Source organism: Nothoprocta perdicaria, unplaced genomic scaffold (assembly GCF_003342845.1).
Source record: "Nothoprocta perdicaria isolate Ctin4 unplaced genomic scaffold, notPer1 scaffold_34, whole genome shotgun sequence".
Taxonomy (NCBI): Eukaryota; Metazoa; Chordata; class Aves; order Tinamiformes; family Tinamidae; genus Nothoprocta; species Nothoprocta perdicaria.
Genome location: NW_020455577.1, coordinates 4,258,192 through 4,330,280, shown reverse-complemented (window position 1 = coordinate 4,330,280; position 72,089 = coordinate 4,258,192). Strand labels below are relative to the sequence as shown.

The window sequence follows — 72,089 nt, the reverse complement described above, 5'->3', positions numbered from 1 at the left end:
TTTTGTGTTTGGCAGCGTACTGAGAAAGGCTTATGGCACAACCTCAGGTGCCACAAAAACCACTGTGCTAAAATCAAATGTCTCCAAAACAATGCCTGTAAAAATAATTTGTCATATTGTTTGCAATTAAGATATGAATAATCTCATACTTCAAAAAAGTAGCTGCTGAGGAGCTGCTCCCTTTTCGCTACCTCCTGTTCTCTTCCAGTTCTAAACCTTCATGTCCAGAGAAGCCAGACTCCCTTTTACTGAGGAAAACCCAGACACAGTCAAGTTTTCTTGAAGTCTCTCACCAGCTGTCATGGCTTAGGACAGGATATAAATCAACAACTGAGCTAATATGGGACAAATTCTTCATGAAAATGCAAAGATCTTCTGCTCTTTTCCACCCAGGCACTGTTCTATCACAGTTTATAACCTTTGCCATGAGGCATCCATAGCCCTCATCTGCACATCCAAGAATTTCCTATAGTGCTAACAAGTTTAGACTGTAAAATATTTTTTCTCCACTTTTTTTTTTTTGGCCATTACCCACTCTTCACTATTCCTTGTCACATTTTTCTTTTCCACCACTGAATTTTTAACACAGATTTTGTAATACTGCTTTTTTATAACTGCAAGAACTTGGAAAAGCCTCCATATGAAATTCTGTATTCTTTTAAGACTCCTCAAGTTTTTAAAAAGCATTATTAAAGCCGTGGGAGAAGTCAAACCTACTGTCAGAAGTCAGGTTGAGATTTAAGTCCCAACCAGCATCAGCCAAGTTTAAAGTAAAATTCTGGGATTTCAGCCTTTAGTAAGGAGAAGCAAATATCTTAGCTGCTCAGTTGATACTTAAACAACAGCCCAGGTGATTGCACCAATTAAGTGACTTCTCTACTAATCAGAAACAGAAGGCTACATGTTCCTGTCTCAAGGACATTCTAGCGCTCAAAAGATCTTGGAAAACTTCTTATCTGGACCATTTCTTAGTGCTTACATGGCTAGCTCTTCTCTCAAACTCTCAGCCCCAACTTAGCACATTCCCTCAGGTGACCATGCTAATGTGTTATTCATCAAAGTAGAGCAGTTCTAAGGAGAAGAGTAATGAATTCTTCTACACTTGGCTATGTCTATGAAATTGTAATATTTATTTTTCCCTGACTACATGAATTTTCATTTATGAGTCCCCTACCTCCTCCTTTTTTAGAAGCCATCTCAAACTTTCTGGATCATTTTGAAATGCAAGGCTGCCCTTTCGCTTGCAGTCTCTCATCCCCTCTTCAAATTTCAGAACAATAAAAGTTCAGTTTCTCTCTCTCAAAAAAAGAAACTATCAGAAAATAAAGATACTATAGTGCAGGACAGGCAGATGCTTCATATCTTAATTTTAACTGGGAAGATGAAAAAGAATTGTTTCTGAAGGTCCCTGAAAAAAGCAGCAAAGCACAGTTGCCTGAAGATTAATGGATTCTTCTCTAATCCCCTTTATAACAGATGGACCACCATAGACTACCAGTTATACATGAATCACAGCTGGCCCATCTCATTTTAGATATTCAAGGATTAATACTGTCAAACTGCCAGTCTCCTAACAGACTAGGACTTACCATAAAAGAAGGAGCTTTCACCATGACGCTATTTAAGTGTTATTAACCTAATCTCAAGGTTTGCTGGCAAATTAGTTTTTTCCCCATTTTACTATATTTGGCCTCAGTTGTACTAGCATTTTAACTACAAAAGCCTAATTTTACCTGCAGATTTAGATGCAGTTTCAACAGCCTTTAGAGGGAGTTAACCTCAAGGATACAGGTACTAAGTTGGAATTATGATGTAGCTTTGCTACTGTAAGAGGAACAGTAGATTAACAATAGGTGCTGAATATACTTAATGCAYACTATATTGGTCCAAACATAAAGTGATTAAGAATCTAAAGTAAGTCTCAGTTTACAGAGAACAGAAATAAAAGCACTAGTAAATAATTTTCTTCTCAGTAAGACAGTGTGGGTGAAATACATCTGCCTAAGTTAGTCCCTTTGTGCCAGCGTAAGATCCAACCAGCAATAGACGCATAGAGACTTAATTTAGGGCCATATTTCCATGCAAGTCATGATAGAGTTAAGGCCCAAGTGAATAATCCAAGAGTGGATTATTTCTGAAGTTTGCATAGCTATCAAGCTACGTGGGACAGTGAGCAAGTTCTCTGATCAAGCAGGCGCCTCAGGTGGAAAAAAATAAACATGCACATGAGACATCTGCTGTACTATGCTAAGGTTAGAATGGAGACTAACAGCATGTGATGGCTGAAAAGCTTTGTTATTATTGAAATTCSAGTACGTGAAAAATAGGTGAAATGTCTTCTTAAACACGTGTTCCGACTCCAGTCTTGTTTGGGGGACTTTATTGACCCCAGTAAATCTGGGATCTTCATCAAGAGTGTGCACACTCACCCTTCTCTCCTAATTTGCAATCTCTTTCATACATCCTTCTTACATTAAAAGAAGAAAAAGAGACATAAACAAACAAAAAAATGGGGAGGAGGAGGAGAAACCAAATCAAACAAGCGCCACAGGTAAATCAGTAACTCACTCCCCATCTTTCGAGGGCCACAAGTCAGCTATAKGCTTGATACCATCTACTAGAGGAAAGCATTGGTGCTTCTTTAATACAGATGTCTGAAGTCTCCATATGCTTTCCAAAAGCCTAGACTTTAAAATCCACTTAACAGAAAGAGTTTTTATTTTACAAAAACAAACAATATATTTTATCTTTATATGCTCACTAGAATTGCCCTATCTTTGTGCAACACCATAAATTACTTTTTATACCACCATAAATAGAGATAGAAGTCATGCCTGCTAAGCAATTAATCACATTTCAGGATTATTACTGGGCAAAGAGATAAGTCCAAACTTTCCAGCCGTAGCTTAACTATTACATGACAATTGGCTGCAAATTTCTGGTTCTTTGTGCATCTGTATGCAATACACAAATTCCAATTCTTTGTGAAAGCCACGGTTTGATTATAGGCATCTAGTTAGAAACTAACCAGAAACACTTCACAGTAAGGAGAATTATTGCAGCGAAATCTGTTCAAATAACTTAATGCATTCCTACTTAGACCAAGAGAATTCATCATGCCCCCTGTTGACACAATGAACACAAAGAGGTTGTAATGCAGTATCTTCAGCTCTGGCAAGCAGTACATTTCTGGATCATTAGRCAGTCATCAAAGAAAATTTCTTTGCAGCCTTCCTCTTTTTGTGCTTCTCAACACTGCAGCCTTTGGTGACAAACAGAGCGTATTGGACCAGCCTTACTCCATGTTCCCTTTTCATCATGCAGCAAATTACAGCTTACATGCTTGCAGGCTTCTGCAAGGTCTCTATTTGGGCCAGTTACTCACACAAGCAGTTATAGTTTTCAATGAGAATGTCAGTGCCGGCAACCCAAAAAAAAAAAAAAAGGAGACAGTTAAAGGGGAAAAAAGATGAATAGAAGTTACTATCATAGTATTTTAATGCRACCTAGAAACTGGGAATTGAAATGGTCGCTGCCAGCAAGAACTCCAGATTCTGCAATCAGAGGGTTCATAATAGGCTCTGAGCACCAGGCAAAGGGCGGCTGTTTATTTTGTAGGATAGCAGCAGTTACAAGAAATTTTTGCAGAGAAGAAAAGTTGGAAACACAGTAGAAGTAGCACTGCAGCAAGCTTGGGGCCAAAGCTTAAAATAAAATTTTCATAATCAGGAAATACTTCAGCAAATCCATTAGGATCTAGCAATAGTTTGTTCCATGCTGAAAAAGAACTGAGCTTGACTTTCCAGCCTGCTGCAGACCCAAGAAGTCCAAATCTTAATCATTTTGATATGATTACAGTGAAAAYGAGGCTGCTTGAGTCATTTCCCTTGTTTGTAAACACTAGTAACCTGAATTCTGCTGGAGAAGTAAAAACACCAACCTACTACTTTACCTTAAAYAGCCAGGGTCTTCATAGCTCTCTCAGCAGTACAGTGAGATAAGCCATAACTGACCACATTTTGTTGCCTCTCACCTAGCATCAGATAAGAGCTTTTCACCTACAGCCATCCCAGGAACGCGCTTGTGATCCAGGGTTTCAGGTTCAAACCTCACAAAGCTTTGCAAGGAGTTTTCAGATTCTGAGTTGAATTCCAAAGGCCAGTTCTTGCTGGAAGGGAACTTAGAGTCAACCRAAAAAATGAGAGGTTTGAATGTGTTACAGTTTAGGTAAACATCAGCCCTTAAGCCTCCTGCAAATAGCTCAGCCTGCTTTTTTTGCTTCGACAATGATTTTATAGTACAGAAGTAAGGTTTGGGGTTGGACATCACAAGCTAAGTCTAACACGTGTGGTTCCAGTACTCTCCGTGGGGAACAAATACAGGTCCTGTACAGCACCCAGCACTCAATTCTTCATCAGACCATAAAGACTCCCAGCAAATCTGAGAATGAGTACATTGAATTCAGCTCTTCAGTAACACACAAATATGCTACCAAGAAGTCCAGATTTCATTGCCAGCATTTGAGAAAGTCTCTAAAGAGACTCTAAAGAAAGTCTCCTAGAACATGCATGGCTGTCATACAAGGCACATCCAATATCTTCTAATAGAAGGACATGCACAATTTGGGTGATAATTGAAGGAATTACTCTTGGTTCATTAGAAAAGTTCTCATTTCAAAAAACTCCYAAGTTGGACATTTTCTGGATGAGTCATCTCATGTTCAGTTTGTTTGGTTTTAGTTTAATAGGATCTCCTATATCGTTTTAATTCAGAATTGTTGCATAGAAAAAGGCAAACACACAAGAAACTTGCTTTTGTSTCTCAGTCCATCACCTGCTAGTTGAAGAACTGGGGTCAGCTGTTTTCTATCACTACGGATAATAGTAAGTTCATAGTAGTAAATCTCACCACTTCACAGCAACTATTTTGATGACACACCAGGGTAAAGTCTGCGTTATATAAAGCAAAGGATACCTGCAATGAATGTTCTTCAGAGGTCAACAGAAATGAATTGCATAGAAAAATGAGCCCTTAAAAGCAGCATGATAAAGGTATCGAAAATGATGGAAGTGCTCAATAAAATACAGCTTTAGATATTTTTATACTGATTAAATTAAAAAATTTAAAAGATCACTCAACTTAGAAAAGAATTAGCAGAACTACTAAGCTAGGTAGTTAAAATACAATGACTAAGCTACTTGTGTGAGTTATTTCCTAAAAAATAATAAGCATATACACCCCAACTACCTAAAGAAGAGACTTTCTGAAGAGCCCRGCCAGCCAATATTACAGTTTGCAGGTAGAGGTCTAGCAGCCAGGCGAGGTAGCGAAGCTTCACGGAGCAACCCGCTGCTTCAAACATCAGGTATCGGGGGGAGCTGGCCCTCCTCTTGCCACAGAAATACCCACCTCAACCAGGTAACACAGCACTTGGTCACTCTTGACTTTATTGTCATTACGCTCTTGTGATCAATAACAAAATCACTGATTGTTTTAATATGTGAAGTTTTACATTGGGAAAAGGCCTGAGAAAAAATTGCTATTAAGATGTTGAACAGAAATAGCCAAATACAGAGAGCTGCACTTTCAAGAGAACACCCTTTCAAGATAYTTCCCCCCAGGGCCACTGCAACAGAATGCTGTATTTAAATCAGCAGGTCATGCACCAGAAGATGGTTTAACTGCTAATTAACACTAGATGATATACTGAGAATTACATGCTAATTAATTCTCTGTAGATCTTCTAAGTGCCCTTCCTTCTATGTCATTTTCAATGAACATATTAACATGAGGAATAGGACAACATTAATTACTAATTCATATGACAAACATGTGAAACTATATTAAATAGTTGATGGAGGTTAGCTAGGAAGAAAGATRTAGGTCAAAGTTGCCAACCACAGGCCATACTATCATAAAGATACACACATTAAAGAAAAGAGGGCATATATTACCCATTCAATCTTCCTGTCAGTTTGATGTTGCTCTCTTATATTAGATTATCCTGCTAGACAACCATTATTCAGAAAATGGGAATCAGCTGCTCAGAATTCAATAGTGAAAATGCCATAAAATGAGAGCAACTAAATTGAAAAGAAATAATCTTGTTCTCTTAGAAAATGACAGTGATTACGGTTTTGATAAATTAACTGTTAACTATCCACACATCAAAACAGTGGGGTGGCAGCAAGGAAACTGGGCAGGCACAAGTTGTGGAGGCAGCTAAAGAACAAAAGATACTGGTTCTGCAGCACTCCTGCTCCAGAAAGAAGCGTTTTAACTCACATACATGCAACTCCATCACCAGAACTACTGGCTAGGAACCCCCACTGTTAACAGTAAAGCCACATGCACAGACATTGCAGGATAGAGAGCCCTGTTTCACCCTTCCAGCACCTTTCAGTGAAAACCCTGGTCGGTCATTTATCAGGTGGGAACCATTAGCTTATACCAAGCTAATTGCTGGCTCAATCTTCTGAAAAGCTATGCTTCAACTTAAGTTTTTATGTCAGAGCTATTATAGACTTATAACATCAATGAACTCAGTGACTACGTGAGATCACAGGGCCCGAAGGGACAAGGAGTCTCACCAAGTGACCGTAGCTTTCGTGTGATACATGTGAAATGGCGTGTAAGAGCGTCAGCTGCTGATGGTGCTCCAAGAACATCTCTATCATCTCATCTGACTCTAGCACCCTTCTCATTTAGAAAGGGAACTTTTAATTTTGCTATATGTTCAGTTACGCTACCTCTATAGATGTGTCCACTGCCTCCCCTATGACAGAATGCTATAGATATTCTTTGCTTCAGTGAATACTCGGTATTTGCACCACTATTGATATATCCCTACCATGTGCCAAGTAAATGCTTCAGATTGTCCTGAAGAAATACATACTTTTACATAAAAGCTCCCCTGTCTATTTTTGTACTTTTTCATGCATTATTCTATTTAGTTATATACATTAATATTCTAAATATTTAACATTTAAAGTCGACAGAACATCTTTGAAAATAATTATGAAAAGGAAGTTCTGAGGGAACATCCTTTCTCTAACTCAGTATCGTTAGGTCTGTATAGATATAATATCTTTTTCAATATAAAGTCATCCCTTCAGTAAACATTATTTCCTTGAATTAAACACCAGGCCGTGTACTGCTACACAAATCTTAAAAATCAAAATAATACCTCCACAATACATATTTTCCCTGAGAATTGAGAATTTCTGTTTCATACATACACYGGAGCAAAGTCATTTGGGGCACCTACATTAGGAATTACGTTAGCGCAGGCGTTGTCAAACTTGCTAGTCTCATAAATTTTGTTTGCAGGTAAGAGCTACAGAAAAGAACAACGTTAAGGGAATTTTGTTTGCTTTGAATAGTTCAATAAATAACAGAGTCAGGGAATTCAGCAGAGGGAGGCTAGTAGCTAAGCCTCGCACGCTGCGAGACGAGGTTTGCACTCGTATTTGCTCATGGCCCCTCACGTCTCAACACTTTGCCACCTTACAGAACCTACACTAATAAACTGAACGCACACATGCAGATGGCAAGGTGACCAGGACCATCTTTCACAGGAGAATTGCCAATACAGACACAGAGCCTGCAAGATACCTTCTGTCTGTAGCAAAGAGCACCAGCAAGAACTCATGATTCATTCACAATATCTCTTTTGTAGACTTCTCTCTAATAYGGACCTGAATAAAGCACTTTAATCCTGTATTACAGCATAGGCAGGATACAAAAGGCAGGGGAAAAAAATACATCCAGTATTTCCAGTACTTTTCACCTGGCTGGAAACAATCCCAGAACACATGCTAGATCTAGCTTGAGACAGACCCAGAGGAATCAGGAGAAGACTTACCACATCTTCTGGAAGGTGAACAATTCTGTGGGCAAAGTAAATATCCAACATTAAAAAAAAACTGGCATATGTCTGCCATACATTGGCCTAATTAGCCCTTATAAACAGTTGGAGAATGATAGATACTTTAGTAGCATGCTGAATCCATGGAGGAAGAAAGAAGAAAGAGGCAGCAAGGCTGGGGTGGAAGAGGGAGGAAGAAAATTTAGATTCAGCTGAATCAAATTTAGGTTGACCTCAAATCCAGCTCCAGCTGTTGTACCTAGGTTCACTTGGGAACAGCTTACTAAAATAACTTCATTTTACATTTCATGTTCAAGGTATCTATAGCAAAAGGGAAAATCCATTGTGGGCAGCAGTTATTATCTAGCTGGCCATGAGCACCTGCAGTCGGAACAATCACTTTTGTAGAGATGGCTTATTTGGCAGGGTAGCCCTCTAAAACGCTGATGAGCTTTTAAAGTAAAATAGAGCTTTCTAGTGTATAATTACAACTCCTGCACAGCTGGGCAGGTTAAGTCAAGAAGTTTTGTAGAGAACTGCAGACAGGTGGGACTTGCAATGGCAAGCAACCTTCCCATAACTCATAGTATGTGCCTTGTCTCCTTGTCTTAACTGCTCAGTGGCTTCTACAAATAACATATAGATTACATTTGGTAAAGACTTGTTAACACTCCTGAAATGAATAACTAAAAGCATTTGCTCCCCCATACATCCTTTACATTATTCTGCCTCCTCCTTGAGGGTCCCCACGCAAGAGCCCTATGTTCTGCTCACAGAGGCTGCTCTGTATCCTGTTTCAGGAGCAAGTGACACAGAAGCTGTCACTTGCTGTCACAGAAGCTACACAGTGTAGCTTTCCTCTTCATGCTCCAGCTTGTATCACTGCCAGAGGGGTCACCTGTGCGTCTGCTCTGTATGGGTKAGTGCCTGAGAAGACCTACCACGAAGAGACGAGGCTAACTCATCAACGTCCTCCCTAAGAGCAGCAACAGCCCCCAACGCGTGTTAGTCCTCAAAGGGGAGGCCAATGGAGACCTGTTCTACCATCCACACAGGTGCTAGGAAAAGACACAGTCACTATTTCTACCCCTAGATGTTCATCACAAGCTGCTAACTCTCAATCATGCATAAATCCTACCAGAATCTATAGTTTCTTGAACATACTTTAGTCTCTGAGGAGGACCTACTATGATACTGAAGTAGGATTTCTACATCTTTTCAGCACTTGGGAGAGATCTTTATTTCAATGAAACACTTCTAATGACAAGTGAGCCAGTTTATAATCCAGGACTGACACAAGTCAGGAGAAACTAACTCTGCTACAGATATTTCACAAGCCTTTTATGAATGTGCATTTACCACTTCAAAACAAAAGATGTGGGTTAACTTCTCTTGGGAACAAAATTGTGGAGGGAGGCAAGGCGGGAGAAATCTGATGTCCACACTGAGTAAAAGACTGCAAGTTATAGACAGATTAACCCAAGCATCATACATTAAACCTGCTAAACACGGCTTGGCCCTAACTGCTGGGCTTAGGAGCAGGGTTAAAGGTCATCTTGCATGATCTTTCTTAGGTAGACTTGTATTTTCTGAAATACAAGTTGCAAGGCTTTCGGCATCCTCCTGTCGCTTTGCATGCATGAGACACACGCGCTTTCAAAGGCTCCCAACCTCTGCACCTCACATAAACAGAGCTTGCTTACAAGATGAGTATGAAATGCAAGATAACGTCTCACACTTCCTAAGCTCGCAGTCCTCACAGGAGCAGAGATCACAAAAAATTAACATCAACAAACATATTTTGTACCAGCTAAAGAGCAGAGGTTTAACCTTGAATAGGTAACATGACTCCAGCAGGAGTTTTTTCAGTTTCATCTGTAAAACATCCAGTCCTCACTCTTAACTTTTTTCTTTTTTGGTAATGCAGTCTGTGAGAGCACATCTATATGGAAATTGCTTCTGAAGATTATCATAATAAATACATGCCAAGTATAGGGTACTAGTTGAATTTGCAATTCTTAAATATGCAGAATAGAATTAAGATATGGAAAATTAAAACTATCTCATATCTTGCACTGCTAAGCTGACCACCAGCATGCTTTATTTTATTAAATGAACATTATCTGCCAAGCATCAACTAAACAATGGTTCAATCAGAGCACAAGTGACATCACTTTAATAGTAAATACTGTTCACTAAAAAAGAGGTTCCCAAAGAAAATAGGACTTCCATAAGACACCTAGCGATATATATTTATTGAATCATGTACTTACTGTTGATTTTTCCTCAAATATTTATGGAAAAATGTAGTATATCTGATCAATTATATATGATCAGTATATATGATATATACCTCCATACTCAAGAAGTTAAAGTACTCCGCACAATAATAGGCTGTATCTTCAGTTACTGAGAATACAGTGAAATAGGAATACATTTCTGGACTTGAAGACTCATAGAAGAGATTGTATTTATATGTGGATGAATTACGATGGTGTAAAACTAGCATCATGAGAGCAGATTCACGGCCTGGGGATTTATTAGAGTAAATTTAGTGCAAACAGTTAAGACACACAGTGTTTATTTGGCCTGTCCATGATAGCCCCGCTGTGTCCCAGGCCAACCTGAGGGATTAACACTGCCGCTTTCCAGGAGGGAAAGGCTTTTCCAAACCTGGGAAGTTGTGCAACTTACCCTGTGCCCGCTGCTCCTCCGAATCCCCTCCTGCAGCTYGTGCCACCAAACAGCTTCTCTGGCTTCCACGGTGTGACTGTCCCAGCCGCGGGACCACGAGGGACCCACGTGCAGCAGGTCTGGGCCCGGCTCCATCCCGCGACGCTCTGTGCAGGTGGCTCWGACCATCCGGGCAGGTGCCCTTGGGGACACGGGCTGGCTCTTGCCACTCTTTGCTCGCAGAAGACCTGAGAAATTACAGGAATATCAAAGCTCGCAGCGTGGCGCAGGATGAAGCCTTTGTGCTCCTCAGCTGAGCAGCCCTCTCGGTGTGAGCAGCAGGAGTTTTGCTCAGCTAAGGGCTAAAGAATTTGGCTTGGAATGTATAACTCTTGAAGTGGTTTATGAAAAAAATGCATTTAAGAATCTATATTATAGTGCCAATTAGAGACCTATAATATGCTAACAATTATTACAGGATATTTGACCCATTTCCTCCTTTAATTTTCACCCTTGAGAGGGAAGACATACTTTCCAGCGCAGGGTAACATGGAAATAAGCACCCTGAGGTCCCTGGCCTGGATTTCTGCATGAAAAACACAAGGTAGCTGCCACCGATTTGTGCAGGCCAAGGTTGGCAGGGCCCTGCCTGGTGGCACCGTGGCAGGGAGCAGGGTCCTGCCGGCCTCCCAGCTCCATTTCTGCCCGTGCTGCTGGGACTCCTACGTTCTGCTTCCTACAGGAATCAAATTTAATCTGTTTCAGTCGACTTTATGCTCCACTGATTTGTTCAAAGCTGAATAAAAGTATTGCGGTACTTAGGTTTCCTATTTTATTTCCTGAGCTGTATTATTAGTAGCCCCATTCACTAACTAGAATAACTTGAGTCAAGCAGATTAAAAATCCAAGCTACACCTGTGGTATTCAGTCTGCATTTTAATCTTATCCACTAAATTGAAAAAGGTCTGCATAAAAGTGAAACAGATTAACCTATCACTTGTCTCCTAGAAGTGCCTTTGTGGTAAAATAAGATGCAGTCCTACGGAAAAGCTGGTATATTTTCCCCTGCTTCACAGAAAAATACTGCTTCTCTACCAGGCTATTCTATTTTATTTAACAGAATAGCTCTTGAAATAATCCTTTTCAGCTGTTTATGCAAGAAGCCAACTTTAATACATATTCAGATTGAAAGGAAATACACTACACATGCATTTTGTTTCATTGATGGTGCAATGAAAAAATGCTTTCTCTTTGTTTAATTATTATAACTTATAGATTTATTATTCCATATTACTTTAACAAGATGCCTTTATTTCTTTTTCTAAATACTCTGGTGTTATCAGGGTGAGCTTTCTGCTTTTAATACCGAATAAAATCAAGAAAGGGATGAAAATAATCAATATTTTATACACAAGAATAGGTTTAACATAGCATGTGTATTTGTATATATACATATATGAGATGATCAGATAGTATATATGATATTTAGCTCTGTATAGGGTAGAATACGTTTAGATGAACTCAGATAGATTGAACAATAAAATGAACATGACAAAATGGGTTTTAAGTCAGGAAACAGAAYGGTAAAGCAATTTCCTGAGTTATTTAAATGCTTTCATTGGAGAAATGTTATTACATACTCGAATTACGCTGGAATATAATTATATAAACACCACAAATAACMATGTTTTACAAAGAAAAACAGAAGTTAGGAAAGCGGAATTATTTCCTGCCATATTTCTCCATTTGAAGATCAGGTTTTGCTTGCTGTAAAAAAATAAATCAAAAGAGAGGTTCTAGGTTTACTTTAGGATCCACACTCTTAATACTTGTGCACATACTTATCTTTATGCATCYGATACGTGCCTAGCTCCATATATTTATTCCGTCAGAGGTTTCAGATGGGCTTAGGCAGCCCTTACTGAGAAGCCTTCCATTTAAATTATCCTGATGAACTTAACCTGAATTTTAGCCTTAAAGCACTCCAAGACAGGTCCCCAACAGCCTCATCTCTCATTCTTCCTATTTTTGCATGACATAGAGGATGCTTACGACAAGATTGCCAAACAGCAACTGATTGTAATCTCCTTTTCTTTTTATAGATGAGTCCAAGGCTGGGAATTGTATTCTCATGTGTTTCTTAACTTGTATTACGCATATTACAGAATGGGCACATATATTTGCCAGGTATGTCCAACCAAAAGAAAAGCTCTAAAATAGGATTTTCTTTTTTTTTTTTTTTTTTTTTTTGGCTAAAAATCAAGAGAGTAATAATTCATCAGAGAAGTCCGCATTTAGTTAAGAATTTTAAAGTCAATTTTACGAGTGTGACACTGGTCACTTAGAAAACAATGTCCATATCACAGCTGCGCTCAAACTTACTAACTTATTGGTCTGTAAGCCATTGATTCCAGTGGAAATGCACAGAAATATCTAGGAGTAGAACTGACCCCTTTTTCAACCCCAAAATAGCCATCAGAACGCGTCAGACTGTTTTGCCTCTTCTTGCATGCAAGTGTACATATAACATATAACAAATGCTCATGTCACAGCTGAATGCCATTCTTCTCTAAGAAAGGAGTTTCCCAATATCCTCTGTCCCTCAGTTTCCCCATTTGCAAAGCAGAGGTAAGAATAATGCCCCACTATCTTAAGAGGACATGATATTTCCAATTTGTTTGAGTATTTTTTCTGGTAGTTCTCTGAAAAGGCAGCTATGGTAATGCAGCTTGTTAAAGCTCGTGCAACAGAATATTTCTGGCAAAATGCAATGGACAAGCTAGTTGTACCATCAGAAGGAGCAAGAGTATAAACTCCTACCTGCAATGCACACACCAAAAAGAGCAACAGCTATAAGAGATAAAGCACTTGAAATATTTATGAAGTTTTTATCTAAAATTTAACAATACAATATTTTTAAATCACAAGYGATAGATAAGGGAAATGGTCTTGTTTCATTCATTAGCACACATTTGCTGGTCAGCAAAAAACTAGCACCGTTCAGAATTTATTGTAGATTAGGTATATTTTTTTTCCCTTAAGATTAGGAGTTATTTCAGGGCTACAGAATCAGTCCAAGAGTTCTGTCCCTTATTCCAATATCTGTCTGAATCAGATACTTATCTTGCCCCCTACCCCTTTTTATAACCTTCCTGGAAGCTGTCAGTGACGTTCCACACACAAAATGTCATACTGGCTTTACAGAACATAAATAAAAATAAATTTAAATAAAAATAAATTTCTGTTTTTTTTTTCTTTTTTTAATAAATGCTTGACTTATTTTTGAAAAGTTATCTTGAGTATTTAAAATGCTACTAATCTATCCAAAGTTTCCAGGAGTTTTATTCTGCTTATACAGAGATGAGACACTGACATTAAAAGAAATGAAGAGAGTGTCAAGTTATGCTACCATAATCCCTCAGGATAAGGAGAATTTCTGTTGAAGATAAATAAACCAAGTACAGGGGAAAGGGAAGTATAATACCAGCTAGGGGGGAAAAAAAAAATTAAGGCAATAATAACCTTTCCCAAGCAATGGCATAGACACTTGGCCATCAATAGAAGAGAGCTTTTCCTTCATAGTACATTTATTTATATCCTAGTATGAAAGCTGTGCATGCACAGCAAGGAATAGAAATATTYGATGCACCTTTATTATGTAGAGAATCTATATTTGCTATTGTTGAGGATATTGTGCCTCTTTTAAAACACAGGGCGCCCTTAAATAAACCCGTCCACCCARTCAATAATGTCAATTAATGCAAAGATGGAATTTTGGGAGACTCAAAATGTGGGGTTTGGGGGTAACTTATTTAGTACCTCCACTTTTGTGGTTGGAGATACTGGAGAATGAAGAAGCAGGTTCAAAACAAAAATATTTCTTCCCATTAGCAGTTTGTTAGAACAATATTTCGGTGGTGATAGGATGGGAAAGTATGAAATTCTTCATTAATGCCCTCACTTAACTGCAGTGGGACACAGTGGGAGTTGATCGTTTRAATTGCTCAATGAGCATGCTTTTCTTTCCTAGTTTTCATGCAGCCTTGTGATAGTAAAGCACAGACTGCCCATACATTTCTCCAAAGTTTTTATGTTATCAACACTGGAACAAGTAGAACATGAGAATAGCAAAAAGCAAAGACCAAATAAAGATATGGTAAGTTTGGGGGGGAAAGATCACATCAGACTCAGGGAGCTAAAAATAAGGCTTCTTAAAGAAATTTCTCAGCTCACAAGCTCCAGAAGGACTCATCCTCAAGCAACACGAGTCAGTTATATAAGAGCATATTCAGCATCCCAGCTCGTGGTCAAACAGCAGTCAAGGTTGTAAACTGTGCACTAGGGAGGGCTTTATGGAGGAGTAGATAGGAAGGGAGCTTGAGTCATCTCAGCTCCATTAGTGGCTCCATCAATGTCTATCAGCAGCCTCTTMGAAAACACTCCTTAATTTTCTATCATTCTTATGTCTGTTCACCCCCACTTACCCTCAGAGAGCGATCTAGGTTTATTTATCTGTTCAGAATAACCACATTTAGGGCTTCTCTAGCAGAAACTCCTTTCTAGAGGGCACAAGCTCAAGGATAACTTATATTTCAGATTAAACAAATTACCCTATATTTAACCTGTCATCAAAATCAAAAGCATTTTTTCTTAAGAAAATCCACCTCTTTTTCCCGCCCCCCCGTCTTCTCACCTTCCTCAGCTGACAGAATGATCTACAAGAAAACCGAGACAAACAGAAAAAGAATARAAAGCCAGATTTTTTAAAAAGATTTTTGGACACATTCTGAATGTTTGTTAATAGATTCTGACGATCAGAGATTCAGTTCATAACCAGCACATTGTATATGGTATACGATGTGCTGGCAGATTTGCAGAAGCTCCCCCTTCCGTCAGAAAAACCCCAGGATGAATTTTTRGCAAGCTCCAGCCTTTTTGTAAGCTCCTTCCTCCCAGCCGTGTTCAGAAATTGCAAAAAGGCAGCAGGCAGCGCCACACAGAAATGCCCATGAACTTCAGAGATATTGCCATGTAATGCATATACAAAAAAGAGGTCACCTCCTAGCTTACAAAACACATTGCTCGTGCCTCTAATAGAAAACACAGCATTCTCACGAGTACTAACAGAAGAATATGCCCRCTTCTCTTTCAACCATGATAATAGCATTAACATTATGCACGCCTTTTCTTCCAAAACCTCTTGGCTCCGAGGGATGTCCCCCTCTAGTTGTGGGTAGCCAGGCAAAGAGGTGACAGTTTTGTGTTGCTTTTAGCATAAAGCTTAGGGAAAAAGAAGGTAAAAAAAGAAGAGCTTCTCTAAGCCCGTTTCAGCCACTCCATTCCTTATGCTAAATGTCAAGTAGACCATTTTCTGTCAACAGAAAGCGCTGGCTCGCGTTGCTGCGAGGCGCTATCGGGTACACCAAGGGTAGCTCAGGATTGCAGGGCTGTTAATAGCTATGGAGATAACATTGCTCTAAATGAGGCAGTTTTTGGAGACATCTTGCATGGGTTCGTCGCTGGGAAGGAGGATACATCTGTACTGAGGAGAAAAGTGTCAAGGGACACAGTTACCTGCAGGAAGTTCCTCGGCCRTAAGTGGAAGTACCATGAGCAGAATAGTGACGGAGATTTTCATACCAGTTCAGCAAGGTGTTTGGAGRCTTTCACTCAATGTAAATATGCTAGTAATTTCATTAATGCCCCTGAAGCAAGTCAAAGTGCCAGTCTCCACATCTGTRCCTCATAATACAGAAAATGTCAGTTACTTATAAGCTTTTGCAGCAAACATGAACACTAGCATGAGTATAACCATCATGGTCCAGCCTGTAGGAACAACCACAGGACCACAGCCTCCGAATAAACATCAAGTCCCTACACAGGCCTCCTTGTAGCTCCTGTTTCCCTTTACCCAGCTCAGTTTCCCTACATGAAACCCAAGCCTGGCTTGAGCTGGCTGCCTAGTGCAGGTGCTTCTGCTCCAGCACTAGCATGGACAGTCTCTCTTCTTCCCCAGGGCTAATTGCATCCTTGGGCTAAAATTACCAGTTGATAACAAAATTCCTGTTTTTAAGGGTAGATCCTATCATATTAGCAAGCTTGAACAGGGAAACTCAATATCCTAATTTAAAATGGCTGCTTTTGTAAGGATGGCTTTTACTACAGCTGTCTCTTCTCCTCACTGCAAAGCTGCTCCTGACCTGCTCTACTCCCTGCCCATTCCTGTCTCCAGAGCTCCTCCTTTACTGATCACTTGCCTGTTTCTGCTTATCTATCCCCAAGGAAGGTGTTAAAGGAGAAAACAGGAAAACATCCACAATTAAATTGCTCTTTAACTTGTACCTGCCTCTTGGCAACTGCAGCTTGTAATTCAGCCATTTACAACTCTCCCTTGCTGCTTTAGAAAGAACAAATAATGTAGGGTCTTGTGCTCATATTTGCAGTAGAAGGGGAATRCTGGGACTTGCCAATTGCTGCTGAAAAGGCGACCACATTCAGAGGGGTAAGGCCTGGAAAAACAAATCTCTCAGAGGGCCCTCAGATGAGCAACACTGAAAAAAAGTAAGAATTGAAGTCACTAATGGCATGAAGAAACTCTTAATTCCATTATGGTGAGTTGGAAACAGTTTGTGCAGCTGTCTGAAGATGCAACTAGCCAGCAAARCTACTACAAGAGAGAACTAGAAGAGGTTCAGGACATGACAAATGYTTCTCTAGTAAAGAAACTGCAAAGTTTCACTTGCAGCTCGCGACCTGCACCAAGAATCCTCTAGTTACCCTACCATCCATCAGCCCAAGGAGCATGAATGCCGAGCAGACACTCACCCATCGCTATATTGTTTTAGTCTCTTGTCAACCAAATTACAGTAAACAAGGCAGCAAACGAGCTCGCTCACACACGCATTTCCTGGCCTAGTGCCCAATGAGTCTGGCACTGGCCCCACCAAGCGTGGTCGTGGCTGGAACATCTACCCGGCCTCGCAGGTAGAGTTGCGGGCAACGCAGGGCCACGGGCGACGCGAGGCACCGTGCAGTGCCTCTGCTGCCCAGGTAGCTGATTCCAGCCGAGCAGCACGGTGGCAGGCACTCGCATTCGGCCACCGTGTCCACATCTGCCACAGYGCATCTGTCAGATCCCTGACTGACATGTAGCAAGTGCCTCCTGTGTCAATACCTCCAACGGGCACTAACTTCTCTGCAAAGGACAACGGGGGGATATGGTATCAGCAAGGCAAAATCTATGTAGTGAGTGGCAAAAAGCCCCCCAAAACTGAGATATTCTTTCCTTTTAATGCAGTTTTCTCCCTATTCTTTTAGCATACGCTGTGCAAACATGAAGCAAATTCAAACTGTTTATCCAGCCACCGAGTTCGTCAGCAAGACGTAACTTGCGAAGGAGATTTCAGAAGGAAAGAATATAGACGGGCGCTTTTCCACCAAGGTCAGCAGGCACCGAGAATATAATTTACCACAGGGCCTCTCATAGATGTCTTGTCCTTGCTAGCACAGGGAATATGCTGCAGAACAGCAAGTCCTGTCTCGTGCAGGCAAGAGGGCATGGAGAGGGTCTTTGGTGGGGGAATAATTCGACTTCCAAACCAACAAACAAGAAAATTCTCACGTTTGGCATGTTCAAATACTTCAAGTCCGGGAGCTTCTTTCTATTGACATAGCGTTTAAATAGCATTGATCTAAAATTCATTCCTACATTTAGAGCAAATAAGACTGGTATCATATTAAAATCATTCTGCATCTTCATTTTTAATGAATTTTCTCCAGCACAAAGGCTTGGAGTCAACAGGGGTGTCACTCTCCATAGCTCACTGATTGCATGTTTTTCCAATCAATTTTCAAAGAAAGACTAATGTTAGTCCTTAAAATGGAACAAACGGTGGGAGGAAGCAAGATTTGGGAGCATGCTATAGCAGAATTCAGGTAAGTAATTAAAAAGCAGATATAAACACTTTCACCCCATATAAGCTAGTTCTTGATGAAAAATGACAAAGTGAAAATGAAAAAAATCTCTTTTTGGACAGTGTAAGCTTAATAGAGAGTGCAAATAATGACAAATACACAAGATTAATAATTTTTTGATCTCTAAATCCCATAAGACGTTGTTAGAAGCAGAAGTGAAACAATGAAGCGGGCAATGAATGCAGCTTGGCTTCCAATGGATTTTTGTCTCAGACTTAAGCTCCAATTTGAGCTTTTTCTCTGGTATGGGAATTTATAAGATGTCCCACAAAACATGAGCTCAGCCTACTGCTTTTCCCTCAGTCCAAATGCTCATGGGGTCTTATTTTTACAATACCACTGAGAACTCAATTTTGTTTGATACTTCTGCCCTTCTGTCAAATTTGGTTGACATTGGCTAGAGGGTTCAGGAGTTATTAGATGAGACATTGAGAGGGGCACATATAGACTTAAATACATAAGCATTCTTTCTATATAAAAACAGGCTAAAACCTACTTTCACAATAGCCTTTTATCTTACGTTCAGTTCCATGCACAGGGTACTAGGTGACACTTGGATCCTTATTATAAGGAAATCCTAAGGAACAAGTCAGGTTGCTGTTTAAGACTAAATAGCATCAGAGAAAAGAACAATACACAATTTCTTAGCAGCAGAAATTCAGTGTTAGCAATAGCATTTCAAACCTCACAAGCCTTTACCAAACACCAACAAATGGCATTCATGTTAATGAAAAATCAAATTCTTACYAAAATAAATGGAAAGTGAAGGTAGAAGGGTAAGCTCACAGGATCAGATAAGGACTACAGGCGCTCAGCCCAGCAGGATCTAAAATGATCTCCATTTTCAAGACACTGATCATCTGATTCATTAACTTTTTTTTCCCCACATATTTAGGTCAGACAGAATAATGTTTAATTTTATATTAAAAGTGCAGATAAACTGCCCCATTTTTATTTATCCCTGCACACTCTTTACATCTAAGCAACCTGAAAGCAGCGTAGCATTACATTCTGCTAAACAGAGCACACAGAAAAAGACTGCTGTAACAGATTTTGTTTTTAATGCACAGGTCAGTCCCTTCTTAGAAAAATAGACTACCGTGATTTTTTTTTTTTTTTTTTTTTAAGATGCAGAGATTACTTTTGTAACACAGGCAATGACTTTCCATGTATTTATTTATGGAAAAAAAATGAAAAAGATTAACTTGACCACTGAGGACACACTTAACATAAGCCTACCTCAGGCTCGTCATTACCCACATGGTTCTGCTGACCTTGAAAAGCTTTCATGTTAGCTGGGAAAGGTGGAATGGAGCTAGGATACAGAGCTCAAAAATGCATTACCATCCTGAAGCAAATTCATCGCTCTGTGATACAATCACCACCACAGGATTCTGCCTCAAAATGGCATTTTTTGCTGTGTTCTCATTTACTAATTTATTCAGTAGCCTTAATCAGAACAAATAGAACATTTATATGAATTGCAGGAGCCCATCTATGACAATGGTGAGATAAAAATATCTCAGCACCTGACCTTTTATGACTGACAAAGACAGGAGGGCACCTTGTGCCTTCCAGCACCCGTTTTGCGAGACAAACTCATCCAACAGAAAAACAGGCAGTAAAAGAAGGGAGGCCCAGAGAAACAAGCACAGGAGGCCCAACCATGACCTACGTAAGATGGAAACAGCCTGGGGAGAGTAGAGCTTCTCCAATGGAAGTCCTGAGACCTCCATGTCCAACTTCTCTTGGAGAAGCTCCCGGCCACAGGTGAAGCTCTCATTTTTCATTAAGCTAGGTGAGCACCACACCATTTTTAGCAGCAGGATATATTTATATATATTTTTTAAGTCTCCATAATATTAGAGAGAAGTCTGAAATGTTTAATTTTTTTTTAGGGGGTTAAAAGTGTTCAAGGCTGTGACAGTGGGTGCCATTAAAAATCAGTCAATAAAACAATGAAATTCTTACAGCAACTTCCGGAGAATTTCATGTACTTCATTCAGGATTAGACTGTGCCTGGACTGAATCATTGGGGAAAGCAGGGCTTCCGTGACTTGCACCTCTGAAATGTACCCTAAAGAGAACACAGCCATTAGCAAGATAAATAGGAAATGCAAAAAACAATAAACTGATTGCACAGAATGATATATTTTTAATCAGGTGAATTGCACAAGCTCTGCAAATTCAAACAAGTTGTCAGCAGCCAGCATTTCTGTGATCTTCACGGTTCATATTTCTTGTACAGCAACATCTTTTTTCCTTTAAAGGTCGTTACTTATGTGCCTTCATTTGTTACATGTTGTTTGAATTTATTTCACCTTRGTTAAACTGAAGGGGATTTTTTTGAAAAGGGAGGCAATATTTAAACTTTTTCCTCTAACACCCTTACTTTTAGCTGTGTCTGCTGTGGTTTGGGAGGGCTGAAATTAGGGGCTGCAGCTAATTCTGCAGTTCAAGCAGTTGAAAGCAGAGACACCCGAGGGCTCTTTCTCCCAACCTCGCTATGGCAAGACAACCAGAGCATATTCTCTGCGGAGGCAGGAGAGAGAAGAAACAGTCACATTAATTTTTCTTTTTAAAAATCAGTGTTCAAGCAGCTTTAAAACCTGTGAATTACCCAGCCAAAAACTAAAATAAAAATAAATAGAAGTTACAGCAGTAAATGGCAGAAAAGGCAAAACCAGCAGCGCACACAGTGCTCTCCCAGGGAACCTTTATCAGGGAGCTGCCCGAGTTTGGCTTTCCTGAGCAGCCCGCAGTTACCCTCAGGTTCATGCCGGTCAGGTCTTTCACCAGGAGGGTTTTTTCTTTCAGTATTTATGGAGTGCAGCAGGCAACTGTTTACCTCAGAGGCACGCGAGGGAGGCTGCGTGCGTTTGATCCGCGGTGCCCCGGCAGCTCTGTTGCCTATGGAAACAAAGGCAGCTCCCAGGGAGCTCGCACAACAGGCCGCGCCGCCGCCGAGCGCCGCCCGCCTCGGCAGGTGTGTTGCTCATGCACATACATATGTATTTATAATATACATACGCACACAAATAATGTTAGCATAAAATATTCTCTGTAACAGTCCGATATGATCAGATCAGTCTGTTCCCCGCGGCTCAGATTAATTGCGTTGCTTTATTGAAATGACATAATCCCCTTTTAAACAAATTGATATTTGAAATGTAATAAACGTCCAAGCTATAATCATCTGGGTTTTGGGGTTGTTTTTTTTTTTTTTTTTCCTCATCACCTTTTACAATGTAGAGTTAAGTACTCTGCAGACAACAGCTTGGCAAATCTGTTCTCTGCTTAGTCACAAAGGCAGTTTTGGAAGACGACCTTGAACACGGAGCTTTTAGATTCCTCAGGAAATGGATAACGCACCAGAAGCATCCTGCTACAGACTTCCCTCGAAAAGCACTTATTCCTGTGCTTCCTAAATGCCATTCATTTGTGGACCTCCACTCATTCCACAGGCAACGAACGAAAACATCTCAACACCTCTCAGTGCAGGGTTTGCTGCCCTTTTCCCCATGAGAACCTGACTTGATACAAAGGGAATTTGGTCAAACTCAGGATGGGCTGTGAAATGCGTGGTGTCTTCCTCTAGCTACAATAAAACAGACTGTAATTAGCACCTGAGGACACCTTGTTAAGTCCGTTTCTAGAGTCCACCAATTGTCTGTTACCTGCTTATTATTCTTTTCCCTTTGGCTTATGCACGCTTACATCAGTAGGGATGCAAATGAATCAATGATTTAATATAAGCATCCTCAGTTTCACCTTTAAAAGCACCAGCTTATAAACAGTGATAATGCTTCACAATTAGAAGAAAACATTTTTTTAAACTCATTTCTGCATAAAGAATCTAGGGCCAGAGAATCCTAGGAAATGCCATCTGTATAAATATTCATATGCCTCTGAACAGATAACCTTAGAAGCAGATTTGACAGGAAAGACAAAGAACAGCTTCTCCACTTTGCAGTAGATGACTAAGATCATTTGAATGATTTATTGATAAGCCAACACGTAGAAAAAGTTCAAATAGGACAGGTTGGACTTTTTACATACACACACGATATAGCCAAAAAGAACCCCTTTATCCAAGAATACCTAATATTGCCATGAATTCCTACATAAATGAGCACTGTGGGTCCATTTGTTTTGCAGAAAGTTCCATGTGACAGAAAAATATTGACAATCACAGTTAGGTAAGAGTCTGAAGACTACGTTCATTCTTTACTCTTTACTGTTACTGAGATTCCCCCCCCCCCCCCCCAAACTTCTGGAAAGATGTTTGAATGCCAACAAGAGCTTCGTGAAGAAACTTTTTATAAAAAGAAATTCTTTCTATTGAACCAGAATTAAGCCACAACTTGTAACAATATGTTGCCAGTAAATGCAAGACAATAAATTTCAATGTCATAACCACAGGGGTGGGGACAAATTAGACACCTATTCTGACACCTTTCCTGTAAAAAGTGGTACTTACATGAGTAATCCTTTTGAAAACGGTAAGAAGACTCGAGCACTAAGAGCTACTTAATGGAAGGGTGGCATGCTGGAGGCAGTCAAAGCATAAACRTATTAGCTGATAAACTTGATGCTTGCAGACTAGCAAGGAAAGAGAGACAAGGAAGGGTAGATGCACATTCTGTGCAGCAGCTGAACTCATTTTCCTCTTCCTTATTTTGCAGTTGTAAAGGGCACAACACTCGCAAGGTGATAGGAAGGGTCAAAAGTTTCACGAGGGCAATGTCAGCTTCTGGGGGTATTTTTTGGGATAGGAGCAGCTTCAAGAAATACGCGCCACAGCTCGTGCTGCAGAAGCCCCACACACCTAAATCATGCTGATCACGATTCTCTGACTTCATATAATTCAATATATCCTTCCTACTTCATGACCAAGCCAGGCCAGCTGTCGGCCCAAACCTCCTCTCCAGAACTGCACACATTTGCCCACAAAGACTCCTTTCATTTCTCCCTCGACTTGCTTCTACGCACAAAACAACCCCAAGGGTGACGGGGCTGCCAAGCAGCCCTGCTGATTTTAATGAGGTGATGCCTATGGCTAGCAGCTGCCAAGACTAGGGCTTTCTACTGGATACAAGAAAGGAAGGGAGAAAAGACAGCAAACTCTGGAGCAAACCCGACTCTGTTTTCTCAAAGTATACAACTAGGCTCTAGTCTTAAACCCTTAGTTACTATATGGAGGATATGGTGAAAGATAGAGTGTTGCTGCTCTAATAAAGCAAACTGTATGCTGCACTTCAGTGTGAATAACGTAACTATTCTTAATGTTATTCCAGTTGTGTTTGAGATAACTGACCCAGATCAGCACTGCAATAACTACGCAATAGATGCATCTTCTTGGAGACATAGGTGTGTATAAATTAAAGCTAAAGGCCAGGGAGAAACACTTTCCCACAGAGCCAAACACTGCCTTTCGGATTACAAACTTAAGGGTTAGAATAAAAGAAGTGTTTTAAAGAAACGTCCAGCTTTAACTTCAAAAACTATATATAATATATACACACACATATTAATTTCAGTCTGTAACACGAGGGGGTTGAACAAGAGAAAAAAGTCAGACGCAAAAGATATTTGACAAGTCTGACAACACGTGAATGGAACTTAAAGTATTACACAAGCTTAAAAGATTACAAGATAGAAAAATAAAAGTATTCTTAATTAGATAAGCCATCCAATATATTATATAAATCCTAGTAGTAGAATAGCATGAAATTACAACCTCATTTTTAAATAGACTCTCTTAATTCTGTTACATTCTCTATTTCTGATTTACTAAAATATTAAGATAACGGTGTTACTGAAAAATGCACTTCACAGTTGAAAGGATAAAACAAATGGTTTTTCCACCTCTCCTCCTACAAACTGAAGGCAATAGACATGGCTTTACACAGTAAAGATTTTTCTTCTTTAAATTGGAAAATAAGAAAACAAACACTAAGCAAACCAGAAAACAAGAACTGCTGCCACGACTCCGTCTCGCTCCCCAGCCTGTCTCTAACTACGGATGGTAGCTGATGTTCAGGGAGTGTTATCAGAGCGGGGCATAAAGGGAATGACTCTTCCCCAGCTTCTACTGCCAGCTTCAGGCAAAGACGACCTCTCCGTGTCCCTTCCTTCCCTGCTTTCCGTGTCCCTGCTTTCCATGGCTTTGTGATTCTAACAGCTTCAGACAAAAAAAACAGGAGTCATCACCTGAATCCCCAGGGAGTCCATGTGCTCTCTCTCTACATCATAGTTTGGAAAAGAAATRCAAATCCGTAGCACCCCACGAAGCGCAACCACAAAAACTCCATGAGTGATGCCTGCCAGGCCTGAAAGGAGCTCGTGGTGATGGGCCTGCCTCGCAGGCTGCCAGGGCACTCGGCTGGATTTGGAGGCGCAGCTTTGCAGGGGGAGCCCTGGTCCCCACACAAATCGTCTAGGACATCCTGGCAAACAGACAGCTAAAATTAAACAGGTCTTTCTGAGCCAAAAGCATTTGTGACACCCCAGAATGAAGCTTAAATCCATTGCTAAACCCTTAACAAAGTAGACAGCGTCCTAGTTATCTTGGAAGCAAAAAGGAAGCTTTGTGGGGGTTGCAAAGTATCATCAAATGAAAGGTATCAACCCTTCATTCTCCCAAGACAAAACCTTCCAAAACAAAGGCTACCTTGCAATGTCTTTAGGACTGATAGCCCATACAAACACTGCAGAATGACCCAGCCTTGGAGAATCTTCCACAATGACCTCCAAAAGCAAAACAGCAAAAAAAGCAGCCCACAACATCAGGGCCTACCTCAGAAGAGTGCATCCAGGTTTTACATATGCGAGTCATTCTCATCTGCCCTACGGTCCCTTCCCAGAAGCAGAGCTGGTGCAGGTCTGACCACAGGATTAACCAATTATATAAACAAATTTGGTTCTGTGATTTACACTGGGGCAAGGTATAAGTGTGTAAAACTCTGCCAGATGTTGCCCTGGTCTCAGAGGCAGACTAAAAGCAGCAGGCTCTGCCGCTTCTATAGCACTGATTTCAGATAAATCCATACAGGCTTTGAGACTCAAAGGACAGAGACAAGTCAGCTAGGTCATCTGCTGTCTTGCACTATGGTTGTGTGTGCATCAGCACATGGGTACATGGACATGTGTTTACATCCCTGAAATTAATATAAGGCACCCTTGTATGAATATAATATCTAACAGTGTTCAGATAAAAGTACTGCCCACACACTTTGAAACCAGAAGGATCACAAGAGCATCAGACCCCAGAATCTGTCCTACCTTAGGCTTGGGACCACTAGGCTTGGGTTTTCATCTGGTTGAGAGTTTTTTGTTTTGGTCATAGGGCCTTTGAGGTGGGCATGTAGCTGGGATTATCTGAATGAAAATTTGGACTTACATTTTTTAGAATAAATTTCTTCTCAGTGAAATTCACCATCACTTCTCCTATCTTAATGAAAATATCTTTAATATAACATTCATTCATAGATTCCAAAAAGTCATTACCCTCCTTACTACTTCGATAAGGGAAGCTCATAATGAGATGGTTTCATGCAAGAAAGGACCAGTCACTTTCATAGAGTTGCTAGTATGTTTTTATAACTATACATAGATAGAATTTATTAACATAAGGTTTTTCCAAGTACCAGATTTCCAACAACCCCAGATCAGTCAGAACATGAATCAGCCCCTATCTGCACAAGAAGTGTAATTCACTTCAAGATTGAAAATTCTTGCTGAGAAATGTAATGCAACCAAGCTGAATCCAGCATAGCAATTTTGACTGTATTTTCAGTCTCAACCCTCACTTCTTACTGCCTGTTGTGCACCTCCAGGTTGACTCTAGCCCAGTACAGGGCACTGGTGCTTACCTGCCTGCACTGTGGCCATCCTAGAGACGCGTGGACTGCACAGCTCACCTCCCTTCAAGCACCAACATCGAGTGCCTGAAACAGGCTTGTTCCAGCTCTGCCGTTCTGATTGCTGAGCAAGAAGGACAGGAAATCATTACAGTCAAAACATTTCTAAAAAAGGTCACTTTAATACAAAATTACATCAATCACCTTGAAGAAAAAAGCACATTTCAATTGATGTCATTCATTCGTGGGCTAATATCAGCTTTAGTTTTAAAAAGTTAGGCTGGTTCAGGAGAAAAATCATTAAAAATTAACCAAATCTTTCAACAGAGATTTACATCTTGTGCGAGGAGCTAAGAATTGTACGAGTTGTTTCATATGGTAATCTAAAGGGTTGTTTGAAAACTCCTTCTGAGGACATTACTGTGAAAGCAATTTCAGCCCAAGAGCATCAGTTAGAGAAGAAGAATCTGCAGGAAACATTTCTCATTCCTTACTCCAGTCTAGTTACATGCTTCGCAGAATCCAAGACTTTAATTCACATATGTAGTGCTATATAAGTGATACAGGCCAGAATTATTATGCCCATAATTCATAAGTACATATATTCAGGACTATTAGACACATTAGGTGAAGTACCTAACTTTACATAAAATTTTCGGATATGATTATGACACAGCTACATTTTCAGAATCTCTTCTAAATATGGAGAAAAAGCTTTATATGCCTAAAACTTTTAATGGTAAATTCAAACTAAATTTGCAGGAATAAATGAGGCCCCATACTTTCAGCCATTAATATTCCCATCTGACTTCCAAAATCAATAATTAAACTTCCAGTGATCCAATGGTACAGGATCACACCCATATATCTTAATTCACTTTCTATGCCCACATCCATTTATACCAGCGTACATAAGGATGTGCTTAGCTTTAAGTAAGGCACTGAAGGACTTACCCATGTGTTAAACTATTTGCTGAAGGATGGATGGTTTGGAGGCAGTGATATTGCAGCACCCAAAATTCTCATTTAAATGCCATCATACATACAATATAGAGACATAGAAAAATACGGACAAACAAAAAAACATACCTGATTTTACAGCACAAGATAGGCCTCCAATCTCAACAGTTTTATTCTATGTATCTTAATAAGGTCCATATTCTGCAACATTAGAAACTATCTGGTATCCATGGGGATGACTAGGGGAATTAGTCAGCCTCACCAGTTGAATTCAAGTGCAGGTTTTTTTCAGGTCCATGGCTAAATAGCTAAATTCCTCTGTATACTGCAATTTTAACATGCACTTCCTGAAGTGTTTTAATTTTGCGCTCTCTGCAACAAACACATCTCTGTCTGGATTTGCAAATAGTGCTCAAGCTCTTTAGTTTCAGGTCAGCTAAAACACCGTGATTTGAGAAGTCTGGTACAAAACTGAATGTCACTTGATTGCTATTCTGCTTAGGAGTCACTACAAATGATGGATCATGAAGGAGCAGAAAGAAAAACCAGCAAGGAAGAGAATGAAAATGAAGAGAATGAAAAAGAACAGATCGAGAGAAAGAAAAACTCAAAGGTAGAATAAAAATTCTCAGAGAGTGATGTTCAAGGAATGAGGAGCTGACACAGACTACTGAGCTGTGCCAAAGCTGCTTCCTGAGGCTGTGATATCGCAGGGCAGGATCCTTGAGCAGGGATGGCTCTGCATAGGGCTTGCTTCAGGCGAGGTCCACTTGAGCAAAGTTTACATTATCCAAAGAGATCAGGGAAAAAAAGCTTCCTAAAATATAAGTTTGTCAAGCTCTGTAAACCTCCCACTCCACCATGTTATACCTTATTACCCATAGCATGCATGGAGATTCCAAGGACTTCAGTCTCCAGAGTGGCTCTCCCCAAGCCCAAGACATCAAGCTCGCTGCTTTGGGAGCCAAGGCCCCCACATTGCAGCCAGATTCCTGCTGTGCTCTCCCCCTGGAGAGACGGGGCCATCCCAACCTTCCTGCTGGCTCTAGGAAAATCACCGGCACGGAGCAGCACTGCTGGAATTGGAATGATTCCATTCCAGCCTCCCAAGCCTGGCTTTCCAAAGACGACGTTGGTAATTAGCCCTGAACGCTTTATGCGCCACAGAGGAAGGCAGCAGAATGGGTCCAGCAGGCAAGGTCTTTAAAGAGGTTCTGCCAACACTTTGATCACTGAATGAATTGTCTGAAATAATAATCCTGTGAACTCTTGGCTTATTAAAAAGGAAACCGGGGTGTTGTATCAATGAAATATATTTTATTGTGCCCTGTCAATGAGACATATGCTATTATATTATCAAGGTACTGATTCAGACTATAAAATCAGCTTTCCATTTCTCTTAATGAGAGCCTGTACCAAAAGTAAATTACATGAAATTTCAGCACTGTATTTTTAATAAGAATAGGACATTCTGGTTCTCTTGGGTGAAGAGAAAGTTAATACACTATTATTAAGTCCTTGCATTGAGCAGTTTAAGGACTAATATTGACTATCCAAAATTCTACAGGAGCTTCAGTCAACAGGAAGCACAATGGTAGAAACCAAAGACCTTTGGACTGGTAAAAGAAAAAGATATGTAAGTCCTCATGTAAGAGGAAAAGGACATTGCTTAATATTGGAAGAAAGGAAAGGTAAATCAGACAATCACAGAATAAGTAGTAAATCAGAAGTAGAGAGAGAGAAAGAAGAAGAGGGCAAGCCCAGAAATCAAAAATGAGGTGTGTTTTTTGGAAAAGAAGATGCTTTCAAGGCCTCCGTTAAATGGTCAGGAGATAAAAGAAACAAATATATAACTCTATAAGGACAGTCGATGTATACACTGAAAAATACCACAGTACTTGAAAAGAAATGGGCTCTTCCTCCACCACCAGCTATGGGCACCATGTGTTTGGGGTTTTTTGTTTGATTGTTTTTTGTTTTGTAAGGGTCTTGCCTTTCTGTTTTGGCAAAACTATTTCTAGGTCAACATGTCTGTTCATTAACGCTGCATTAGATAGCAATGAAAGGAGATTACAAGAAAAATGAGAACCCTGGGGCCTGCCAGGCCTTTCTGGGATCAATGTTTCTGGAAATGGCAAGGTTACATGAATGAAGAGAATACATCAGCTGATATTGTTATGGAAATTATTTACACTTAAAGAAAAAGACAATAGGGGAATATCTAAAGATATTCTGTATGAAAAAGAATGCACCTGTTAAAAAAATAATCTAAGCAATAATGAATCAAATTCCTCTTTTTTTTTTTTCCCCTCCACATGGCAGGAAGAAAGAGTTGTTAGGGGAATGGAGGAAAATAAAGATCAAAAAAACTTCCAATAGTCTAAACCCTTTTCATATGGACATAGTCTTTTTCCTGGGAACGCAGGGACATGCTGCAGGTGAACCAAAATTGCAAGAAACTGAGCTGAAACCCAAGAACGCAGGAGAGCCTTGCCTCCAGGTAAACACCATCAGTTCAAGGGCAACGTTCCTGCAGCCGGGTTTCAGTGCTCTGTGCAGGGCTACCTGTGCAGAGCAGAAGTCATGTCCAGAAAGTGAGAGCAGGAAGAGCAGCTCTCTTGGCTTCATGGGGAATGGCGAGATGGATCTCCTAGGCCTACACAAGGTTCCTACTCCTCGGAAACAGAGGGCTGGTTTGGGGATTTTCTTTCCCAGTCTCCATCCTGTTATATTGTTAGAGATATGGCCTCTTGCCTTGTACATGTTTTCATTTTCTAACTGAAGTTGTCACCCAGCTGTCCCCAGGAAAGGACCCCCACACAGCAACACACATGCCACAGGAAAACATCAGAGGCCTCTGCATGCTGGAGAACCCATGCTGATTGTTCCTGTTTGCATTCTATTCACTCCAGAACTTGAACAATTTGAAAGAGTTCACAGAGAAAGCAAACAGGAACACAAAGCTGAGAGGGCGATGAGGAGTGTGGCCACAAGGGTTTCAAGAGTCTCACCCATTATGCTGTGGGTCTGAATTCCTAGTTCAGCTAACCTGGCACGCAGAAGAATTTTTCCTTTAAAAGAAAGAAAGAAAGAAAGAACAGAATAAAATAACTTCTACTGAATCTCCAATTCTCATGCACAAAGAAACAAGACAATGCCAGTTTCTCATGTGCTGCTGTGGAAGATACCAGCTCCCTTGTCCACAAGCCCTCCCTTGAAATCTTTGACCTCGGCGCATGCAGCATCTTTCAAGGAGGAAAAGCGAGGGCAGAGACGCTCCTGACAGAGTGCTGTCCCCTGATGCTTGCAGTCTCTGCCATGGACTATCAGAAAAGCAAAGGCAATAGCTGCAGATGTTAAAATACCTATTTTTGGAACAGAATGCTAGGAGAGCACAAAGGAAGTGTCTTTCACTTCCGAAAGGCTCCTCATCAGTAGCCAGGACAGTGATGCACACACTCACCTTGGCCTGCTTTCATTCCTGTCCACCATGCAGCTTGTACCTAATGTCCCTCCCTTTTTTTTAAAACCAATCTCTTGGACACACTTTTAACCAGGAACAACAGACAAGACAGGCTCTGCAGCACTCAGAGGACCTAAAATTTATCCTTGCTTGAAGGTGCAGCATGAGACCTATAATTAAGTTGCATGAAAACCGTACCAGATTCCCTGTTAAACTCTTACTTGCTGAATGCCCGTATGTGTTTCCTTATGTACGGATTGGAGGATCAAGCTGGTGTTTTGATTTCGGAGTGCTGAGACCTCCAAAGGCATAAAAGTATCCCGAGAAGTAAGTGCCAGTTTTGTGCTGAGACTGAGCCCACTGAAGTCAATGAAAAGACTTTTTTAAGCACCACAGGATTTTGCATCGAATTTTAAATCAAGTTCACTGATTTAGCCCTAAGGGCACCTGACTTGAATGGTTACATGGAGTCAGGTGCAGAACATGATTGTTCCATGAGTTTGCAGGCTAAAGAAGATGGTACTTAGCTGAAACCTGCAGTGTTGCTGTCAGGTCCATGGATACTAAGGAAGTGGAGCCAATAGTTCCCTATCATGTCTATGGCTCGCTTCTGGCTACGTCTTGATTTATATCAACATCCTTGAAGCATTATTAATATCACAAGAGGCAGACCTGTCAACAGAAATAAGAATCTTGGCAAATTTGCTCCCACCTACTTTCAGGTTAATCAAATGTGTCATTCATTTCTGGCATTGCCCAACTATAAACATGAAACATGAGAAAACCACATTGCCATTAATTAGAGGCAAAATGAGCATAATTAGAAACAGGTTAGGTTAAAAATCAAAAATGGAGCCTGCACAAAAGCCTTCTATACTCACCATTTACTCCGGCCACAGGTGAAAGCAGATTATCATTCTTTTGTATTACACTGAAAAGGCAAAACAATTAATAGAACGTCATTTGTATCCTGACATTATTTGCTCTGCCAAAATCCATACTCCCATGCATGGCTTTAGCAAAGATCTAACAGAGACACAAACAGGGCCTCTGGGGGAGCCTGACACACACACTAGTGTCTGCAGGGTCAAGACCCAGCTCTATTAGCATCTGCCACCAAGGTTTATTTGCTCTTGTACAAGAGCCTGGACAAGGGCTAGGAATCGCTGGAGTCCTCCTCAGACCCCACTTGCACAGAAAACAACAGTTACAGCCACAGATGCACAAACTGGCTGTGATAATACAGCGTTTAGCACTGGAAATACAAAAATAAAGGGAGATTTTTTTCTTCTTTTACGGTGGAAAGCTTAATTTCATACTTGTATCTTCAAGAAATCTGCAAACATTTGCAAAAGAGGTGGAAGATCCAATCTCACTTTCATAATGAGCGATAAAATGCCCGGTTTAGTGGCAGGACATGCCACTGGCTGGAATACCGATTCCACAGCCACCTTGAGCTTCTGTAAACCAATTTTCCTAGGGGTGCCTAATCTTGCCAAAGAGATAGTGCTTTCCACTTCTTGTAGATGCTTGTTTATGCAAACCTTAAAGACAAGTTAGTCAATTGATTTTCACAACGCTGCAATTAGATATTGATTTATTGGCACCCAAGGGTTGCCGCGCACCTGATGTTAAGAAAATGTCCTTCCATCTGACTAAATTCAAGTAGGAACAGTGGGAACTAGAAATAATCCATAGCCCACAAAAGGGAAACCTATGCTGTATTTAAAAGGTTTAGATTTAGGCAGAAACAAGACAAAAGTTCCAGAGTTCGGGGTGGGGAAGATGTATAGAAAGAAACCTTTAGTAGTGTTTTCTCCAGGAAAAAAAAGGCAGAGTTAATGATTCATGAGTGCATGATTTAGTTTGGAAAGAGTCATGTAAGATTAGTACCCTGGGCTGCCCAAAGCTAAAATTTAACTATCATAACTGTGAGCATCAAGTCTGAAAAGGATGAATGACTAAAAGAACTCAGGAGGGGGTTTCTTTTATTTTCCCTGCTTTGAGGAAGAGGGGAATGTGAGAAGAATACAAATGCACTGATTCACACCTATCTATTAGTCATACCTCTGTTGTGATGGTTGCTTATTCTGTAGACATTCTCTGTTATATAAATAAGGTGCACTGCCTCGGGGCCTAATATAGTATGTCTTTATATCTCTATTTTCTAGTTTTCTTCCTAACCCCCAATCATTTTGCACTTCTTTTCACACATTTGGTAACTCACCTGATACAAAATTCTTTAGCAGGAATTTTAACACAAAAAAATGCGCCRGTCACTAGTACTTTCCAATAAAGTTTTGCTGTCATTTTGTCCAGCCCTTTCCTAACCAAAAAAATGTTTAATCAGTTTTAGAGTAAAAAGCATTTTCACTAAATGTATCCAGAGAAGAAATAGTCTGATATTGCATTCTTTCTTAAAATAGATTATGAGGACAGATGTTTATTTCCATAAATGCTTCATGAAAAGGTCATTTACAATTTCTTAGCCTAGACATTGGGTTTTTTAAGCAGCCCTTTACCTTAACAAGCATTAAACAGCATGYTTTAAACAACAAATTCTAACTGTGACAACAAATTGTCACAGTGAAGGTTTTCTTCTTTTAACAAATTTAATGAAAAATATGGGCTCAGTTTGTTTTTAAAGTAAAAAACAGTTTCCAAGTATAGTAAAAGATRCCCTATGCTATAAATCTGAGCACTCTTCAAAGAAAACATTGCAGAGGGGTATATAGGGCAAAATTCAGAACTTCCTTGTCAGGGACATCTAATCTCTCTGCATATTTTATTTAAAGCTTTGCAAAAGACTAGTCTGCAGTGATGAATAATTATTTTGCTTATACTAGTTTAAATAYTACTACTTCTGTTTGAGTTTTCCATTTTGATTTGCCAGTAATTGCTTTGCAATAAAAGAAAAATTCTATAYGTTTCCTTCACCTAAAGCATGCAAGTTACCATAACACTGGTATTTTTATCCCAATACCTGTTTGTCCCAGGTGAATGCAGCAGAACTCGGGCAATTTAAATAGCCTAACACRCAGTCCAAAACTCATTAGCGATATGTGATTTGACAGGAGGAGCTTCGACAGTGTTATGTGATTGTTTCCACATTAACCTTTACGTTTCAAGTCAAGGGTACAATCACCTTAGCTGATGTGGTTTTGAACTTATTAGTTGTGATTGGGGAGGCAGCGTAACACGGGTGCGCTTTCCCTCATGCTGACACGGAGCTTTCCCAACTCCGGTGCGCGCTCTTCTCTCAACCTTGACCTGAGAAAAGGCGAGCAAAAGAGTTAGTGCACCGCTTTCTCCAGCAAGCTCCTTCTAGAAAATCGAGCACTTTTTTTCCAGTAACAACCTGGGGGACAGACACTGCTCTTTTCTCGTTTTTAATGAAAGCCCAAAGCAGCCCTTGTACCAATGTTGCCAGATCAAAACGAGTCCAAAGCAAAACACACTAAGTTCATAAGTCATTATTCAAGGGAAACAAGCCCTAACTTCACCTGGGGACTAGTCTGAATGCAGCTCCACTGGTGCTCAGGAGGTTCTAGCTCAACTTGGGCGACCATTCACCCAAGCGAGAGCTTCCCAGTGACCAGGAAGAGCAGGTTCATGTGTTTGGTTTATGGACTGGATTATAACCACACTGATAATAACAAATATCACCATGTGCTTGGGGCTACCAAGTTAAAAGCCAAAATTAATACCCCAGGAGACCTGCTTGGAAATCCTCCCCTCCGGCAAACACTACACAGCTGAATCCTCCTGGAGCTGCAGGCAGCAGCAACCACCTCAGCATAGATGGTATGAAATACAGACCCTTAAGCAGGCTAATTCTAGTTTCACTTGGCATAGACAAACTCAAGAAACCTTTCATATTACCCCTCACAATAACCCAAAAAGCAAACAAAAAACCAAAACACCAGAACATCTTATCACAAGTTTGTCAAGACCCTTATTAGCATCAACAGCACTGCAGTCAGTGGGAGACTTTCCCACCAACTTCAATAGACCCTGGATCAAATATTTCGATAGATACTAGGCAAAAATCAAACTCAGACCTCAGGGAAGCATCTTTCTTCATCTGGCTGCTTTTTCATTTGATCTTTGGCCAGGCAGCCATCTGTTGTTTCCAGATTGTCTTCAAGATTGCTATTAAGATATGCATATAGACACACAAATTAATAGYAATCATATATAAATATCATATATATAATGATGACATATCTATATATACATATATGATATATACGTACCATATAAATGCACACACTTTTTTCCCCCTCAGATAAATTCCTTTTCTACATGGAAGGCATCTAGCCTAAGAAATAGTCTTCAATATTTCAAGCCTCTTGGCTAGAGATATCCAACTCCCTGCCCATTTTCATCAGGGGGCACACAACAGATTTGCATATTCTTTTAATTCTCTTAACATTAACTTGAGCCCGTACCAAACAGTTTATTGACTAATTAAAGTAAATCTGTCACAGTGAGATTACCATGAGCCTAAAAAGTTGCCCAGCAAGCACTGTTTCCCCTTGCTATAGATTCAGATGAATAGAAAAGATGAATATAGGTTTGGCTTGGTACAAGATGCAAAGTCAAATTAATGGGGAAAAAGCATCAAGTCACATTTAACAGGTTATGTAATACCTGGTCTAAATTCCTGCATATTCTATTYAAAAATCCCATGCCTTTCTCCTGATTGAAAAGGTTTAGTTTGAGAAAGTTAAAGTTTTAAGGAAGATTTCTGTAAAACAGGGAATCATGCTAAGTTGAAATACCCCTCACCAAGCTGAGCTGGGACAGCTCCCATTTTACCCTAATGACTAATGGGCAGCAAGATTCACTCTTTTTTGTGGTAGAATACAATAGTCAAAACTGAATAAAAGCAAATTATGCATTTAGCATCAAGTGATTAAATAGTTTTTAACCAGACAATAACACAGCAAACCCTGAGCCTTTCGGTGCAAAAGTTAACAAATCAATATTGAGCACAGAGAACAACTGATTAATGACAAATTAAACAATTATAATTATTATTAAACAATTATTTACTGACTAACCCTCTACTGTGATTTGGTGGGATGGGGAAGAATGTGAAAATATTCCCAGTCTATTTATTAAACAGAACAGGAAAYGATAGTTGTAAGAATTTGTTCTCCTTTTCCAAAACTGGACCAAGTTTTCCCTCAGTACAACTTCATGGTTTTGATTCTACATTTGCCTTATCCACTTGCAAATTTTTGAGCCGATACATGATCACGTTTTAGGACAGGACAAGCTCATGCACAGGAGAATTGGATGAACAGCTGCTTGGGGTAGTTACAGTGGATTCCGTGGGCTGCCCAAAGACAAATATATACAGACTAATATATCAGTAAATATTGCTAACTATTGGAAGGAGAAAATTCAAATTCACAGATAATTCTGAGTATCTTAAGACTAAGGTGATCRAAAGAGCTACTAAAAGCACCAAAAAATAAAGTATAATCACTGGCAATAAAAGCCTTCTCCATCGCGCTCTTAGAGACTATGCTAGTTTCCTCCTCTTTCTTCTCTCACATATTTTTTGTCTAAATATATATACACATTAATTATCGAAGCTGCCACACCATGGCAGCTTTCAAAATATAGCTACTTGATTGAAAATATCAGGCAGGGAGCAAAGTCCTGTTTTTTCTGCTCAAAGTCAGARGCAGAGCTCTCGCTGTCTTCAAATGATCAAGCCCCTTCCCCTTCCCTGTTACTCAAGCTGAGTGCTAGACTGATCCACACAGTAAAGGTGCAAGTGCCATATGGTTCCCTGAATAATACTGCATATTCACTTAAAAGTTTGGAATTTTCAGCTGTATTTTGGCCATTTCTCACTTTTTCTTCCACTAGTTCCTTTGTATACAAGTTTGAAGGACTTACCTACCTGGACAAAAATAGGAAGCATTTGGAACACAGGTTTTTAAGACTTTGAATTRAGAATTTGTAAAATCTAGTTTTCACGTTAGAAACTTATGCTGAGCTACATTCACAGAAACAGGACTATATCATGACCTCTATACAATAAGCAGAAATAGTTCACGTTTCTGCTTCTCCATGCTGGATACTCTTAAGATCCAGTATTGCATTGTATTTTGGCTCCCATTCCAATAAAGTAACAGCAGCGATGCCAAATGTAGCATTCAAAGTAACACAGAATCTGAACAAAGGATATACATTGAAAGGTGAGAGAATTTACTGCATGCATTAGCTTTTCTTATAGAAAATTTGATCCAAGAAAAACATTTTTCATCATTCTGAAGTTGTGCTTTTTTTTTTTTTTAGCTTACTTTTTTTTAACTTAAATATATTCAGAGTATAACCTCTTGATACCATGCTGTGATATAYAGAAGCTTTCAGAGAGGAACAACCTGAAACTCAGAGCATCGTATAACTGCAAATTCTGCTTGTCTGAACAGTATTTTTCTTCCTCAAGTTTGGAGAGGCTGCAGCTGCCCGGACCCATTGGCATAAAAAAAATAAAGGAAAAAAAAATTGCTTCAAGGGGGCAGCAGGCAGAGGGCAAGGATCCTTTGGTGGCCCAAGAAAGCCAAGTACCACTGTTCATAAAGAGAGATTTGTTGCCTCACCAAATCACATATCTACTGCCCATACTGAATGCTGTTCAAGAAAGTCAAAAAGCCAGGCAATTCCAAATTAATCTCATCTTAACTTTTGTGATTATGAAAAGAAGTGATTACTGGGAGGAAAGCTGTAAGCTCACAAAACCAATATTCTTCTGCACAAATTCAGATCAGTGCTGCCTGAAAACATAGAAAAGGTCACAGAGCAGTGRGAAAGTGTGCTTATATATCTATTAAGCATTGCTCTGCTTACTTCACCTTACTTAAAGCCCATATCACCTTTTAAATATGAAATATTCCATGAAATATTCCAGGTGACAGACCAATACAGAAACATAATCGCATTGCCCARTAATATTTATCATCCTTTTGAGCATTCAGGTAAATTAAAGCCTGGATRCCGTCAAATTACCCTCTTCATCAGAGGTGAGCCTAAGAGCCCTGGCTCCGTGTTTAATTCAGGGGAATGAAACTTTATTCCCAGGTGGTTGCTTCATCTACCGCAGGAAATCACAAGCTGCCCTGGGGTCACCTGGGCAGCCCGGCACTCCGAGGGGACGAGGATGGAAGGAGGGTAACCAGGCTCGGCTGCCTTTGCTGCAGGGAAAATACTGCAAGTGCAAGCGACAGCGAGCTTGTGCCGGCAAAGAAAACCTCTTTCCCAATATTTAAAGAGTGAAAAGTTTTGAAGGAAAGCAGAGGATAACAAATTCATGGGGATTAATAATTTAAAACCTAGGATGCTGCGAGTTCTCTTCTTCAGCCACTGAATACTGGAGTTCACGGTATACTCTGAGCAATTCTTTTTAAATTCAGATTACRTATTTCCACCAGGGTCCAGATTCTGAAGTGCTTATTCAGAAACTGGTTTAGGTAAAAGTCCTGCTGGAGCTGCTGGGAATTGCTGTGGTCCAATCAAGCCTGCATAAATATCGAGTGCTGATTTCTGGATTTCACCCTCTGGAGTAACAGACCATACAAACCAGAATGAATAATTAGAGGCTCTACTAAATAAACAGGCTCTTTTAAGTAATTAATTTGATTCTTATGAAAGCAATTTTCCTTGTGCTTCCTACAGCAAGTATTGCAGAGAAAAGTGGAACCAAGATATCTTAAATTATTAAATACTTTGAAACTGGAATCTTAATTTATAAGATTGCTGTRCCAATGTCTGCCTGTTCTATAATCTTAGACTTACAAGTACATTTGTGGGCAGTCCATTTCAACATTTCTGTACCTCTATAATTCACATATACTCATTAATCGACCACAAAGCTAGATTTTAGAATTAGATAAATACACAATTTTACTAATGATGAAAATGATGTGCAGAAAACATATTGCATCCTTGGAAAACAACCTAACAAAACACGTGCTTGAAACAGGATCTCAACCCCAAAGTCCCTGATGCCACACAAGCCTGTGTGACAAGCCAGGACACTCAGTGCCCATAGATGGAGACTGAGGCTTTTAAAGGGAAAAAAAATACTTTAAAAAAAACTTTCATGTTTTCATTCACTCTCTCAAGTCTTACAGAAAGACGTGGGATGGATTCTCAGTCAGTGTGAATTAATGAATATTGACAATAAACCATCTTCCGAAACACGCCAATATGATCTACTCTGCTSTACTCCATGCTAATTGGAAAAGTGCAAGAAAAAAAGGGCAATTTATAGACAGCGTATTCACATGGAAAAGAACCACAAAGCCTTTGGGAGGGCTGCACATATGAGCTGTTTAGCTAGACAAAAAAAACCAACACATTCTGACCCTGTGCCTGCACTAACACACTCACATAAGACATGTTAGACTCACATACAGCACAGTAGCTCTGACATGCAGTTAGGCAGTAGGTGGGAGGATGATTGCACTAAATATACAGGGCTATGAAAGGCAGGGACATATGTTGCCTCGTGCTTCAAGAAAACATGGCAAAGTCAACACTTTATAAAAAGAGTCCTTCAAGGGGAAGATTCCTTAACGCTCAAATTGCACATCACAAAAATCAGATTTTCTTCATTCAGTTTTCTTTATTATAAATTATCATCTTATCTCTCTTTATAGAACGTGRTTTTTTAAACGCTTCTGTAGATACTGAAAATTGAAATCAGCATAAGAGACAGTTACTTGCACTTATTTCCATGCCAGATTGACAACATTCTTTTCAAGTTACTTCAATTTCCATTCTGTTTACTTTTGAACTACGAAACTGGTGTTGAAATTTATAAACTGATATTTTAGACCATTTCACTACTTTTGCTTTGAATACAGACCTGCATGCTCTATCTGCACAGTAGTTGTATTAAAATGAATAGAAATTCCTCTTCTCACCTGTTCTAATATTTAYAGTTCTAGGATTCCAAACTCCCTTCCTCCCATAACTTCTTTTCTTGAAGAGCTGTAACTTCTAGGAAAATTATTTGGGGGAACCATGTGATACAGCAGGTAATACAGGTTTTCCTTTGCTTTCCTTGGATCTTCTTCAGCTCCTTGTTCCTACATGGAGATTGGCCCAAAGCAGAACTAACCTGCCCCTTGCTTATGCTCTTAATTAAAAGTAAGATCAAGGAAAGTTCTCCAAAGATATTGCAGACTTTTGGCTCTCCCTGTCTCCCGACAGACTTGGGTGCCTGCTGGAGAGTTGGGAAACYGGTCATATGTCATTAGAGTTATTAGCAAAAATATGTGAGCACTCAAATACCATTTATAAGGCAATTGTGAAGTGCAAATAACCACAGCTCCCACAGTGTTGCCCTAAGTGGGCCTCTCCTTTTTATTAACATGATGATTGTAGAATAGAGACAAGCAGAGCTTTTGCATGGCATATCTCAGTAACACAGTTAAATCTAGTGGCTTTACATTGAGTAAATCTTTAAATTAGTCTTTCTTTTCYCACTTTCAAAATATCATAAAAGTTTTCAAGGCTGATAATTTATTCAGATAGAATTTGCTGGAATGCTACCACATCTCATTTTAAAGATTTTTTTTTCATAGCCTTAAGAAAGGTAATAGAAATTGAGTTTTGCATTTTTTGTTTCTAAAAAGGATTAGATGAAAATATTCACTTCTCTAAGTACAATAGTTGCAATTTTYTGCAACTTTTATTGATCCAAGTGTACTTGAAATAGAAAGCTATCTCAAAGATTGAATATCCATTTCTCCTAATTACTCAATAATCCAAAAATGCAATTTCAATCACTTTTGTTAACAGATACCCCTGCCTTTCAGTAGTTTTCCCTAACACTTTTTGTACTTTTGCAATCTAGGTGGTTCRGCTCTAGCAAATACACATTTCACAGGGGTGCATTCACTCACAGGGATGCTCAGCAAGCCCACACTGAGGATCCTACGCACGCACATCTGAGACCACAGTAACTGTAACYATCTTTTATTGAAGAAACACCTTCACTGAGGCAAAGAACAAAGATCTTTCCTCTTAGGCCCTTATAAAGGATTTATGTGGTAGAATTTAGGCAGCTAAAAATCATTTCCACTCAGCTGCTGAGTCTTTTAAATTTATTCTGAAATATTATGCCAGTAATGGGCAGGTAAGGAATCTCCCCACTGCTCGAGGCCTGTGCAGGAGGCCCCATCCCCTCGGTGACACCAAAGACAAAAGCTCCTGTTACCCGCATCTCTAAGGGAAGAGGCGTTAGCAGGTAATACACAATTGCTGGGGCAGTGAAGTGTTTTGAACTGATTCCAAACCAAACTGATTGGTTTTGAAACCAATACTAACCTGGTCTAAAATGATAAAGATGGAAGTATCTAAACTCCAACGGCAATCTTCCAGTTTAATTTAACAGCAGCTCAAGCAGGCGCTTCTTGGCTTCATTACACAGCAGCAGACTAATCGCAGGCTGCCCGGATGGGAACCAGAGCTTTCCAAAATGCAGGGAATGCTTCAGAAATGGAGCATAAACCCACAGAGCCAGCGACGCCTCTGAGGCCCCTCAGCACCAGCCTCGCGCGCGTCCCCGGGGAGCCTGATGGTGAGGGCAGAGGTTTGGTACCCTGAAGCGCCAGGGCTTTCCCAGAGAGACTCATTGCTTCATCCTTTGAATAAAGCTCATCTTGGCTGCTTAATTGCAATAATACATTTTAAATTACTTCTTATATCATGTGCCTATAACATGCCTCGGCCTAGGATTTCAGGCCAGTCCTCACAGGTGGTTGGTTTTTTTTCTTTGCGCTGTATATTTTCAGACCTTAATAGTATCTTTTGCATGCTAAAGAAATGAAATTCTGATTTTACAGAGGCCACTAAGGATTAATTTAATGATTTGGATAGAGTTTAGATTGCTTCCCAGGGGGAGCCAAGGTTAAAAGGTACACCTTGCTAAATATTTAAAATCTTTAACCCTCTTCAGTGTAGAGTCGACTGATTTGAGGTCTTCCTTTCTCTTATATAGCCAAGTTTTAGCTTGCTTATAATTCATACTTTTGATCTATAAATCCTGAGGTGTTGTACAAGATTGACTTTTTTATGCGGTGTTTTATAATAACGTTTTAAACCATCACTTGATGCATTTTTCAACGTGATTATCAGATTCCTTGGGACTACTGCACAAGCGAAGGAGAGAGGCAGACTTATTTCTCCACCTGTATCTCTTCCCAGGCAGCTTAAAACACCAGAAACCATCACCAACCATAACCAGAGGAATATGCTRTTGTGGCTCATCCCAGCAGCTCACAGGAAAAGCAACCAACTTCATATCAGTAGATCTGTGTCCTTGCAACCTCTGCATGCACTGCGCTAGCAACAGCAGGCACTGCCAGTCTACACGCACCAAGTTTTCAGTAGTAAAGTGCACTTTATAAAGCATCAGCTCTCTATCAGGTGGATTATCCCTTTGCTATAAATGATACATTACAAGCAATCTGTCAAGTGTATAACAAAACCAAGTCATCTTCACAAGCATCTTCCAAGCATGTCTTTGGATGAGTGGATAAGGAACATACAAAGCCGGCTACGAGCAGGAGATAATCCTCCTGGATACATGGAATGATACCACGGCCTCATGGTAGAGGTAGAGATGGTAGTGGGTGTTTCAGCAAAACACTGAAAGAACACAAACCTGAAGTGAAAAGTTGCCCTGCTACGGCATGCAGAAGTTACTATATAAGGCCTAGTATTGATGTCCACATTGTGCAGGTGCATTGGTCTTTGTTCAGTACATTTTAGCTCCTTGAAACAATATTTTTCTTGATCCTTAATATGTCAGTCACAGACAGATTTCAAGCATTCAGGACTTCCAATTTAGATGCCTTTTTTTAGATATTAAACTAAAAAGTCAACAATTTACTAGGCTCTAATCTTTCTGGTAATTCTCTTCTGACACCTGTAGCTCAGCTGGAGCTACAGCTACTGCATCTGGTGGGTGAAGGCAGCAAGGGCTCTGTCCTGAGCAAGGGCCAGAGGAGCTGCTTGCAGAAGGCAGCTTCCCATGAGCCATACAAGACAAGCAACCTAGTCTTTAGACCATATGAACACCACGTTATTTAAAAGGTATGAAGATATCTCCACAAGATTTCTGAAAATAGATGAATTTGGCATAGTGCAAAGGTGAGGTTTTGCGCTTATGTCAGGCACAGAGGTACATCTTCAAAAAAAAACCACCTCTTCTTACTAGCCATAAGTTACACAAAAATACTATTTTCTATGAAATAGAAGTATGAAAAGAGAATTCAGAATCCAAATGCAGAAATCAAATATTGGTCAAAAATATACAAGATTTGAAATAGAGATATTGTTATTGTATTCTGTGGCATAGCAAGTCCCTGCAAACTCCAAATATTGGGTCCCTAAATTTGTGCTATATCAGTAGCCACAGATAAAGCGATGAACCATTCTTCTATGTCTGCAAGACATGACAAGCCCCACCTTTGACAAAAGCTTAACAAGAATGATGATGCTTTCTAAATAATTTTAGAAATCTGTCAGAAACCAGCGTCATTGAGACGAACATATTTGATCTTACTAAGATTTCTATTTTACTTTTGAAAATGATACACGTTCCGAATGCAACTTAGAAAGAAAGTTTTTGATAAATTTGTTTTAAATCAAGAATATTCAGCACATAATCCTATTAATCAACAAGTAGGAAAAAAGGTACTATTATCACACTACACCCTCCTTTTAATGCATTAGGTTTTTATTCATCATTAAAATATATATGTTCTAGAAAATGAAAAAACAATATTCTTTTCTCTTAAAAATGAGAAAATGTACACAACCATTCTTATTGCCAGGAGTTGAGTCAGCTACAATATGCTGTCTGTTATACATCAGTAAAGTCCATGAGCCAGGGACTGCAACAAACAGAATCACAAATTGAGTCATGAGAGGGCTGAAGTTGTTTAAGAATCTTTCACTTTCAAAAAAAAAAAATTAAGCCTTCTTCTAATTTCCTGACTCAAGTCATTGCAAATTGTGGCTGGATGGCAGATCTGGCTTATAAAGCCTGAGTGATTTGTAGATGGATGGCAGATCTGCCTCAATCTCAAATACATCAGGAAGGAAATTAGGTTAGAAAAATCAATGACTACTAAAAGATGCTAAAATCAAAATAAAATTTTCAGGGGACATGATGCAAAATTCCCAAACTGCCCTATTAAGGAATTCTAGGCTTAGAGTTACCTTTATGTAAACAGCCAGAGAAAAGTCCTGCTTTGCTTTGGCAGAGGCGGCAGCAGCAGCAATGCCCACTGGTTATCTAAATAAACCCCAAGCGTGCAATTCCATAAATTCAAAATTAAATAAACAAAAGGCAGACCCGATTTTCTCTACTTATCATAATGCAAACCAGCAGCAGCTTTGCAAAGCGCATGTAGACTGTACCAGCTGAAAGCCTGCCATAGGCAAGCTTATTATCTGACCAGTGCCATCCAGGAAAAAAATATAAAAAGAAAATAGAAAAAAACTATCACTCTCATGTGCACATAAGTATCACACCATTGTGGAGAGATGACCAGATATACAACTGCAAAGCTTTCTTTTCTTTTGTAAGAGATGCACTAATATAAATCTGATTAGGAGTATTGTCATTTCTGAAGGGCTGACGTGGCCAACAACTGAGTGAGCCAGGCTCTGGCCGCCGAGGCAAAGGAGCAGAACAGAGATCCCTAAACTGAATCAGCTTCTGATATCGCCCAATATTTAGAGAACATCAAGGAGCGGGAAGGACAGGGCTCTGCTCTGTAACTCAGCTTCTGCTATCAGAGAAGCTGATAGCAAAAATGGCACGTCCCATGCCAAGGTTGCTGGGGTCACGTTGAGAATCATCAAGAGCTCAGTCACACATAACGACTCATAATAATAATGCTTGCAAATGAGAATAGAAAGTGCTATCTGTCATATTTCAAATATTGTGTCTAGGTTGAGCAATTCCATTTCATTATTTGCAAAACAATGTTTTATAAATTTGTTTTTAAATGACTGTATACTGTATTTCTATTAAAATATGCTCTAAACTACTGTGTCGAGTGAATGCATTTATTTCCACTTCTAGGAGAACAATGAAGCGTGTGTTTTAAGAATGAATAAAAATATTCCACAATATTTAGCAAATTCAAATTAAATGTTCATTTGAAAAGCATGTGGGAACAAAATGTCATGAAGATCAAAACCTGCTGCTTTTATGAAATACTCCTTCAATAAAAACATGGATTTGCTGTTCTGTGAGCCACACATTTTATCAGTCCTTCATCTCAGATAACAGCTGTACATTTAACATCACTTGTTTAAAAAATTTTGTCAAGCTTTTGAATTCATTTGGAAGACTTACTGTCTGTTGATGCACTCCTTGGGTTGAAAATGATTAGCTAACATGTAAGATTTACATGTTACATCGTATGTTACATGTAATCATTTAATCAGCTTAAATGATGACACTTTTCCACAGCCTCTACCATAACGAACAACTACAAACCTGTGCTGCTGAGCTCCAAGTGGACCAGGGTGGGGAGAACAGTGACTTGTGGAAACTCCAGATGCTCCCAGCTCCAAACAAATATGAACAACTCTCATGTGTTTAAGATGTATGAGGGTTAATGTGCTAATTCAGGGGTGGCAAGTCGTTCCATCTACCCCACTCTTGATAGAGTAGATAATGGAAATATAGACACTACACATTTAATTGAAGTCTCTGATGTAAAAGCTTCTTTGTGTAAGCAAGAGTAGTCCCCACAGGGAAACTAACTCTTTGGTGAAGCATGAGTGACAGAAAACTTTCTGAGACTCCATTTACATCATGAACAGTTGAAGTAGCAACCAGGAAAAAATAGGAAAACCCCGATGCAATGAAACAAGTTACCTCAGGCTTTGCAATACCTTTTCATTTTGATTTTTTTTGCGCTTTCTTTTATAGAATCATAAAAACAGAGAGACACAAGACAACCTGCAAGACATCTCAAGCAGTTACAGGCTCCGTTCCTGTGTGCCACCATCAGTGCCGACGGGCTTCTATTCTGGAACTCCTCCACTCACTGAAATTCCACAGCCTACCCAGCCAGTCATTCCCTGCATCCAACTGCCGCCTTGTTTTGACACCACCAGCATTTGCCCCAGTGCCTCATGTCAGCCTTTCTCACTGCAACGCAACATCACTGCTTCCTGTCCTACTCTCTGGGGACATGGAGAAGAGATTATTCCCTTCCCTTTTTTGTAGCAGCATTTTGTAACGTTAAAGACTTACATCTCTTCAGTTGCTTCTTCCCCGCTTCATATTTTCCTTTGCAAAGCCTGTTTTTCTATATCCCTGAGAGTTCTCATCCCCTCTCTTTAGCATCTCCCATTTTGCATGCACCTCTCTCCAACTGTGGTGTCCAAATGAGAGTGCTGCAGCTGAGCCTTGCTTAGCCATGCAGTGAGGTTATCTGGCACGTTACACTTCTGCTCATGCCCGTTTCACAGTCCCATAAAAACACATTGCTTTAAATTGCTCGTGATGGTTCTTCCCAGCCCCAGCAAAACTAGTGAGTCTGTATCTGTTAGGCAAAACTAGAGCCACAYGCAGCTCCTGATCCACTGAAGGCCACAGTCCCTTCCTGCAGGACTCCTCGGCAGCCACTCCTGATTTCACTGCCACCGAGCATATAGCACCATGTCCTTACAACCGTCAGACTTCATCCCTCTTCTTCAGACAATTATTCCAATTTGTCAAGACAATTTTGKATTCTAATTCTGTCCTTCAACACATCCACATGCTCTCCCAGCTGTGTCCCTTCTGCAGATTTAATAAGCTGACAGTCTATTCTGTCCTCTAGCTCATTCAGTAAAAACTAAATGAATGCATAGAGAAAAAAAGACAAATAAGAAAGGACCCTGTTCAACATAGATATTTATTTCATCTCTGGACCACTGATTGATTCTCTGGGTATAGATTTCTGTCCCATTTCTGTCCAGTCATGAAATGTTTCTTAAAATTATTTGCTTTAAAAGTCCCTGTAAGCAGGTTCTCCACTGCATTATGCTTATCACACAAGCTACCAAGAGAAGATCAAATTTCTCCATTTTCTATAGGTCTAACCCAAAGACATCAAAGCTGTTCTGTAGACTGAGCCACTGTGCCCATTTTTCATTCTAGCTTGTCATAAATAACCTAAACCTTCTATATCTGTAGACCCTGGTGCACGGGCTATCCCAGTTACCTGCCAGATTTTATTCTCCTCCCCTGTAGATCCTAGTTTAAAGCCCTACTTTAAGGTGAGGAAGCTCAGGAACACGGGTGTAATTTGCCAGCTGAACCAAGGGATGGTGCTCCAACAGAAGAGCAAACAAAACCAAGGATTTCTGATAAAGCACTTTATCAGTTCACCTGCTTTTTCACCATCTGCCACTTCTTCCCACTTTATCACACCTGCCATACAACAGAAAAGCACAGAAACACTCAGAAGCGAGAGAAAATCACAAGAGGTCACAATCTCCTATTACCTGTGTTATAAAAGTGCATTAAAGAGTTACGCCAGCACTGTACTATTTACTGCATTTCCATATGTAGTTAATCACTGGAGCAATGTGAGGTTTAGAGTATTCAAATTCATGACATTCTTTTCTGGGAAGAAGGAAGAAAAAAGCATTATATTTATGCAAACCATATTTTGCAAAATCTGTGTGTTGGTATTTATTAGAAATTCTGCATCGACTAAAGCACAGAGCCATTCCTATATAAGGCACGGGAAAAATTCATTGAGAKTAACTAAAGACAAAACCATTTAGTCCCCACACCGCCCACAGGTTGAACCTCCTACCATGTTTTACTTCCAGAAAGCCTGTGGAGGTGCACACGACAAGCTACCGAACCAATTTCATCTCCTTTTACTTCTTTTCTTTTTTAGGGAACGATCAAAATGGAATAATTACGTTATTGGTTGCAATGACACTTTCACCTAATTCAGAGACTCCACAGATGGAGCCAAGACTGAACTCAGCCTTTTAATAGAAACTCATGGACAGAAAACCCCATTTTAAGACACTGCAAGCAGAAACTCCTCTTCTTTTCAGAAATTGTGAAGTTCAAGACAGGCGTTCCACCCCCACACATATTTCCAGATCCCCAAAGCATCAAAATAAGCTTATGCGTCATCCTTCAATTCTTGCAACAGAAAAACTTGAAAGTAAACTTCTTGTCTTTCACTGACTTGAATCAAAGAAAATCTCCAAGAGCCCCAGCCTCTTTATATTTAGCCTCTGTTAAAAATATAGCAGATAATTTTGTGCAAGTCCATTAGTGCTGTGGGAGACAATCTTCAGGATATGCAAACCATAGGAAAACAAACAGCCCTTGAAAACGAAGACACAGATGCAAGGAAGAACAATAACTCTGCACTAGGCTTAGCCTAAATCCCTACATAGGCACAACGCTCTCTCTGCTTCCATTTCCATACAAGTCGCAGAGATTTTCACATTTTGGTGGCCACAAGGAACAAATATGAATTATCARATGGGGCAAATCAGACTGTGTCCCTTGCTTCTCCCCTTACTTTAGCCCTGTTTCTGCTCTGAGTTGCTTAGTTGCCTTTAATTCTCGTGGATTTCCAGCTAACATCGCCCAGTCTGTCAGTTTTATAACCCTGTTTCATAACTCATAGCCTGTCTTTAAGTGCTGGAATTTCACAGTGTTGTCAGGAGATCAGCTCGGAGTTCATGCAAAAAAGGAAGAAACCTCACACAAGCGCAGAGGGGAGCTGAAAACACATCCCCATACAGAGCCAAAAAATGTGCATTAGAACAAACAAATTTTCTTAAGCATCTTGTGAGTTATTGGCTCTCTTCTGAGGCTCTAAGTTATTTTTGAACATTTGGCTTTTTTGACTACATTTTGCCTAGTTTCCTGCCTCATTTGTAGCTCACCCAGCTCCGTTCCAAAAAGCAGCCTGAATGCAGGCGTGTTTCCCTTCCACTCCCTAGTCTCCACACTCAACCACTTGGGGTACAATCTTAGGCCATACTTCCACACTCCATCCAGTCCTGCGGAATAGGATGCATTTAATTGAAATCAGAGGGAATGACAACTCTGCTCAGAGCCAAGCAGGGTTCAGTTATGCTCCTGTTCTTTACCATAGGGGAAAAAAAATGGGACCTGACAATTATAATGAACATCAGGAGACTTCTGCATCAAGAGCACATCCTTGGGCAAATTCCTCATCTCACCTGAGCACAAGGGACAACTCCAGCCCGAGACAACCCAGGCAGAATTCCCTCCATCTCTTTTTGCTTTATGAGCACTGGTTTGTGTGCTACACTATCCAAATTCCAGCTGCTAAAACTAGACAACATTTCTCACATACCCATGGATACAAAGGGGCAAAGGATAAACTAGTGGTACTGGAATCCCTTTCTTGATCAGAAATGTTAATAGTCCTCCTCAAAATTATACTTTCCAGKAAGATAAGTTTTCACTGTGGAGGGTATAAGATTGTAAGTCTATTAAAGAGGATTTCTGGCAGTTATTATTAAGCATGAAGCTCCTGAAGTTAACACAAAGCTCCTGAACTGCTTTGTCAGTTCTAAGGCAAGGTGGGTTTTTTGTTCTTTTTTATAATTTCCCTGTAAACACTGACCATGACAATCACGGCATTTGCATTCAATCCAAGTGGCTGATCCTGCAAATTCTTTCCTTGGTGGCAGTTGGGGACGTCGAGGGCATCGCACACGCTCCCTGTGCGGGGACGTGAGATCAGCTGAGCTCAGCTTTGCCCAACTGATGTCACCTCCATCACGAGGCCGAGGGACAGCCCTGAAGTGYCACCCTACACCCTGGCACCTCCCAGCACTAATGGGCTCCACGCAGTAATTGCTGAGTCTTCAGGCCAAAACCTACTCAGTGCTTTTCCTTCAGCTCATTCCCTTCTTGCGTCAGGCTCCACTTTCATGCACAACAGGGTAATTTGTATTTGGAGCAAACTGGCCTTTGCTTTATTACCCATCTCCATAGCACCTGGGTCATTCTTGGTGCCACACAAACATGGGATAATAATGCATAATACCCATTTTCTCTGGGCAAAAGCATGACTCATTCCTCACATCCCAGGTGCAATGGTGAGTCCCTGAACAGCTCAAATCGTGTGGTTTTGGTTAGGTGAACTCCATCACAGGCACTTCACTTGAGATATGTTTGTGGGAAGACTGCTTTTAATTACAGCTTTTAGAAGCATAAGCTAGAAGGTTAAATAATAGAGACTGAAAGCAATATTGATTAAGAAGATGCAAAACATCCATTTGTGAATGTGAAAGTCATCTTTGCTGCACATTATTATACTCTTACATTCAGGTGCTTTTGCACATTCCATCTAAAGCTCCTTCCTTGGTATCATCCATCAGCAAATTTCCTGCTGAAATTCTGTAACTGTTGAGACCTGTTAAAAAACTACTAACGTGGCCTACATTATGGATGGAGTTTACATGCATTTTCCTCACAGACTGATAATCCACTATTTTGTTGGTTTGATTTTTTTTTTTTTTTTTTTGAATAGCAAAACAGAAGGGGAAGGTAAAAGAAAACRAGAAACCAGAGCAAACCACTTTCACATGGTGAAAGCAGCAACTCCAATGCAGAGGAGGAAAGCAGCACTGCTAGAGAGCAGAAATGAGCTAGAGAATCACATATGGCCCACAGTTGTCTCTTTAGAAAGCAGACATATTTTACYGGTCCATCTTTAAATTTTACCATAAGCAGACAGTCTGTGCTGAAATTTTATCCCAATCTTAACCACGCTTAATCACAGGTTAGGGTTTTTATTCTTTAGCAAGTTCTGAGGTTTGGTAAGATACAAGACCATCAAGTAAAAGACAAGAAGATATCAGCTCCATTTCATTTGACTTGAAAACATTTCATTTAGATGCCATCACTTTGGTATTTTACTGCAAAAATAATCAAGAACTAAAAGAAGCCTTAAACATTTATGCCCTATAACAGAGAACAGGTCAAATAAGACTGTGCCATCCCAGTAAGTTGTCTAACCTATAATTAAAATTTTACCAGAAAGGGCATTTCAAAGGTAGCCTTTTTTGGTTCTTAAAAATTTATACAATTGGCACGTTTTTACTAAACCTAAACCATCTTTTCTTAAGATTTAGGCAATTATTCCATTTTTCTTAACCTTTTATTTCCTGGAAATGAATAAGTCTTCTTCCTCCAGCCTTTCTTTTCTGGATTAAACAAATATCCTAACTCTAACTTTCTGAGCATTTTATATCTTAGCCTTGTGTGCCTTTTTACATTCATATAGTATGAAGACTAAAATGACAGCATTAAAATTAAATGATTCRAACTTGCTGAAACAAGTTATTTTCATAACACCCCCCGTCCAAGCTTGCAGTCTTTTCTGCCATGTCACACGGCACATATTTAAGAAACCCTCCCTCTTAGTGGGTTTGTTTACAAAAAAAGGAAAAGAAACTACAGAATTTTAGACCATTTGGATCAACTTCTATACGCAATGAAAATCTAGAATATAAAAATCAAAAGCCTTCTAAGTGCTTGCATGGTAGCAAGGAGATTAACAGCAGCTCCCATGCACTTGTCGAACAAATGTCAAACGAGTCCAGTTCCCTCTCAAGACAGAGTGTGGGTGTAAGGAAGAAGGAGTAAGTGTCATGTACCTTTTCTTCAGCAGAGCTTTTGACACGGTGTTTCATGGCATTCTCATAACGAAGCTTGAGAAACGGCATGCAAGTGAAATTACTATCAGATTGATGCAAAATTAACCAGCTAAGTGACACAGGGCTGAGAGGGAGGGTAGGTATTTTGACAAGCGGGATTCAAACTYGAAGTAAACTTGACAAATTGAGGGAGTCATTTTAAAAATAGGACGGAGTTCAAAAGTGACAAGTAGAAGCTTCTGCACTGACAAGGAGGTAAAAAGCACCACAAAGGGGGTATTAGGATGTATAGAGAGGCAAAGCCTGCAAGACCTCCCAACTTGAGGTCCAACAGGTAATAGCTACTTGGCTAAACTATTTGCACAGAATMTCAACCTTTTTAACACTCTAAAGACATTATATAAAAAAGATAGGTCCTTTCCTTTTGTACCTTCACTAGCAGCTCTAGTAGGATAAATCTCCTCAACATCCAGGAAGAGAAAWCTGGTCCTAGTGTCCTTCAGTCACTTGAAAATGTATCACTCTTATATGCAACTTGAACCCTTTCAATACAGATTCACATGCCCTGATCTTCATGATCACTACCAAGTGCAGCGTGATAAAACGTTGATCACAGTGCTAATACAACAAGATTAATGTGTTATTTGTCTCAGCTGCTCAGAATCTGACCAAGGAAATTTAATTCTGTGATACAGAGTAATTCCAGTCAAAAAGGTACCCTGTTTGGCAGTAGAATTATGTATGCAAGGTAGAAATGAAAGCTAATAACTAGCATCAGGATAGAGGAAAAAAAGTTAACATTCCAGCTTTGTTTGGACAGACTATGCAGCACCTTTGACCTTTTGTATAGAGTGAACTGATTTCAACAAAAAAAGAAAACACTGAAAAAATTAGCTTAGGTCAGAGTCTTAGCTCATTTTTTAGTTCCCTCATTTGCCATATTTCACCCATCCTTTTAGAGCTGATCTTTTCAAACAGGTCAGATGAAGCATATTTGTTGCTYTGAAGTTCTTGTGGGCTGATCCAACCTGACCCCAAATCAGCAATTCTGAGTCACTGGCTTCGCAATCCTTTCAAATCTATGTTGTGGAGCCAGCTCCATCCAAACTGGCACAGAGCACTAGAAACTAGGACTCCGAGCTCTGAGAGTTGAACATCTGTTCTCTCCTGCACCAAGGAGGGCTCCCCAAAGGCAGGAGAAGGCATCTGTTTTGGGGATGGCCTTCAGGAAAGCATCTCTGAATTCAGTCTTAAATAATTAAAGACTGACTTGGTCTAAAACGTGAATGATACTCAGCAGCCCTACAGTTATGTTCAGCTGCTGAACAAAGCTGGCTGTCAGTGACAGTTGTCTTAACCTATCCCATCTGAAGGAAGACTTTGAACAGGACAAAAACAAGAAAAAATCCTATACTGCATTATTTCATCTGGCAGGCTCTGGAGTTTTAATGTTTCTYGGTGTCATACATTTAATTGAATAGAATTCAGTGATGGAAAAGATGCAATATCTTGTAAACTGTGTTGACATTTTGCAGTTGGTGGGGAGGATACCTTCAATAAAACAGGATTCTAGCACTAGAAATCAATAGGCTAACGTGTGTGAGTGGAATAAAAATTTGCTATTGTGAATTTTCACACAAGTCCCTCCGTTTTCTGGTGGAACTGGAAGCGGGACCATTATTCCGAGCACGACAGTGTCCTGCTGCAACCTGCCCCACCACGTGCCCCTGGAGGCGGCCTATGCCTTGCCTGGAGCTTGCACACATGCAGGCTGCTCTGCCAAGAGCAAATGAACGTCGGACCAGACCTCACCGAGGCAGAGCGGCAACATTTTATAGGAAAGAATACAAAGATAATACCAAAAAAGGCTAATTGTGTCCAAACAAGTTTCAAGACTTAACACAGAGTAAACCACTCACACAGGAAGATTTTTATGCTGTGACWAACTGCCTGGCTGTCCCCAGCAGGGCAGCGGTGGGGAACAGCAACCCCAGAGCACGGCCACCGGCCCTGCCGCAAGGACGGGCTCTGTGCCCGGCACACGTCACATACACGTGCTGACGAGGGACAAGGGGTGACAATTTCATGGCTCTGGAAACAGCCCCCGGGGCCCAGCCTGTCAGCAGCGCAGACAGCAGCAGCATCCTGGCCTCGCGGCTGCTGCGAGACACTTGCCAGTGGAGCAGCAGATGTTCCTACCGCACTAAGGTTAGGAAAGCACTAAATAAGAAATATAAAAAAAAAAAAAAATCTCATGGCAGACTGAAAATGGGGGAAAAAAAGATTTCCGACCACCTTACCGAGGCCGAGGCTGTCCAAGTTGGAGGCTGCCCATGCCACAAGGGATAACGCAGCAAGGAAAAGCCAGCTTGCAAGCATAAAACATCACCAGTTATAATGGTTTCCTCTTAAAACTGTCTGGAGGGGTTAATTTAATCATTTTAGTATTTCACAAGGAAGTTAAAGTTAATAAAAGGAGCAGTAAAATGTCCTCGTGGTTATTCTATAAAATAGGCTACAGCCAACATTGTTCCACTTCCCCTTCTTCAAAAAGTATTTTAGTAAAATAATAACCTCAATAGAAATAAGTCGCATCTCTCTTGCTGACCTGTGCAAGACAGAACCATTTCTCTTGGTATTTTAATATTTCTGATATGACACAGGCTGGATTTGTGAAGAAATCCCTCTCAGTTCATACTCCTTTCAAAGCTGGGTTATATCGGAAGTGTCATAGCTGGCTCCATTGAGACAAAACAATGTCTAACAAAGCAATAGTTYCAGTTATTTTTTAAAAAATAAGCTCAACTCTCCACATCATAACAAATACAGAGTTTGCAAGTGTGAAAAACACAAAGGTTGGACCACAAAATTGGCAAGACCATCCCCTATTAAAAATGTGCAAGCATCTGAATTTGGGTCATAGCAATCTACTCTTCTACAATGAATAACTTTTTTGAAAATCACATTTTATCTCTTGTTTTTTTATTACATAATGTGCGACAGCTTACTGTGAAAGAGAGAGAGGCAACAAATGGTGAAATTCAGGCTGGAGATGATTTTCCCTAAGCTTTTAGCTCTCCCAACACTCTGTCCATCAGAGCAGGCTTCCCGTTGACTTCAGCAAACGTCCCCACTGCTGGTGCCTTTCCTGGAAGTGAACGGCCATTGCCAACAAAGGAAAGGGATTTCCCTAGGGGTAAACTTTTCCTTAGGTTCACTGGAAACCTTGCACCTTAAGCTTGCTTGTATACTATGTAACAACTGAACAGTGTGCATTGTAAATGCCATAGTGCTTTTATTACCAAAAATGGTTATAAAACATAAAAAGGGTTATCTGCTTTTCTTTGAAATGCAGCTAATACCTACATAACAGTATTGTGCCTCTTCTGTTGAAAATGCCCTCTCTTTAAAGCATGCTAAAATGAGAAATTGTGAACATCACCTACTCGAGCATTAACCATGCCCCACTGTCACACACCGTTATCCAGCTTGCATCACTTAAGACACCTTAAGTTTAATATCTGCCATTTCTAAAGGACACACCACTTAGCAAGAGCACTCCACTGAGTCAGGTTCTTGTACCAGCCCTCGCTGCTGGAAACTGCTGTCCTGGGCTGTTACCAGCTCAGCTGGAACCTCCACCAAACGCTCCGCAGGACTCRGCAAAATTGGACCATTTTCCCTAGACGTAGGCTCGAGAATGAACGCTTGGCAGCTGAGAAGTGCTCTCTCATTCCTTTAAAAATAAGCAAATATCAAAGTCGCTCCCCTATATCCACCATAAAYTGTGGTTACTTCTGGTCTTTTAAAGAAAATTGGGTAGATTTGAAAACACCTCACATATCCCTTATCCCATTCTTACCAAATATCTTAGCTCCCCAAAGATCTGTCAAATGGTTCTTCGAGAATAATTTTTTTTTTCCTGAAGCCAAATTTACCTCAGGGATTAGAGTTTTCTGTCAACACATTATATAATTTGTTTTCAGAACTGTCCTATTCAAGGGCAGAACCAGAGCATATGTTGTAGCATACCTCCCCCATGTACTGCTTCTAGGGCTCCTTCCAGTTGGTGGTTGTCACAGAGATTAATTTAGCAAGTATAGAGTAAAAATCTGGATAAAATAAGATTTTACTGGACTTGGGCCAAATCAGTAGCTACGGCATTGCATCACCTGTATTCAGTAACTAGCGTATACTTCACAATCAGTCTGATTTTCTCTCAATTCCAGAACTGAGGGAGGCAAATCCTTCCACTGTTTTTGGATGCCAAGTACCTGGGGTCTGCCTGATTTGGGCTCCAAATACCAGGAAGCAGCACTATCCTTAGAACAAAAATTACTATTCTCAGTCTGGATAKTTATTTAAAAGGTGAATAAAAAAATAAAGTTGTACTTATTTCTTACATCCTGTCAAGAGAGTGCACTTATTTTCAATAATAAATGGACTTAGCATAAATAACTTGACATTCAGATGACTATACACAAAAAACATGAAAACCCATGGCTTTGTTTTTCATTACAACCAGCCATTTCAAGGCAAAAGTCTACAATAAGCACTTCTCTTGAGGCCATCAGTCACCTGAGAGCACCAGGTCAGGCCTTCCTTTATAATTACCTATCCACATATCCAAGTGCACTCCAGTTCCTATCGCTCCCCAGTGGCATTAGAGCATTTGCCCATTGCAACGCCAGATGCTGGGTTGGAGCATCCCCACCCAACGAGTGTGTCCTTGTTGGCCAACATCCCTTCCATGTAACCACACCATAAGCATCCTGTCCTGCACATGCCTGTTAGTCCAACACCTTGTCCAAGTCAAGGTGCACATCAGCTTATCATGATTACCAGCTTCTATATTATTACAGATTCTATCTAGCTATAAATAATCTATAATTACACCTTATCAGCTACCTATTTCCATTCCCTCCTCAAGGTTTCYGCCATATCAGCATGCAGTGCTGACCATCTACATCCCCTTGTTCTTAAGGAAGGAGAGGGTTTGACATACCTTTTTCTTTGATACCTTATACAAAAGGGAAAGGGCCAGATGACCACTGTCCTTGCAGCCCCATGGAGGGGTAGAAGCCTCCATTACTTTGAACTCTTTAGGGCTTGGGGGTTGTTTTGATTTTACCCTCTCCACAGCCTCTCTCCCCCAGAACTGAATTTTGTTTTGAATACAAAGAAAAAAACACCCATGAAGGGTTTTTGTTTACTTCATCAACAAAAATAAGCCATATTCATTCATGCTTTAAATTTTAAAGAAAGAGTTGATGACTGCTTCCTTTGCTAATAACTGGGAAACTTTAATTTCCACAAAGTTCTCAACTTTCTTATTAGATCTAGGAGAGTTCTTACATATCTTAATACATTGTAATAAAGACCATTGCTACCATCTCCTTCAGAAGACTCTTCAATAATGCATTGAAGCTCCTGCTGCTTCAGAAGGCTCTTAGTTTTCTCCCCTCATTTATGCACCCATTCCCGCTCCCACAGCACTATTCCCTACCGATTCTTTATTCCCAGCGCTGCTTTGGGACCCCAAGGTGTCTGGCTGGCTTTGGTGCTGCTAATGAGCACTAAATCTGGGTAGTTATAAGGCGTCTCTATTTCCTTCTCTTATATCTCCTCAAGGGCGATTCTGATCAGAATGAATTAATGAATAATGATTCATCACAACATGACTGCCTCTCAAGGGGAAGACTGAATACAACAAAATCATGTCAGCTATTTTCATGTTAAATTCTAACACGGAAATATTTAACATCTCTTATTGTCATGTTATCGAGTAGCTTTTTGGTCACAGCTTGTCATTTGCTGTGACCTCTAGTACCCTAGAACCGGTTGGAAGTCCATCATACTCCTAGCTCACTTTAGTACCACCCTGCACCATCCTTCTCTTTCTAAAATCATTTTTAGCACCTGATAAGACAAGTTTTGTTTTGTTCTTTAAATTAGCATTATTGCTGTTTGCTCAGAACAGCAATATCTTTCACTGCCATTCCTTTTTAATCTTTTATTTTCCGACTCAGAGGGGCTACAGCTCTAAGGCTTATTTTGACATCTGGGTGGAAAGGGTTATTTCATGCTTTGCTTTAAATATAATTATTAAATGCAGTTACATTAGAAGTTTTGTGTCTTCTGGGATTTTAATATATTCTCTTCATTTTTGCCAGCTGTCTTTTGGACTCTGTTAAAACCTGCAGAATTATACATGGGCTACTGATACGCTCATCAAGCCCAGAATTCCCAAGACCCCGGAAAGCACTGAAATAACCAAATCCTGCTGGGAAACTCAAGGCGATTCCATAAAAGCAGCATGGAAACAGGGCATCCCAAAGATGCAGTTACCAATGCGGGCTTGTTTGTATTACACTGAGAAATCTTCTCTTTTCCTCTGCCATTGTGAATTTTCAATAGTGAGATTATGATGGAACATTTAAAACAGCAAGAGGAAGGAAAGTGAAAGGGAAGTATGGAAAGTGGTTCTGCCAAGCAGGAGCATGGATGGAAAAAAAGGCAGGGAGTAATAAGACTGCATGTTTGATAGGATATGGTATGGAAAAGGCCACTGCTCTTTTTTGCTGCTTACACAAATACAAAAACCATAAAGCACAGAGTCGATGGCTCATTTCTTGATCATTTAGGTCATGCTACACAAATGGACAAGCTCAAAAGCCAGAAGCCACTTTTCCAACTGGAAAGTGCCCCAAAACAACAAGTAAAACAAAACCAAACGAAAAAGCAGATTACTAGTAGGAAAGATTTCCTAAAAGATTAAAATATCAGCACTGTGAATAGCATAGTTAATCACAGCTGCTGACAGGGGGACACCGGTGTGTCGGAGACACACAGGCGTAAGTAGCCATCAAATTACAGCTCATTTTTTTTAAATCCTTTTCCTAGTGTCTTTGCTTCCCATTTCGAATTACTTAACTTTCCAGTCACTTATTTTGAAAGTTCAGAGTTTATGCACAGGARCCTGATGACTGGGAGCAGATAAAGTTTTTTTGTCACACATATAAACTCCAGTAGAGAACGAGAATTGCAGTAACATAATGTGACATAAATGTGACATACATGACACAAGTTGGATCAAGGAAAAAATAGCTGATTATCTTCAAAAATATTTGGCAGAGATAAGTAGGTCATCTAAGGCATTTAAAACTAGGCAAACAAGCAAAAGCCCAAATTAGCAAGGGAGAGAAGTAATTGACTTCTTACGTCTTCTTTTTCATCTGTAGCACTTCTAATTCAGCAGTTCCCACAGAAATAAATTATTAAAATGGGCTGGCCTATCCTTTATCACAGTTATAGTTATTTTATGGTACTGTGTTTTTGTTGAAGTGAACTACCCTAAGTACTTAAAAAACTAGAAGAGTAGTGCTGTAGTTCACAGTACTGTGGCTTGATTCAGCCCAAGACAGAGCACACAAAGGGAAAAATTCAAAATGGATCCAAGTAAGAGCAACCAGCAACTCTTGGTTATCTTTACATTGGATTTCAAAACGGTAGGAATACAATACATATCCTATGATATAGGTGTTTCTACATGATAGGGTCACCCTAAGATACACATATTTTAAGTCTTGTAGTTTAAAAAAGACACAGATTTTATGAGCAAATACATTCAATGAAAGCATTCTTGATTTTTTCACTGCTTAAATCTATCAGAAAGACTTCTGAGTGTATAGCAGTACCTTACTCAACACAACACCTTGGTTATTAATATTACCTTTATCCAACATTCACCAGCATCTCACATTCATTGCTCTAGAAAGAATTCTAAATACAGATTATGTAGTTCCTGCCTCGTAATAGTTTCTGCCTAATGCCCTTGTACTGCAGGGAATTTCATTAGCATGTGCCCTGATCTTGTCCTCCAAACCCTCATTGCTTTAGACAAGCATGGATTTAATTGAGAGAAAACCAAGCTGTGACTGTGGCTCAGGTGTGAAGGCTGTTTCCCTCAGCAAATTAAATCCAACGTAATGACTGAGCTTTCTTTTCCTTACTCTTTGCTTATGAGAGATTTAATGCTGCATATTAATTATTATGCTGGGCTGTCTTACTAGGATGTTGTTTTTCCCATCATTTTGGGCAAGATTGATGCAGAGATAAAACTGACTGTTTAATGTACTGTGAGGATGATTAACACCTTGAGGATGGATCACAAGGTTATTAGAAGTCACCAGTTTTTATGACTCACTTGGAAACACGAAGCGCTGGCCCCAGGGAGCTACACGGGCTGTGTCCGATGGCCGAGGGTTTTGCACAAAGGTCTCACTCGACCTTCCTGCCTCCTCTGCTCTAGGGGCACAAATACCATCTGCAAAGCTCCTATATCACCTGCACATTTGTCCAGACACGTACATACTCCAAAACACTTGTGTCCAAGGTGGGGYGCTGCATTTCTCCCTTGCAATCAGCTGGAGCAATATCACCCTTTTCTGCTGGGAATATAAGTGGTAGCTCTACCTACGTGCAAATCCTGTTCATCACCGTTGCCATCAAGCTTATGGGCACATACATTTCTTTCCATAATACTTTTTCACCAGAGATCAACAAGGAGCCAGTAGCAAGTCACCAAAAAAGAAATGAATACATATCATTGACTCGCTTTGTTGCATCCAGGGAGCCATTCCACGGAGCTTCCACTCACCTTCCAAGGGATCAGCCAGCACCATCGGAGCATAAGGAAGATCAGCGAGCAAGCCCCTGGGCTGTGCTGCGTAAACTGAGCCTTTTACCCCTACAGATTGGATCCAACCATTATTTAATCCTACATTGTAAGTTCTATAGGCTTAAGACTGTTAAGCACATCATATTGCACATGCATGGTCAAACAGTTTGGACCATCTACTGATAAAATTAAAGGAATTATATTCTTGCAAACCAAAATGAGGTTGTGTTGCTGCTCCAGAATCCTGTATTCAGTTAGAAGCATTTCAATCGAAACAGAAAGAYGCTGATAATGCAGCTGAGCACAGCAAACACTGAACAAAATATCAYGTCTTCTCTCCTGAATCCAACGCTCACAGATAAATATAGGCTCTGTGCTTTTAAATGCTTGAATTGATACCCTTCTGCATATGATTAAACTTATTTATAAACTAATCTCAGTTGCAGAGATTTATCTCCTCTTCCAAAATGGTCTATAGTTCCTCCCCATTTCTATGGGCATGCTTTCTCCACTGGTTTCTGATTTAGCTCTTCAGAAGAAAAGAAATGCTAGCCATGGGGTATTTAAAAAAAGAAAAAGGTGTTTCAACCTTGGACTTGCCACATTTTTTTCTTATGCAAAGAGAAAAAAAASTGTCTGTAAACACCATATGACACTGCTTACAGTAGGAACCAGGTCATTAGCAGACAGTGCCAGATAACCTTCAAGCTCAACTAAAACTCCAGCACCACGTGAGAGCAGCAGCCACACTAGTCCCCAYTGCTTTCGAAAGGAGCCAGGCCAGTTTACCTTAGGTGAAAGCCGAGCCTCTGCTCGAGGGGTGCTGCTGTACGAACCCCTCGAGGGGGAGCAGCACCCCGCCTACCATCCCCACCGGCCACGTGAGCCCCACATCGCGCTCCCGAGGCAGCTGCGTGTCCTCAGCYGGGCACCCCCATCACACAGCTCCTGCTTTCACCAAACTGCAGCCTCGGCAGTGGTGCTGGCAGCTTTTTAAACYATTTCCAAATGTTATTTTACACGCCTCCCACATCTCTGCACACCACATATACGATACTCTTAGTGTTCTTCACCCTCAAGTTACTTCCCCGTTCGAAGCCTCTCTAGCACTGCAATGAGGTATTTTGTCTGCGAATAAAAGAAATTGCAAAGCAAAAGATCAGATACTTCCTCTTTCAGATTTCCTGAAAAGCCCCAAATGACTCAACTGAAGGACAGAGGGGAAACTAAAGACAAGGAAAGCAAAAAAAGCTTGTTGAATCAATAATAGACTATTTTGCTCAGAAGTGCTCTGAGGAGACCACCCCTGGGTCACGAGGCTGGGCAGGTTTTTGAACATCCTTCTCTTTGGAGAATTTAGCCTTTTGGCTCTTTCTGCTCAGTATAAAAGCCATCTAGCTGCCAAGACTGTAAGCTGGTATCTCAATCAATATCTGCTTTAAATATTTCGGGCAGGCACTCTCCTCTGGTTGACAAAAATCTAATTTTTTTTTTTTTTTTTGTGCTGATTTCAGCCAAAGTTCTCTTGCTATTGAATGTTGAATGTAGGGAAAAATAGTTATGGAAGGCAAGTATTCTGGTCTGAAACTTCCTCTCTAAAAAAAAGTGTTTTATAGCACCTTGYAATATGACATATGACCAAGAACAACCTACTTTTTCTTTCATTATTGCCACCGAGAATTAACAGATTTCCAAATTCAATGTCATATTCTATTTACATATAAAATCTTCTAGACTATGCTATGATATCTAAGAATAGCATCTTCTATAGGGTTAGAAAAATTATTGACAATCCAAGATAGAYGCATCAGACATTGTTACACGTGCAATTATTAGGGGAAACATAGGCCAGCAGAATGCTGTATGTTGGCTGACTTAAACAAGCACAGATCTGACCTGTTGCTTTGCAGACTGGTCAGATACCTCTGTTTATAGAAAGGAAAGGATATACCCCAAGATTTCCGCAAGCAGTCAAGGAACGAGTTGATGAAATTCCCCCAGCTCAGTGCCTGGAAGGGAGGACTCATCAGCTTCTCATTAATGCCTGGGAAAGCCGTGTCGTGCACCACAATTTTATTTCTATTAAAAATATTTTGATATTATAACATACATTTTTTTCAAACTCTTATCTGTAGGTAACTGRAGAGCTTTAGTGTCCAATCCAGAAAAGCAATAACATGGGTTATGTGAGACCTAAGATGTTCAGTGAGAGCCAAGAACGCACTTAAAGCCCAGCATMTCTCTCCTCAGATCACAGCCCTCCTTTACATTTGCGCTTCACAGATGGAGTCTCCCATTCACAACATTTTCATCCAACCCTGTATACACTAGTTAAATTAAGCAGTCCTGTATGATCTACTGCAATACCTAAGCCCTAGGCTGGCCTGCATTGCTGCTCACTGCACCCCCGGGCTGCTCCRTGTCAGGTGGTGGCTGCTCCGGGCTGGCCATGAGCCACGCGATGACTTAGGCTCCCAGGCAATTGCTCTTTCTCCTCTGTTGTTATAGCCCTGGTTTTATTTCTCTTATCCTAAGTGTTGCTCCCAAGYCTTTGCCGATTGCTCAGATCCATAACATTTTTACAACCAGAGGGATGCTGGTTGGAAACAGATCATCCCACGGGAAGCTTTGACATCCTGACTCTGGCTTCAGCTCCTGATTCTTCTTGTTGCCTGGTTGGGAAAAGGAGCAAGATTTCCCCTACGCTGGTGAGAATGTTTAAGGTGTTTCGGACACTGGCCTGGACTCCTCTCCGCAGAGCAGGGCTGCCATCCCCACCAGACAGGGACAGCGCTGCCATGGTCTGGGCTTGACCAGAGAGACCTGATGCAGCAGCCACCCCAGGGCGGAGGAACCGGCCTGGAGCAGCAGCCTGTCCTGCTGCCGCGCAGCTGCTCTCATGGGGTGCGAGCTGAGGCCAGACTGCCCAGGACCACATTCCCAGCTGAGGCTTGGCCTATGCTTTCCCACCACCACCATTACGCTCTCGCTGCTCTTTTTCCCAGTGTCTCACTGATTTTTAATGCAGCGTGCCTTGTTAAAGTTTGTTTTCCACTATGACTGCACCCATATGGGCCATTTTGCCAAACTAAAATGACACTAAAAAGCTTCTAGTTCTCTGCTTAGACTATCTAAACCTAGACTGCAGGTGGCCAGTCCACATTCATGAAGAAAACATAAGAAAAYGTATGAACATCTTCTGCAAGTGAGCTTAGACTGATTCAGTCACATGTCTCCACCTGGGCCAAAGTGAGAGAAAATAAGTTCAAGATCCTTCCTGATGCTGAAGCACTTAAGAAAAACACATGCACGGCCCCTAATSACCCTGACTGCTAATTCTGAATGAGATGTCCCGGTGCTGCTGCAGGTGCTCACACATCTCCTTACCCAACAAGCCAATCCCCAGGGAGGGAAGAGCTGCAGACTGTCACAGCAGAAAGCCGCACGCAGGGTCACTGACAGCAAGGGTGGAACACGTTCCCCCAGGAGTGCTCCAGCAGTGTCAGAATGGTTAAGCTGAAACTTAACTTCATTGAGAGATTTTTGTACACTAAAAGGAATGGCTATTTTATTTTTAGCCCATTAAAATAACACTACAAGTGATACAAAACATGCTATAAAATGCTATAGCAGGTGTTTGCAACTTGGTTGTAACCACTTTGAAATAAAAGGCTGAGAGTGCAAGATGAAACCAAGAAGACTTCAAGGTGATATCCTTGAAAAGGGGTTCAGCATTACTGGACAACATGATTATGCATTCTATAAGTGCTTTGCGGGATACTGAAGCCTAAAGCTATATGCATGGCAATGCATACAGAAAGCATATGCTGCATGTCTGGAGTAGAGCACTGTGACCAGCAAGGTACTTCTTGGGACTAGATGCTCACAGCTCCTAACCTGACTATAAATGAAGCCATGGGTCGTTTCTCACTCACCAGAAATATTTATTTCTGTTTCAATCATTTTTCCCCCTCATCCCTCACTTCTCTTTCTGAAATGACCTCCCATGRTTATTCTTCATTCACTGGCTGCACAGCTGAGGTAACCAGACATTAAAAGCTACTTTAAAGCAGTCTCCAAAGTAACCAGCCTTTCCTACTCCTATGTGTAAAGTGAAGTTAACATTGAACAATGTCTACAAAGGTCATTACACACATCCAAAGCTCTGTAACCTCTGAGAGGAAAAAGTTCAAGTGGCAGCAGTACTAGGTATACTAATACTCTATACCAAAAAACACTCTCTAGCCACTCTTTGTTGTTTAAGGAGATATATGAACTTTGAAATAATGAATGAGAGTAGAATACCTCTAAATAGGGGACTACAGAAATGGCTAACGATTTCTATTTTCCTGCCTACAGCAGCCATTCACAGAGCAGGAAAGRCTATTTATAATTCACACATGACCTGGGCCTTCCATGAGCCACGTGGGAGCTCTGCATGGTTGATGGAGGTGAGGGCTGTGCGTTACACGCCACATGAGAGAAGGGGAGCTTTAAAAAAGGCCCTATATACTCCTCAACTCTACTGGCTGGCAGGCTATCACTGCTTAAGCCAGGTGACAATCTCTGATCCTCAGGCATTAAGATGAATGAATAATTACTTACCAGACAAATGCCACATTTTCCCTTCTCCAGATATTTAAACATGCACTTTTTATGATATTCCCTAGGTTAATGAATATCCACAAAGTGTCATGATTTTAATGCACATCTGTGTGAAGAGGATGGTATTTTCCATGACACTAAATCCAGCGCAGCCAAAGCAGCTATGCCAGCAGAAGACTCAATAGCATTTAACCCGCTGCAGTTCGAGGACAGCAGGATTTTTACCTTCGGGGCTGTAGTCAGGCAAGCTATTCTACAGGGCAGTGAAAAGTTTTATATATATATTTATATATACACATAAATATATATATATATACACACACACACAGTGGCTCTAGAAGTACCTCGCATGGTCTCACGCTCACCCTGTTATCGTGACTCTACAACAGCCCAGAGTCTGGGATCCACCACTGGGGCAGCCCCAGCTCCAGGCTGCAAAAGGGCACGTGGTGTTGACGGCACAAACGTGCAGCTCGAGATAGAGACGTGTATTACATTTAACGTTTTAGACAACAATGTTTGCAACCACGCTAAGTTCTACTTCATATTTGGAGAAGCCAAAGATACTGCTATATTTGAGCGAAGTGCCCGAGTAACTAGTATAGCCATCAGCTCTCCATGCAGATAATTCAGCATGCTGCATTTAAGGATCTCCCAAGAGCTGGTGATTTTGTCRGGCCACTTCCTAATAGGCCCTGGGAAATATCAAAACCCTCATGTGGAGCAGATGGGCTGGAAAGGAGAGGCTATTAATGGTTGCCAGACTCTGCTAGGAAGCGCATACTGCAAGCATTAATGTTGCCTGCACTCTCAACTCATAGGGACATCCCTGTGCAAGCTCAGGGCATCGCTGGGTATTCCCGGAGCCCCCAGGAGTCATCCTTGCCAACACCAAAGGCAGATCAACACGGCAATTAAGCTACCCTGGAACTAGACACCACATTCATGTAGAAGATCAAGTGGGATCTACTTTGAGATACACTCCTACATGGTACCCTGGTGCGGATGACCTACTAAGTTTGAAACTGCMTCAAGGATTTTTACCTTGTGTTGTTCAGTATGGCATAGACTCAACCATCATTCGGGGCGAGGATCAGTGAAAGGGACCCTATCATCTTTTTTCACCAGCAGCTATAGCAAAGTCAGCAGCAGATTGCTATTRCTGTGCTACAAGAGCAAATTCACAACATTGCCTATTAATGTTTCCTGCACACAGCACCTTCATCTTGAGTAACTGCACATAGTTCTAGGGATACGCAACATAAATTATAAAGTCTCACTGACTTTTAAAGAATACTTTGCTCATATAGCTATATTTACAGCTGCCAATCTACAGAAAGATCCTGAGTCCACTGGTTATTTCACTGGAAAACCCGAGCCTTAGGTGCATGTCTAGAGATGACAGGGCAGGTCTCAGTACCATTTGAAGCATCTGCTTCCCATTTTTATGGGAACATTGCTGTCAAAGTCTCAAGGAAAGCAAACACGTCAGCGGATGAAAGGAAGGGCCTGTACTTGCTGTCACACACTGTCCCTGCTCCACAGTCGCTGCCGCKCTTGTCCCATGTCTAGCTGCGGGGTTGCTCCCGTCAATAGCTGGGACAACGCTGCAGCAAAGGAGCACGTTTCGGTGCCACRTTACAGGATATGTCATCGTGTACTTGGTTCACTCCTCCACTAATGTCCCCGGAGAGAGCAGTAAGAACTCGAGGATTAAACGGTGCTCACTCCCACTCTGCTGTTAAGGACACTTTAAGCCRTAGCTCCGAGACAGGCTGCTGGTTGCTGCCACCGCGCTCGCGTGGGCAAGGAGCCTCCCGCGGGCTGGCGCTGCTGGCTCCCGCGCCAGCTGCTCCCGCACGCGCCGCCCTGCTCGCCTTCCAACTTCAACGGGACCCCTCCGTCCACGGAGACTCCGAGGATCTTTAAAACCCGCTTGAATGCAGCCCTGTGCCACGTGCTCTAGGTGACCCTGYGTGAGCAGGGGGGTTGGACTCGATGACCTCTGAGGTCCCTTCCAACCTTCGGCATTCTATGATTCTATGAGTCTGAACTTGGRGGCTAGATTACTCCCTGCCAAGACATGGCATCAACTCACATACAAGTGCCTGTGCAGGAATTGCTCCTGGGGAGAGCAGTTATACCTTAATTTTGTTTTCCTCAATTAGGAAGAGCTCAGCTCAGGAGCAGTTTGCTTCCCAGGAAGGTCCTGGGCGCATCCCTGAGCTGGATGTCCCCACTAGCATCATACATGCTGGGCTGAGGAACAACCTCGTTGCCCCTGGCAGAGCCGAGGGCCCAAACCTACCACATGCAGGAAGACTTGATCAACCCATGCCAGGCACTTGCTCATATGGGCAAGAGCAAAAAATAACCCCCAGCCCCATGTCTCAGTCAGCCCAGGGGCTCCCACTCCACGAGCTGCATAACCTCACTCCATAAAGAGCCTCCAAAAGGGCCAGACACTGACCCCAGCCCCCAGGTCCAAGAGGAAGCATCCCGAAAGTATTTATCCTGGGCCAGATCTCTGGTCCTATGTTTCTCAGCCTCCTTTGAAAGAKTCTCTCATGTTTCATTTATGAGGTGATGGAGCTGGTGTAACAGGTCTGCTATGCCAGCGCTAGCAGCAGCAGGAGCCTCAGCTCGTTAAGTCAGCTACMATCAGCATAAAGGCACTTTTTAAAAAATCTTGTTATAATGCTTTCCAGTTACCTTAAAACATTGACTGGCATGACACAAGTGTCTAAAGTTACCATAATTGTTACTATAAAAATGCTAAGAGATATTACTACTCTTTCTCATCATGTCTTTTTTTTTCCAGATTAGATGGGAAGCTTCAGACACTGTTACAGAAAGAGAGACAACAAACAACTGTAAGTGACAAAAATTGTCAATGTCTTTAAGAATTAGCAGCTCCCACTTATTCATTTCTCTGAAGTTCTTAAGTATCTCAGTACCAAATGGAAGAAATAAGTGCTTGGCAAATATAATCTATGTCCCAGGATCGCAAGGGCCTGATTTGCAACCCAATGAATCACCTTATCCTCTCTGTTGCCCAATATAAAGCCATAATCATCTCACTGACTTCCATGGTGTTACTGTACATTTATCCTAATGCAGCTGAGGCAGAACCCTGGCCCTTGAATTGTTCATTGCGGTATCGAGACTCAAATACAGCCCCTATTACTCTTGAGAATAGTCACATGTCAGTAAAGTGGGTACTTGAAGTCACGCAAAGCGCCTCTGCGATAATGCTCTTTATGAAGCTACGTCGTATTTGGTTCGTAATGGATAACTTCAGCTCTGGTTCAGCCCTGGGGAAAGGGTTCTTTGGAAACGCAACAAAGGATATTCATAGGATAACCATGCCACCGAAACATAAATAAAGCCACTTTGAAGAGAAAAACATCTAGGTGGACAAGATGAGCCAGCTACAATTATACAATGACCAGCAGTTTTATGACAGATTCCTATAGAGATCGCTTTCTATTTTGGGTAAGGAACTTACGTTGACAATGCTTTTAAGAAAATCTTTCAGAAGACGCCCTTTGTTCTACGTCTGAAAGGTTTTCCAGGACTATTAAGTCTTCCAAGCTCCTCTTCCCCTTCATTTTTAATCAGCTTTTTTTCTTAGCTGAGCCTGGGTCCATTTCCTCCATTATAGCTCTGCCTTTTCTGCTRTCCTCATACCAGAGGAGTTAGCAGGAATCAGCACTCCTGGGCATTACAAAGGGACAGGGAAAACTGCTGCCCAGGCCAGGCTTCTCCTTCWCTTGGGTAGGACACTTTGACCAGAACTTTTGCTTTTTTCTTCCCTCCTATTCCAAAAAGGATTAAACTTCTCTGAATCTGATCTTGACAATTTGGGTTTCTTTTCTCAAATTCCCTAATATATTGTGCAGTTTATCTCCCCAGCCAAGGTTGTCCCATCTCTTTACAAAGGGATTTTCAGCCAGTCYGTAGCAGTGAAGAGGAGCCCGCCAACACCACCTGGGTGGAAGTCAACCACCACCTAACAGCAGTTCTCATCACCCTGCTCAGGGCACATGAGCATAGACTTTGTGGAAGCCACGGGTCTGGTGCTCTCCATCTCCACAACTTGCTCAGTTCTGCCATCACTCCTGGCATTCAACACACCAGAAGGAAGGAGAACCAAAGCCTTCTTTCCCCTCTGGTGGAAGACATAGCTCATGAGCAAAACCTCTGGTGAAGGTGGAGCTGTGGCACTGTGAAAATTATAGACACTCCTTTCTCCAGGAGCTGCTCTGCCACAGCCATTTAAGTGTCATAGAAGGTGAAACCACAACAGAGAACATCACACATACAGAAAACCTAACAGTCTTGAGAGAAAACCCTACCCCTCCCAACAGCCCCCAAAACAACAGAAACAGGAAAAAAAGGACAAGGCAGCTGAAACCACAGCAGAAACTAACATCATATTAGAGGTTCCCAGATATCTAATCTTAAGCCTCAATCACTTAATCATTTCCATCTCCAGAATAACCTTTTTGACACATTTCCATATTTTTCAGTTGCTACTAACACCAGGGAATAGAGATACGTGAAATAATTATCACAGTTTTTCCAATCTTGACCACTTTTGAATATTAAATATGGATTCAGTTTAATTCTGTTTTTACCTGAAGTAGTCTGTCCTTATTTAATGGCTAAATTGTATTCCAAAACACCGTTGCCTTCTAATTTTAGAAGGAAGATTGCAACTCACTTCTCCCTTACAAATGCTCTGAGACTCCCTACACACTACAGGTCATTCTACCCTCTGCACCAGTAAGGAAAGGTGTGGGATTCGTTTTATTTTAATGAGTTTGATTAATACAGTCATTTTGTGGGAGAAAAAAAGAAACTAGTAGTAACTTCGCCAAAATGATGATCTTGCAATTATGGATCCTAAGTTGTAACGACAGAAGACCAACTCAGTTACTGCAAAATTAACAGCATTGGCATCAAAGGGCTGTCTCGCTGAGCCTGTTTATCCTTATCAAGCACATAATAAATTATTAAGATGTACGACAACAAAGACTCCTCGAGTGATGCTGCAAAGACATTCTTCTAATACTAAAACTCTGCTCATCACCAAAAAATTGAAGGGGGTGGGAAAACGAGAGAGGATCCTGTGCAAGACCCACAGACCTCCCCCCCAAAAATGGGGAGCTTCTGAAGGAAGCCTGGGGAACCTCAGGCCTTTCACCCAACACCATGCCCAGCAGCCGTTGAGACAGCGGCTGTGAAAACTGCTGAAGGAAAAGGTTATGGTCCAACACATTGTTGGCAAAATAGAGCAGCTGTCATTTATTTTATCATCATAATAGCCCTTGGCAGCACCTCCTTCCCAGTAATACAGCAAACATTTTAAATGTCTCTTTAGCTAAGCAGCTTGGAGAGCTGTGCAAGAACAAACCRCAAGGAAGCGGCTTCCACCAAAGAGTTAAGGCAGCAGTAATTATTCCTTAATTCCTGCCTGTTTGCAGCTCCCCAGTGCAGCAGCCCCAAGGAAGCAGCCAATGGGAATTCCTGGCTCGGGCACAGGTGACACATGAAAGCCATCAGCTGCTGCAGTTGTCAGCTAAAATGATCAACAAATTCTCACTAAAGGGAGGCATTTGCTTGGAGGAATGGAGCTGATAATCCTTTGGGATGAGGAGACAGTGATCGACAATGAATACTAATGAAGTCAGGAGGAGGCCTGCAGACTGCTAGCAAAGGAAAGGTTCAGACCACTAGTGGCTCATGGACTTCAAGCAACACAGAGCTTTCTCTGTAAAAAAAAAAGATTCTCATTCTGCGTTTAAAACCTTAACCTTCCTTTAGGACATGCTGCACATGAGATCATTTTGCTGAGTGCTCAGATCAGAGCGTTTTGTTGAAGAACATGCTCAAGACACACTGAGGAGACGCATCTTCTGCTGACCAGAGAAGACCATGTGCAAGGTAGAAGGCCTGGGGCTGGGCTACCAAGCCTACACTTGCCCTCTGTGGGCACCACATTACATGAGCACGTCACCAGTCAACTATAATTCCATTCTAAACACAACCCCCTCTCCTCTTCCATGAGGAGATGCTTTCACCCATGGACACATGGTTGGATTTCCCATTTACTAGTTTTGCCAGAAGCTTGCTCCAGGCCCTTCCTCAGGGGAGACTAGAGGCCTATTTCTACATCAGTCTACATCTACTCTCAGCGTCATCCATTTTTTCCTCTCTTGTTCTCACCATTAATTTCAACATGTGGGGCGTTTCAGCTTGTCTATTGTATTTCCCCCAGCGTGTTTCTGAAGAATATACCCTATCAAATACTGTCCTGCTGACTAAAGTGATGAAATCTAGAGCATGGCCTTTGTCAGTCACCTTATCCATGCGAGACACCAGCTCAGACCATCATTAGCAGGCTAGGTCAATTTTATATTATTTGCCTTTTACCTTTAGGTCGCTATTATTTTTTTTTTTAATTTGAATTGCAAGCTGTCACAAGGTCAAAAAAGCTGCACCAGATGAGTGCCTAAGTGCTCTGCTCTTCTGAAATGATTGAGTTTATTTAGCTAACATGAAGCACCTGTTCCGCGCTGCAGTTAAATAAGGCTGAATGACAACCTGGATAACAGGGCTAAAAACCTTTTGTATTTCACTCCTGAGAACTCCTTGCTGATGCTCCCTCTGGAAAGCAGAGGACTATGGGGACCCTTGGAGTGCTTGAGCAAATGCCCCCCAGGCCTGATCTTGTGAGGGGATGAGTCATTAAAACCGAGTGACCTGAAGGAGAGGTTGAGTTCTCAGCAGGTACCAGCCCCACGCTCAGACCCCAGCAACATGTTCCCAGTGGCCACCAGGCAAGAGCAGGAAGACTCAGTCATTTATGGAAGAACAGATCAAAGGACAGGAAAAAAATTGAAGATTAATCTTTAAATACCTAAAAACCCAGACTAGCAACCAATGCATATGTTGCATAAATGAGCCATTTTCCTTACACAAATAATCACTGCCACATGCATTCAGATGCCTGTTTGAAGAGATTAGAGCAGTGATAATAATATCAGTCAGTAAACAACTAGCATATGCATATTAGTATTCAGCACCCTTCATCACTTAACCCTTTGGAATAACAATTAGTCTTCAGTTTAATTGACCAGAGTTGGTAGAAAATTTAAGATGTCTTTGCCAAACGACAAAACTGAGACACTTTATTGATCATAGAGGTTTTTAATGCAAGCTGAGGACTGCTGAGGTAGCAGAACTGTCTGCAGTAGGCGACCATGTACAGCGATAAAC

The 72,089-nt window shown here is 40.9% G+C and overlaps 1 long non-coding RNA gene across 1 annotated transcript; it reads right to left on the bottom strand.

Moving 5' to 3' along the window:
- Nucleotides 1–26,398: 26,398 nt before the first annotated feature.
- LOC112951255 lies at nucleotides 26,399–31,721 on the bottom strand. The gene is made up of 3 exons (XR_003250170.1): nucleotides 31,681–31,721; nucleotides 30,348–30,407; nucleotides 26,399–26,500 (listed from the first exon to the last, which is right to left on the bottom strand). It is a non-coding gene; the product is annotated as an uncharacterized LOC112951255 (long non-coding RNA).
- Nucleotides 31,722–72,089: the final 40,368 nt, after the last annotated feature.